Source organism: Prionailurus bengalensis, chromosome E1 (genome assembly GCF_016509475.1).
Source record: "Prionailurus bengalensis isolate Pbe53 chromosome E1, Fcat_Pben_1.1_paternal_pri, whole genome shotgun sequence".
In the NCBI taxonomy this organism is placed as follows: domain Eukaryota; kingdom Metazoa; phylum Chordata; class Mammalia; order Carnivora; family Felidae; genus Prionailurus; species Prionailurus bengalensis.
The window spans coordinates 31,394,596-31,466,684 of NC_057347.1; the positions used below are offsets into that span (position 1 = coordinate 31,394,596).

General features: G+C 38.2%; 1 long non-coding RNA gene across 1 annotated transcript; it reads right to left on the bottom strand.

Moving 5' to 3' along the window:
- Nucleotides 1-21,661: 21,661 nt before the first annotated feature.
- On the bottom strand, nt 21,662-36,742 carry LOC122484742. Its single transcript, XR_006297692.1, has 2 exons — nt 36,400-36,742; nt 21,662-22,422 (listed from the first exon to the last, which is right to left on the bottom strand). It is a non-coding gene; the product is annotated as an uncharacterized LOC122484742 (long non-coding RNA).
- Between the last annotated feature and the right edge of the window lie 35,347 nt (nt 36,743-72,089).

Here is a 72,089-nt window from a genome sequence, read left to right on the forward strand (position 1 = left end):
GTACTGGTGTAAAATATTTCATTTGGAAATTTAATAATTACATGTGTAATATTTTGACAGATGGTAAGAATACTTTGACACTTTTTTATTGGAAAAATCTACATTCTCCACTAGGATGCTGGTGATGTGAAATTGAAAAGGCCTACACAGTTGCAATATCTAAATTTGGCAAAGTATACAAAATAACTAAAAAAAATCATAGAGATTAGATGATTGAAGACAAGTATCTAAATGGAAGCAAAAGTACAGTATTTATAAAAGTATTTGTTGTGAGATATTTACAGATCAATAAGATAATAAGTTAGAATGGGGAATAACATCCACTTATGAGAAGTTGTTTTCGGCTTAACAGATACCTCAATGTCTGCAGAGAGTGATTTTCTCAATTAAAAAAATTATGGTCTACAGGGAAGAGTCAACTGAAAGTGTCAACAACTTTAAATATCATACATATAAAATGCAATATTGAAGATGGTGTGTGAAATTGAATTTAAACAGTTAAAAAATAAGAGCATCTTGAAAAAACAACTTTGAGACAAATACCAGTGACAAGACAATTAGGGATTGTTATGGCTAAGAAACTGATTAAATTAATCTACGCCAAAATAATTATTTTACTCATGTTATCTTTACTTCTTTTGATTACAACATCAATCAGTGAAGTTTTATAATAAATACTGTTTTATCTGCATTTACATGAGTAGATATTTTAATTTTCTTTATTTTTAAATGTTTATTGATTTATTTTGAGAGAGAGAGGGAGAGAAAGAATCCCAAGCAGGCTGTGTGCTGTCAGCATAGAGCCCAATGTGGGGCTTGATCTCATGAACCCTGGGATCATGACCTGAGCAGAAATCAAGAGCTAGATCCTTCACTGACTGAGCCACCCAGGTGCCCCAAGTTGATACTTTAATTTTAAGAATTATATTTTGAAAGTAATTTTGAATAAAAATATTTTAAAGGTCCAACAATATAATGAAACCAATTTTACAGTAAATCACTTAAAAAATCATATAACTTTAAATTATCCCTCAAGAGTATCCTGGTTTGGACAATAAATCATAATGCAAAACTGTGCTGGTTTATTTCCATTTGTTCTCTCACCTTACCCTGTCCAAATTATGCCGCTTCTGACTTGTTGAGAAAAAAACCAGTGGCTTTACATTGTCTATTTTTCAAGTGTGAAAAATCTGGATAAGCCTTGAAACTATCACTTTTTAAGGGCTCAAATAAATTCTCAGGAAAGGATAATAATCCTCTCCAGTTATAAGGGGTGGAGGGAAAAGGCATTGATAGAATAGAGACAGGTGGTTTCAGAACTACAGTTTCATATAAATTCATTTAAAATATGGTTTTGTTAACTCAACGCATCTATGTCGGCATTATACCTAATATACCACATTTATATGTAGTATGTCTACCTCTACGGTCACTATCCTGGTCCAAGCCACCATGTCACACCTGGATTACTGAAGCAGCCTTCATATAATACATCTTCTCTTGCCCTATTACAGTTAAATGTTCACATTGCGGCCAGAGGACTTTTTACATTGTAAGTCCACTTTACAATATTTTTCTGCTTAAAATCCTCTGATGGCTTCCGATCTTCATTCACAATAAAAGCCACAGTCCTTACAGAACCCTTCCATGTTTACTTTCATCTAGATTGTATATATAACAAATAAATGTGGTAATGTGATGACCACCTACATTGTATTTGGTTTCATTTGAGAGATTCTTGATTAGGGTTTCCCTACATGGGATGTTGTTATTGCTACATCTACCATTGTTGGGCTCGGTATCTCATGCTTTGCTGTCATTGATCTCTCTCACCTGGGGACTCATCCCACTCAGTCTCCAGCTCTACCTGCTTCTATTTGGAGAGAGTTCAATGTAGCCAGTCACCCTTTCCCTGGAGTTCTGTGGGAATACATTTTTCTTTCCCATTTTACTACATGTGATTATTAGTCAGTGATCTATTTCTTTGGTAGATTGATTTTTGACAAGCATTTCTCCCTGGTTAGACTTCATCTTCCTAATCTAGGACTTGCTTTTCTGGCTACCAATCAGTGACTATTAGAGTGTACATATCTGTTTGAATATGAGAAAGAGCAAAGTGTACTATGACGGTAATTTTGCCAAATCCCAGAAGTCATCCAATTTCCATTAAAAACTCAGTGTCTTTTGTTCTGACCTTTTCAGTGATCTGTATTGTGAATCATCCATGTATATATTTGAGAATTGATTCTGCTAGGAAGATAGTCTTGCAAGAATAATATATCTTATGGCAGTTTCTCCATATTTTGGTATCTAAGAAACTATTTTCTATACCATGAATTTGGGTACTAGAATATACACTGAATTTCTGATGCATAATTGTTTCACTCATTCGATATTGTGTTCCTATTAAATGTAGCAGACTGAGCTCATTTAAGATTCAGAACTATTTTCAGGGTATCATTAGTCAAATGGCAACTTTGTGCTAATTAGACGAATGCACACTTTCTCTTGTAAGACCTAGCTGTGTGTAAGGTTGCATAGCTTGATGAACTGAACATGGGTAATTTCAGACCTCCACTCACTCTACTTGCTGGGCACCTTTGAGCAGTGAACAACCTGTACCACATTATATGACAGTACTAGAGATAAAAAGCATTTCCTTTTGCACTCGAGGATGGTCAGTACCTATTGAAAATATTCTGAGGCGATGGACTGTGGTTTGATCTTTATTCCCACCTATATCTAGAGGAAGGGCTTGAACACATAGTAAGTTCTTGATAAATACTTAAAGAAATGAAACGTCCAAATTGGTAGAAATAACAGGATAGTATACTCTTGAAATTAGCACGTGGTTTTCACCAGCTTTTATCTGGTTGTTGCGGAGCTTTTCACTTGGGCTGGAAGGGGAATATAAAAAATAGAGAATGAGAGAGGTGGGGAAGAAGGAACAAGTATACTTACTTGATGAATTAAATTATAAATGGATTTGTGTTGTCAATATTAAAATACTATATAATTTCATTTGGAGAACACAGTAACTCTTTGATTGCTTTCAGAGATCCAAATCCCCTGCATATCATAATAGCATTCTTTGAAGTATGGGTGATGATAAAGATTCTTTGATTTCAAACACCTATTCAGCTTCTTTTCACTTTTCTCTGTGGAGCAGCAGTTATTCTTATTAGCAGAGATGTCAGAGGATCCATTTGAATTTTACTGATACCTTTATAACACTCTATTCAACCAACTCTGGAAAGATCTCTGTCTATCAATTTTGCAAAAAGACAGGTCACTTGAAGTAAAACCAATATCTTAGAGACAAACTGCTTCTAGTCCCTGACACCTTCTCTTCTTTAGTGAAACTAAGGACAGGTCTCTGAGTAGGTTTGTCACTTGTTTATCATCCTTATATTTGCAATCAAAGCACATTCTCATGCTGCAATGTCAGTGACTTCCTGGTGGACACAGCACCTGTTTAACCCAGTTTTTCCCTAGTGGGCTGTGGCAGCCTTGGAATACTCCTTGAGGGCTTCCAATTATGGAAGATGTAATTGAACAGAGCCCCAGATGCTGTGTTCTGAAATCTCTTGCTACATTGTACAGATGTCATGCTTCCCATGGTTGCTTCCAGCCAATGACTGAGCTTGGCAGGGATTCTAAGGCAAACCTGTTCCTGGGAGACCTGGAACTTCTCTGATGGACAACCTTGGCCCAAGGACTCTCTGAAGATCTTGTCAAACTTTACTTAGAGAGCATGGTAGTCTAGAATGCTTCTACTACCAAACCTTTTCTCTCCATCTCTTGGGGTCAGACTTGTATCATGGTCTGATGGCTTTCCCAGCATTCCCTGTATCTCTCCATATTTTCTCTCTGAAAGTACTTCCCTAATAATTCCTTGCAAATTTAATCGCATCTTGGCGTCTGGTTCTTTGATATTCTGAACTAACACAGAACCTAACTCTTAACAGCACATGCTCACAGCTATGCTTGAAAAGAAGGCATCAAGCCAACAGCCTTTGTCCTACCTCAGATAAACTGTTGGCAACTCACAGTGATAAGCCCCACTTTCTTAGTTTAAGATGATTTTTTAATCTATTGCTTTTCACCCCTTTAAATTCTAACTCCGAGTCATAGCTGTACTCTAGAAAACCATGTCTACCCAGGTCTGTCTATTGGGTCATCTGTACACTGACTCTGTATATGATACCCTAAACTCACCACTCTGTGGTGTGAACTTCCTAACTGCAAGCTGTCACATGCTCTTAATCTTGTTTGTGTCCTTGACTGGGATGAAACCCTACGTTGCCCTCAGGGCCCATAAAATTTCTACTCAGTGGTAATATTTGTTAAAAGGAGCAATTAAAAACTTCATTGATGTTCTAAAATGGAAACCTTCACTAAAATAATTGTGTATTAATTTTTAAATGCTTCTTATCTTCCAGGCACTGGGCTAATTGATACACATTCATTACCTCTATCAACCCTTACATAAATCCTATCAGGCAAGTGTGATTACTGCCCCATTTTACAGAAAACAGCCTAACAGAGATATCACACTAATGAGTGGTGAGCCACAAAGTATCACCTCTGAGTTTTCTCTGGATTTTAATTTGTGTATGGCATTGCTTCACAGTTAAAGGCAGTGTGACCTTGAATAATCTGCTTAGTTGTGGTAAGCCTGATATTTCACCTATGAAGCAGGAGGCTAATAATGCTCCCCACCCTTTAGTCAGTTTCTTGTGTTTTTGTCATTTTACATAATTATCTTATTTAGTCCTTCTTACAATTTTAGAAGGTAGGCATTGTGCTTGTATCAGTTACCTATTGCTATGCAAAACTTAGTGGTATAAAACAATACCAGTTTATTATTTCTTATGATTCTGTAGATGTACAATCTCAGTGGTTCTTTGCCTGGTCTCACTGGGAATCATTCATGCAGTTACTGTCATCTGGTGGCTCCAGTGGAACAGGTGATTCCAAGAGGACATCAATCATGTATTTGTCAGCTAAAGCCAATTATGACACTTCATTTCTCCTCTCTGTGATTTTTTAACCTTTACTAGGCTAGATGGACTTTCATAGCATAATGGTCTCAGGAGTCCAAGACAGTGAAGATGGAAATTGCAAGTTGTCTTAATGCTTAGGCTTCATATTCATAACTATTATTTCTCTCTGTTGGCCAAGGTAAGTCACAAGGCCAGCTCTGATAAAGGGAGCAGCAGTGCCACATTCCAAAGTGGACGTTCTTACATTCATTGGGAGGTCGTTATTATTATAAACTTCATTTTAAAAATGAGGAAGCTAAATGGAAAAGCCAGAATTAATATCCATATCTATATTATCTTCTCCCTGCTTTTCTTTCCACGCTGCCATGCTGTAGTACCTCTTTCTCCACAGAGGTGGTGGTAGAATTTGATGAGACCAATGCTGGCAAGGTACTCTGCAGACTTGACTGCCATTCTTTTTTTTTTTTTTTTTTTTTTTTTTTACAACGTTTATTTATTTTTGGGACAGAGAGAGACACAGCATGAACGGGGGAGGGGGAGGGGCAGAGAGAGAGGGAGACACAGAATCGGAAACAGGCTCCAGGCTCTGAGCCATCAGCCCACAGCCCGACGCGGGGCTCGAACTCCTGGACCGCAAGATCGTGACCTGGCTGAAGTCGGACGTTTGACCGACTGCGCCACCCAGGCGCCCCCTTGACTGCCATTCTAAGTTGAAGCCCTCTCAGTATTAAGTGAGTTTTTTATTCTAGCATATATTTATTAAGTGTAGAACACTTTTCCAGGGCATGGAGTTATAACAAAATAATAGGATTGAAACTTGAATATGGAACCTCTGACTGCCAGTTCATTACTCTTTTTACCTATCAAGGGATGACAATGCATAGCACATGGGATGCCACTCCATTTCCCCCAATGTCCCTGGCAGATAACACTAATTGATCAAAGTTAACACTTAAGGTGAAACCTGTTTAAAATACACAATAGGGAAAGGATAGTCTCTTCAACAAATGGTGTTGGGAAAACTGGATATTCACACGCAAAAAAGAAAATTGGACTTGTATGTTACACCACTCATAACAATTAACTGGAAATGGATTAAGGACTTGAAGGTAAGATCTGAAGCCACAACAATTCTAGAAGAAAACATACAGAGTAAGCGTCCTGACATTGGTCTTGGAAACGATCTTTTGGATTTGACACCAAAAGCAAAAGCAACAAAAGCAAAAATAAGCATGATGATAACAAACTAGAAAGCTTCTGCACAGCAAAAGAAATTATCAACACAATGAAAAGGCAACCTATTGAATGGGAGAAAGTATTTGCAAAGCATCTACCTGATCAGGAGTTAATACAACCCTCACAGCTCAATAGCAAAAACAAACAATCCCTTTAAAAAATGGGCAGAGGACTTCAACAGACATTTTTTTTTTTTTTTCCAAAGAAAACCTACAAATGGCCAACAGGTCCATGGAAAGGTGGTCAGCAACAGTAATCATCAGGGAAATGCAAATCAAAAGTGCAATGAAATATCACCTCACACATGTTAGAATGTGTGTCATCGTAAAGATAAATAACACATGTTGGTGAGGCTGTAGAGAAAAGAGGACCTTGGTGCATCACTGTTGGAAATCTAAATTGGCACAGCCACTATGGGAAACAGTAGGGAGGTTGCTCAAAAAGTTAAAAATAGAACTACCCTATGATCCAGCAATTCCACTTCTTAGGTATATATCCCAAGGAAATGAAATCACTCTCTCAAAGAGATGTCTGCACTACCATGTTCACTGCAGCATTAGTCACAGTAGCCAAGACATGGAAACAACCTATATGCTTACTGATGGATGAATGGATATAGAAGATGTGATGTACCACAGACACACACAGACACAGGAATATTAGCCATGAGAAAGAAGGAAATGCTGCTATTTGTGATCACATGGATGAACTCTGAGTGCATGATGCTAAGTGAAATAATCCAGATAGAAAAAGACTAATATTGCATGGTATCACTTATATGTGGAACCAACAACAACAACAACAACAACAAAAAAAAACCCTCAGAAAATTAGAGAGTAGAAAACTCATTGCCAGGGACTGGGGTGTAGGGGAAATAGGGAGAAGTTGGTAAAAGATTATAAGCCTCAGCTGTAAGACAAATCAATTCAGAGCATCTGATGTACAACATGGTGACTATAGTTGCGTAATTGAAATTTGCCAAGTGAGTAGATTTTGAAATGTTGTCACCAAAACATATATATGAGGGTGATGGGATGTGTTAATTAGATAGGAGGAGTCCTTTCATGATATACATATATCAAATCATCACAATATGCACTTTAAATGTCCTGTAATTTTATTTGTCCATTAAACCTCAGTAAAGCTGGAAAGAAAGAAGATACCAATTTGAAGTCCTTGCACTGAATTATATCTACTTTTTTTCCCAGATAACTTCGTGTACAGGTCATTGGTCATTTTCTTCCTAGAGGATAGAACTGTACTCTGCCAAATTCAGCCTCTTAAAATGTATGGCACAGGGTACTTTGCAGTCAAAAGAACTCTTCTTCTCTCTCAAATTAAGTTATTTCCTATCCTGGTAAACTGGGCTAGGTAATATTCAGGGCTTCTCGACCATTATCTCAAATGTCCTTTTTTGACTGTGCCTTCTTTTCCTCCGCCTCTCTAACACTCTTAGCATTTACCCTCTCTCTTTCTCCTTTTTCCATCTTTGTCTTTCTCAAAGGCATAATTAACACATCTTGCATTTAGAAACGAAATCCTGCAGAGTGCACTATTATACTGCGAATAACGACAGTGCCCTGAGCAGTAAAATTGCCGTTTGGAATAAGAAGTTTAATGCTCTGCACATCTGCAATAAATAAATCAAATGAACTGTTGTTGATTTTGTTCCATGATTCCTGCAACAAATACCAGTTTTGATCAAAGCGGTTGCTTAATGTTTTCTTTCCAGCAAATACCTTACTGCAATAGTGAATGCTGGCATTAGAAAAACGTCCATTGTTTTCTTAACAATGCAAAGGAAAACACTTCCATTTAGTTCCAGGGATCTGTTGGTATATGTGCATCTTCAAATAATTCAAGGATGCTGAGACTGTAAGGTGTCTGAAAGAAAATTAAAATTCTCATTGGTGAGAAAGTTTACCCAGACAAAATGGACCCCACATGTGACTGTGTGATAAACTGGATGAATCTAATCAAACAATCTAAATTAGGTCACAAATCCATTTTTACTGTTTTTTTTTTTTTTTTTGGTCCTAATGAACATGACAATTTACTTTCCTTACCACTGTTTTAAAATTGTAGAAATAGGAGTGAATTTGGGGGACCATTTAATCTAATTCCCTGTCCAGAACATCATGTTCTACACTCAAAACAAAACAAAAACCTTAATAAGGTTTTATCGTATATCAGACCCTGGTAATTGCAGAGGCATTTCAGGATGAATAGATTACAGTGCCTTTTATTATGAGTTATAACATACAGGTCACATGGGTATTTCTGCTTTTAAACATCTTTAGGAAAAGAATTTCCATGACTTCTTCACATTATCCAGATGTTCCAAGCAAGCAGTTCTACCTCACTTATATTTCTATGCATCTGTAATTATTATGAAGGGATTAGTGGGAGAAAGAAACCCTTAGCTCTCAGCTTCTGCCCAAAGAAATTAATTGTTATTTCTCTGCAACCAGGGAAAAGATTGTATTGAACTAATGAAAAGAATCAAAACGCATTTGTTTCACAATTGCTAAGAATGAAATCTGTTGTTTGGCATAAATTCAGTTAGTCATTTATTTGAGGGGAAATGCATCTCCATCTGTAGCAGTAGAACCGGCCATGTCAGCGGGATCAGCTACTGGGATTCCCCTTATATTCCACCTATAACTTTTATTCTTTCAACCTAAGAAGGTTTTATCACACAGTAGTGAGTCCTTATATAGTTCTACAGGTATTTGCTTTTTTTCCTTAGATCTTAGTATTATGTACTCTTTAGGATAAATGTTATGTATGATTTCACTTAGTCTAAAATGACACACAGGTCTGTCAGGGTATTTTAAACAATGAATTCAAAGCATATTGCAGTGAAACATGAAGAAAACGTGGTGGGATCAATCTAACTTCAGTATACAATGATCAGGGAATGTTGCCCACTGGTCAGTTTTGTCATAGGACAGCAAGTCAGTGAGAATGGAAACAATCATATACTTCTGTTTTGTAAACTTCAAAGTAACTGAGAAGTTGCTTCAAAGAAATCTATTTCTGGAGTTTTCAACCAGTATAGTGCACAGTGACAAACACGGGCACAAAAGATCTCACGTATTCGAAATTGAAGAATGGAATCAGATAAACATAGAAAGGTGAGTCAAAATTCTCTGTCTTATGTGGGTGATATGAGTCATCCAAGTCCCTGTAGTTCTGTTGTCTTGAAGATACTTGAGATCATAGGAAAGCCTGCCCATCACACCTGGGCTCCACTGTTTGGCATAACTGCCTTCTCCAAGATGGATTGGACTACACATGTCCAGGGCTTTCTCTGCTACCATTGATGCCTTTAATCACCTCCAGTGATACATCTAATCAAATATATGAACTTTCCCTTCATTGTTGGCAAAAGCAACAAACTCATCCCCCATTGAGAGGTGGTGATGTACAAATAAATTCAAATATCAATGTGGAGTCTAATACACATGACCCAGTCCACTTAAAAAGCATATCTTTGTTTTTGAGAAGCGGTACGCTTTTATTTTTTCTTCTTTTTTTTTTTTTTTTTCTGCAACATCTGTTGGCTTATGCTTGGCATCCTTTGTAATGCACCTGTGTAGGAAATGGCAAATTCAATAGAGAAAGGGAAAGGTGGAGACAGATAGGGAAGATGTGGGAAGGTATTTAAAATTTTATCAAGCTATGAATGTCAACATTTCACTTTTTTAATACAAAAAAGTACTAATGCATGTGTAAATGTGTCTGCCTATTGTCTTTGATTCATCTGTTCTCCTAACTAGGTAAACACAAGATTTTTTAATCTGTGTGTCACAGCCAAAGGCACATGTTTAAAGTGCAGGCTTAGTTCTCTGAGTTCCTGCATCCCTCTTTCTTCTTGCTCTCTGAGGTGAACACCCGTTCTTCTGGAAGAATAGCTCCTTGGAGAGCAGTCTTGGTCTTCTGCATTCTTTCAGCAGCTCTGAGTCCTCTCAAATTGCTGTCTCTTTTAGGGCTTTATATGAGGATCAAGGAGTCTCTATTGAATCATGTAGGGGTACCAACCAGATAGGTGCCCTTGCCAGAGTCTTCTCTTAGCCAGTTAGTCGGGCTGATTGCTTTTGGTGCTGCATTTTGGGCCTCCTTGAATAGTTTGGTAGCATTATTAAGGATGTAGAAGAGGTGGTGGCAGGGGACGAGATAGGTAACTCCCCTGGTTCCTTCCTTAAAAAAAAAAAAAAAGAAGCTAATCCAACTCTTAGACTGCCCTATACCTTTCCCCTTGAAAGCTGTCTTAGACATTAATTTGTATGAAAATGTTGGGCAAGGGGCAGGTAGGAGTGTGCAGGGGCAGAGTGTGATTTGCTTTTATAGATAGTAAGTGAACTTGCAACATGATTTAGTGTCATTCAGATTTGGATTTAAATCCTAGCTCCACTCTTTGCTTCCTTGGGCTACTTACTTTTTTTTATTTTTCAGTGCCAGGAACACTCTTGCTACATTTTTCTAGATGATGGCTACTCAACCATTGGATCTCAGCTTAAACACCACTTCTTCTGAGATCCCTTCCCTGAGGCCCTGGTCTGGCTTAAATCTTCCCACTCCCATAGGGAAGGCCTCCCATAGCACCCTTTAGTAACACGCATCATTCGTAAGTGAGGGAAAAGATTTTGTTCTTCTTTTTCATCACTGTATCTTCAGCATCTAGCATAGTAGTTCATATCTGATAGATTTTTCAATTAAAAATTTTTAATGAAGGGCTTAACCTTAGAGAAACTTGAGTTTCTTCAACTGTGAAGTGATGCCAATGCTGAGAGATGTAGCAGAATAACTAACACATGTAAAATGCTAACATGGTGCTTGGCCAGCAGGAAAACACATTTGAACTTACTGCTTATCATTCATTTTAAGATGCAGCCTCCTCCATTTTTACAGCTTTGAACTTGGCATATATCTGTTACTTGAGAGGATATCATAGATGAATAGTTTACATTTTGTCTTTATTCATAATGGTACATAAAATAATTGTATATGTTAGCTTTAATAAAATATGGTGGTTCCTCTTGGTTCCCATAGTAAATGTTTGTAAACCTTGTCATCACTTAAATTTTTTCTTTTACATAGGATAGGTAGTATTTGTATTTTAAGTACTCAATATTAAATAAAGAAGAGCCTAAAAATAAGAAATAATGTGAATGTGTAGCATGCACATTAGAATATGCCATCTTAATGACCTCATGACCCCATTTTACAGATCAGGGAACTGAGGCACAAAGAAGCTTGGTAACTCATCCAAGTTGTAGAGCTGGCATTTGTTCTAAGAGTCAAATCTTTATTACCCAAGAAAGGGTCTTATAAGTCTGAAGCTGATAAGGCAGTAAAAATAAGCTGATATAAATACATAAACACTTAAAGCCTATAGTCATCAAAAATTATAAACAAAATTGGAATACCAACAAACTAGTGAAAAAAAGCCACTGCACTGTTTGGGAATATATTTTGTAAAGGAGAAAAGTATTAATGTTTGGTTTATATTGAAAAAGATACCAATTTCTGTGTCTTTTTCATAGTTAGAAAATAAAGAAATCAACCTCTAGAAATTACTTAGGGTGACTTATAAGAGGATATAAAATACAGAAAGCTAACATAGAGTCTAAGCATATTAAATGAAACCAGAAATTTAAAAAAAATGCAGACCAAAAAATATTATATTGTTGTAAATGGGTCATGAATGGCCTTCTTAAAATATTTAAATCATTATAATAATGATTTTCAGAAAGCTTGTCCCTATATAGTCCTTGTATATAGTTGATAGCATCTCAACAAAACACAATTATGTGCATGTACTTCTATATAGTATCAGAATGAATGTGGAAATTTAGCTAGATACAAGGTAAACCTACAAAGTTGGTAATAATTGTGAACGAAACAATTTACAGAATATAATGGATGAGAAAAAAATCCTTATTTCACAATTGCAATAAAGAAGATTAAAAACCCAGCAATAACCTTAACCCAGACCACATGGCCTCTATATCAAGAAAATCTATAAATGTTTCTGAGAGACATTAAAGAGCAAAAAAAAAAAAAAAAAAAAGACTAAACATTGGGAAGTCCACCTAAATTTGATAGGAAGTTTCAGTATGATAAAGTTGTAGCATCATATATATTTAAATTCTCATTTATATAAAAGTTCAACTTTTTCTAATGTAGCAAAGATACATGCATTCATATATATAGTTTTTGGTTAACTTGACTAAGTGATCCCAAAGTTAAAATGAATATATATAAAATCACTGTCCGGGAGAGGATTTTATCAACTTAAAGCCAACAAAGCAGTGAAGATCCATCAATATCAATAAAATACTTAAATACATATAAAACATTAATGAACAAAATGGAGATATATTAACAAACTGGAGAAAATATGCCAAGAATATAACGTGATACATTGTAAAAATGGACATTAAAGAACAGGGAAACTGGAGGATCACTTACGCACAAGTTCTAGTCTTTCACTGACTGAAGTTTGCCCTTAGGAGGGTTGAATCATGGGACTTTGAGGTGTCTCTGCAAGCTTCTATGAGCTTGGAGAGTCTCTTCGGAAAAGCAGAGAAATACTAATCAGGATGGGAAGCTGTCCATGAGACTGCAGGTGGAGTCAGAGGGTGGAAGTGATATGGGGCAGAGGAAAATCAGTATTTGCTATGAAGGAGAAATGTCTTGATGATAAAATTCAGTGGAAAATACTGAGAAAAACTATGTATGGAGACAATCACCATTATGTAAAAAAACAAACAGTCATCAAAGATTGGAAGGAAGCAGAGCAAAACATTAGAAGTGAATATCTTGGGTTCTAGGACTATCACATTTTATTTATAATTGTAGTAATAGAAATAAGATATAATTATATATTATTATATCTTATGTTATAATTATTGTTACTTTTGTTTAGAACTAGGGTTGGCAAACAAATCTGTTTTTTGCCAAAAAACAGATTTACTGGTCACAGCCACGCCAATTCATTTCATATTGTCTGGCTGATTTGGCTACAACTGAAGAGTTGAGTGGTTGTAACAAAGATTGAAAACGTGATACACTTATTGACTGGATTTTTATAGAAAAACTTTGTTGATCCCTGCTTTAGAATAGTATACTGAAGAATAGTATACTTAGAATAGTATACCCAACTGAATCTGAGCACAATTTGAAGACATACTGGAGGTATTGGGGGGGAAGAACCCATAAAACACTGTTATTTATGGAATGCACATGGCATAATTTAGGTAGATACAATTAATAATATCTTCTCAGGTAACAGTGGAATTCTGCTTTTCTATCCTGTATTTGGATTGCTGACCTTTTAGAGCACAGACTGGGAAAATTTGAGAACATCCACCATTCTTGAACCATTTCAGTCAGTGTTTGAGTTTCAAATCAATACTATCTTGAAATTATCTGAAGACAATGAAGTGGCTAATGAGAAATTCTTTCTCAAAATTGGGTTTGAAAGCTTGAATTAAAGGGCTTCATTAAGAAAATTGGGCCCCTAAATACTCAAAGGGAGCAAGTCTCTTTTGAGAGTGGATAATTCCAGAACGGAGGCAGAGAAAGTATAAGGTAAATATAGGAATATTTTGGTGCCTGAAGATAGGGAAGTGTTCAGAAAGTATTGAGAACATGTGAAATGGATGCAAACCAAAATTTTGAGTCTCCTACTGGCTAAATTTGGGACGCTTTGAGCATGAAAAATGATGGTTATGGAATATGATATGATTAAAAATATATGAACCTACAATGATAAAAAATGAGGGAGGAGAATGGAAATACTTTTTTTTTCTTTTAAAGTTTATTTATTTTGAGAGAGTGAGTGTGAGTGCACCTGAGCCGGAGAGAGACAGAGAAAGAAGGGGAGAGAGAATCCCAAGCAGGCTAAGTGCTGTCAGCACAGAGCCCAACGCAGGGCTCGAACTCACAAACCGAGTTAGATCACCTGAACCAAAATCAAGAGTCAGACGCTTAACTGACTGAGCTACGCAGGCATCCTGAAATACTTTCCTTTATAGAAGAATGCCAGTTAATATATATAGAAGAAATGATAGTATTAGAATAATAAGCAATTTGGTACTACCTATGTGGTAACTCAGGCAAGAATCATCAAGGATGCTAAAATTACTTGATAAGAGATTGTTAAGGAACAGGATATTTCATGGTCTCAAATTATCCCCCAACTGATTGCTTATTAAATGACAGGGAAAGGATACTTTCTAATGAAATGATCTGGCAGATACCACCTTAATCAAATCGTCGAGCTTAGCCCGTTAGTAGAACAAATTGACAATATGTGCCTTCCTATGTGATTCAGAAGAAATTACACATTACCTATGCAGTATTTTTGCCAAAAATGTTTAATCTGTGTTTAATCATGAGGAAGTAATGAGACAAATCCAAAATATGGGACAGTCCAATAGTCCAGTGACCTAAACTATTAAAAATGTCAATATCATGAAAGCTAGTTTTAGATTAAAAGAGATTCTTTTGGTTTATGGGGAACTGGAAATATATAACCAATGAAATGTATGAACTTTGATGAGATTCTGCATTGAATGAGGGAAAAACAGATATAAAGGACATTTGGGAAAAATTGAACAGGATTTAAAATTTTTTTAATGTTAATTTTTGAGAGAGAGAGCATGAGCAGGGGATGAGCAGAGAGAGAGAGAGGGAGACACAGAATCTAAAGCAGGCTCCAGGCTCTGAGCTGTCATCACAGAGCCCAATGCAGGGCTCAAACCCACGAACCAGGAAATCATGACTTGAGCCGAAGTTGGACACTTAACCGACTGAGTCACCCAGGAGCCCTGAGTATGGAATTTTTATATAATGTTATTGAGTCCATATTAAATTTTTTGACTTTGCAATGACCTTGTGGTTATCTAGGAGAATGTACTTGTTCATGGGAGATACATGCTCAGGTATTTAGGGGTGAAATATTATCTCTTTTATATACTGCACATAGTTCAGAAAGGAGAGGGGAATAGGAAAATGTAGCAGAAAAGCAAATATTCCAATTTTTTCTTTATTTAAATTCCTTAGTTAAGTTTTATTTGTTTTGTAATATCATTCTTTCAAACATTTACCACATGACTACCATGTTTAAGGACCTTTGTTGGGTATTAGATCTTAAAAAGTCATAAAACATGGGATCCAGTTTTCCAGAAGGCATATATTTGCATAGCAAATATTTCCCAAATAGTGTATTTTATTTTATTTTATTTATTTATTTTTTTTCAGTTTTATTTTTTTTTATTTTATTTTTTTTATGAAATTTATTGACAAATTGGTTTCCATACAACACCCAGTGCTCATCCCAACAGGTGGCCTCCTCAATACCCATCACCCACTCTCCCTGCCCTCCCACCCCCCATCGACCCTCAGTTTGTTCTCAGTTTTTAACAGTCTCTTATGCTTTGGCTCTCTCCCATTCTAACCTCTTTTTTTTTTTTTTTTTTCCTTCCCCTCCCCCATGGGTTCCTGTTAAGTTTCTCAGGATCCACATAAGAGTGAAACCATATGGTATCTGTCTTTCTCTGTATGGCTTATTTCACTTAGCATCACACTCTCCAGTTCCATCCACGTTGCTACAAAAGGCCATATTTCATTTTTTCTCATTGCCACGTAATATTCCATTGTGTATATAAACCACAATTTCTTTATCCATTCATCAGTTGATGGACATTTAGGCTCTTTCCATAATTTGGCTATTGTTGAGAGTGCTGCTATGAACATTGGGGTACAAGTGGCCCTATGCATCAGTACTCCTGTATCCCTTGGATAAATTCCTAGCAGTGCTATTGCTGGGTCATAGGGTAGGTCTATTTTTAATTTTCTGAGGAACCTCCACACTGCTTTCCAGAGCGGCTGCACCAATTTGCATTCCCACCAACAGTGCAAGAGGGTTCCCATTTCTCCACATCCTCTCCAGCATCTGTAGTCTCCTGATTTGTTCATTTTGGCCACTCTGACTGGCGTGAGGTGATACCTGAGTGTGGTTTTGATTTGTATTTCCCTGATAAGGAGCGACGCTGAACATCTTTTCATGTGCCTGTTGGCCATCCGGATGTCTTCTTTAGAAAAGTGTCTATTCATGTTTTCTGCCCATTTCTTCACTGGGTTATTTGTTTTTCGGGTGTGGAGTTTGGTGAGCTCTTTATAGATTTTGGATACTAGCCCTTTGTCCGATATGTCATTTGCGAATATCTTTTCCCATTCCGTTGGTTGCCTTTTAGTTTTGTTGGTTGTTTCCTTTGCTGTGCAGAAGCTTTTTATCTTCATAAGGTCCCAGTAATTCACTTTTGCTTTTAATTCCCTTGCCTTTGGGGATGTGTCGAGTAAGAGATTGCTACGGCTGAGGTCAGAGAGGTCTTTTCCTGCTTTCTCCTCTAAGGTTTTGATGGTTTCCTGTCTCACATTCAGGTCCTTTATCCATTTTGAGTTTATTTTTGTGAATGGTGTGAGAAAGTGGTCTAGTTTCAACCTTCTGCATGTTGCTGTCCAGTTCTCCCAGCACCATTTGTTAAAGAGGCTGTCTTTTTTCCATTGGATGTTCTTTCCTGCTTTGTCAAAGATGAGTTGGCCATATGTTTGTGGGTCTAGTTCTGGGGTTTCTATTCTATTCCATTGGTCTGTGTGTCTGTTTTTGTGCCAATACCATGCTGTCTTGATGATGACAGCTTTGTAGTAGAGGCTAAAGTCTGGGATTGTGATGGCTCCTGCTTTGGTCTTCTTCTTCAAAATTCCTTTGGCTATTCGGGGCCTTTTGTGGTTCCATATGAATTTTAGGATTGCTTGTTCTAGTTTCGAGAAGAATGCTGGTGCAATTTTGATTGGGATTGCATTGAATGTATAGATAGCTTTGGGTAGTATTGACATTTTGACAATATTTATTTTTCCAATCCATGAGCAGGGAATGTCTTTCCATTTCTTTAAATCTTCTTCAATTTCCTTCATAAGCTTTCTATAGTTTTCAGCATACAGATCCTTTACATCTTTGGTTAGATTTATTCCTAGGTATTTTATGCTTCTTGGTGCAATTGTGAATGGGATCAGTTTCTTTATTTGTCTTTCTGTTGCTTCATTGTTAGTGTATAAGAATGCAACTGATTTCTGTACATTGATTTTGTATCCTGCAACTTTGCTGAATTCATGTATCAGTTCTAGCAGACTTTTGGTGGAGTCTATCGGATTTTCCATGTATAATATCATGTCATCTGCAAAAAGCGAAAGCTTGACTTCATCTTTGCCAATTTTGATGCCTTTGATTTCCTTTTGTTGTCTGATTGCTGATGCTAGAACTTCCAGCACTATGTTAAACAGCAGCGGTGAGAGTGGGCATCCTTGTCGTGTTCCTGATCTCAGGGAAAAAGCTCTCAGTTTTTCCCCGTTGAGGATGATGTTAGCTGTGGGCTTTTCATAAATGGCTTTTATGATCTTTAAGTATGTTCCTTCTATCCCGACTTTCTCAAGGGTTTTTATTAAGAAAGGGTGCTGGATTTTGTCGAAGGCCTTTTCTGCATCGATTGACAGGATCATATGGTTCTTCTCTTTTTTTTTGTTAATGTGATGTATCACGTTGATTGATTTGCGAATGTTGAACCAGCCCTGCATCCCAGGAATGAATCCCACTTGATCATGGTGAATAATTCTTTTTATATGCCGTTGAATTCGATTTGCTAGTATCTTATTGAGAATTTTTGCATCCATATTCATCAGGGATATTGGCCGGTAGTTCTCTTTTTTTACTGGGTCTCTGTCTGGTTTAGGAATCAAAGTAATACTGGCTTCATAGAATGAGTCTGGAAGTTTTCCTTCCCTTTCTATTTCTTGGAATAGCTTGAGAAGGATAGGTATGATCTCTGCTTTAAACGTCTGGTAGAACTCCCCTGGGAAGCCATCTGGTCCTGGACTCTTATTTGTTGGGAGATTTTTGATAACCGATTCAATTTCTTCACTGGTTATGGGTCTGTTCAAGCTTTCTATTTCCTCCTGATTGAGTTTTGGAAGAGTGTGGGTGTTCAGGAATTTGTCCATTTCTTCCAGGTTGTCCAATTTGTTGGCATATAATTTTTCATAGTATTCCCTGATAATTGTTTGTATCTCTGAGGGATTGGTTGTAATAATTCCATTTTCATTCATGATTTTATCTATTTGGGTCATCTCCCTTTTCTTTTTGAGAAGCCTGGCTAGAGGTTTGTCAATTTTGTTTATTTTTTCAAAAAACCAACTCTTGGTTTCGTTGATCTGCTCTACAGTTTTTTTAGATTCTATATTGTTTATTTCTGCTCTGATCTTTATTATTTCTCTTCTTCTGCTGGGTTTAGGCTGCCTTTGCTGTTCTGCTTCTATTTCCTTTAGGTGTGCTGTTAGATTTTGTATTTGGGATTTTTCTTGTTTCTTGAGATAGGCCTGGATTGCAATGTATTTTCCTCTCAGGACTGCCTTTGCTGTGTCCCAAAGCGTTTGGATTGTTGTATTTTCATTTTCGTTTGTTTCCATATATTTTTTAATTTCTTCTCTAATTGCCTGGTTGACCCACTCATTCGTTAGTAGGGTGTTCTTTAACCTCCATGCTTTTGGAGGTTTTCCAGACTTTTTCCTGTGGTTGATTTCAAGCTTCATAGCATTGTGGTCTGAAAGTAAGCATGGTATAATTTCAATTCTTGTAAACTTATGAAGGGCTGTTTTGTGACCCAGTATATGATCTATCTTGGAGAATGTTCCATGTGCACTCGAGAAGAAAGTATATTCTGTTGCTTTGGGATGCAGAGTTCTAAATATATCTGTCAAGTCCATCTGATCCAATGTCTCATTCAGGGCCCTTGTTTCTTTATTGACCGTGTGTCTAGATGATCTATCCATTTCTGTAAGTGGGGTGTTAAAGTCCCCTGCAATTACCACATTCTTATCAATAAGGTTGCTTATGTTTATGAGTAATTGTTTTATATATTTGGGGGCTCCGGTATTCGGCGCATAGACATTTATAATTGTTAGCTCTTCCTGATGGATAGACCCTGTAACTATTATATAATGTCCTTCTTCATCTCTTGTTACAGCCTTTAATTTAAAGTCTAGTTTGTCTGATATAAGTATGGCTACTCCAGCTTTCTTTTGGCTTCCAGTTGCATGATAAATAGTTCTCCATCCCCTCACTCTCAATCTAAAGGTGTCCTCAGGTCTAAAATGAGTCTCTTGTAGACAGCAAATAGATGGGTCTTGTTTTTTTATCCATTCTGATACCCTATGTCTTTTGGTTGGCGCATTTAATCCATTTACATTCAGTGTTATTATAGAAAGATACGGGTTTAGAGTCATTGTGATGTCTGTATGTTTTATGCTTGTAGTGATGTCTCTGGGACTTTGTCTCACAGGGTCCCCCTTAGGATCTCTTGTAGGGCTGGTTTAGTGGTGACAAATTCCTTCAGTTTTTGTTTGTTTGGGAAGACCTTTATCTCTCCTTCTATTCTAAATGACAGACTTGCTGGATAAAGGATTCTTGGCTGCATATTTTTTCTGTCTAGCACCCTGAAAATCTCGTGCCAATTCTTTCTGGCCTGCCAAGTTTCAAAAGAGAGATCAGTCACGAGTCTTATAGGTCTCCCTTTATATGTGAGGGCACGTTTACCCCTTGCTGCTTTCAGAATTTTCTCTTTATCCTTGTATTTTGCCAGTTTCACTATGCTATGTCGTGCAGAAGATCGATTCAAGTTACGTCTGAAGGGAGTTCTCTGTGCCTCTTGGATTTCAATGCCTTTTTCCTTCCCCAGTTCAGGGAAGTTCTCAGCTATGATTTCTTCAAGTACCCCTTCAGCACCTTTCCCTCTCTCTTCCTCCTCTGGGATACCAATTATGCGTATATTATTTCTTTTTAGTGTATCACTTAGTTCTCTAATTTTCCCCTCATACTCCTGGATTTTTTTATCTCTCTTTTTCTCAGCTTCCTCTTTTTCCATAACTTTATCTTCTAGTTCACCTATTCTCTCCTCTGCCTCTTCAAGCCGAGCTGTGGTGGTTTCCATTTTGTTATGCATTTCGTTTAAAGCGTTTTTCAGCTCCTCGTGACTGTTCCTTAGTCCCTTGATCTCTGTAGCAAGAGATTCTCTGCTGTCCTGTATACTGTTTTCAAGCCCAGTGATTAATTTTATGACTATTATTCTAAATTCACTTTCTGTTATATTATTTAAATCCTTTTTGATCAGCTCATTAGCTGTTGTTATTTCCTGGAGATTCTTCTGAGGGGAATTCTTCCGCTTGGTCATTTTGGATAGTCCCTGGCGTGGTGAGGACCTGCAGGGCACTTCCCCTGTGCTGTGGTGTATAACTGGAGTTGGTGGGCGGGGCCGCAGTCAGACCTGATGTCTGCCCCCAGCCCACCGCTGGGGCCACAGTCAGACTGGTGTGTGCCTTCTCTTCCCCTCTCCTAGGGGCGGGATTCACTGTGGGGTGGTGTGGCTCGTCTGGGCTACTTGCACCCTGCCAGGCTTGTGATGCTGGGGATCTGGCGTATTAGCTGGGGTGGGTAGGCAAGGTGCACGGGGGCAGGAGGGGCAGGCTTAGATCGCTTCTCCTTAGGTGATCCACTTCAGGAGGGGCCCTGTGGCAGCGGGAGGGAGTCAGATCCGCTGCCGGAGGTTTGGCTCCGCAGAAGCGCAGAGTTGGGTGTTTGTGCGGAGGGAGCAAGTTCCCTGGGAGGAACTGATTCTCTTTGGGATTTTGGCTGGGGGATGGGCGGGGGAGATGGCGCTGGCGAGCGCCTTTGTTCCCCACCAAACTGAGCTCTGTTGTCAGGGGGCTCAGGAGCTCTCCCTCCCTTTGTCCTCCAGCCTTCCCGCTTTCCGAGCAGAGCTGTTAACTTATGACCTCTCAGACGCTAAGTCGCGCTTGTTGTGGGAACACAGTCCGTCAGGCCCCTCCGCTTTTGCAAGCCAGACTCGGGGGCTCTGCTTGGCCGGCGAGCCGCCCCTCCGCCCCGGCTCCCTCCCGCCAGTCCGTGGAGCGCGCACCGCCTCGCCGCCCTTCCTACCCTCTTCCGTGGGCCTCTCGTCTGCGTTTGGCTCCTGCGACTCCGTTCTGCTAATCCTCTGGCGGTTTTCTGGGTTATTTAGGCAGGTGTAGATGGAATCTAAGTGATCAGCGGGACGTGTGGTGAGCCCAGCGTCCTCCTAAGCCGCCATCTTTCTTCCCAAATAGTGTATTTTAGATGCTAAATAGGTATGGTAAGAGTTCAGGGGAGAAGGAAATTTCCGGGCTGAACTAATTTGATAGGTTGCAGATAGTGAGTCCTCAAGGAAGTAACCACCATGTGCTATGCTGGAAAACTCCAACTAAAAAATATTTACCGTCATGGTAAAATCTCTAAAACCTAAATTCTGATGAACTCACACTGCAAAATCCCAAATGTATTGGCCTTATTCCTAAGATTTTCTATTATTCTTCCTCTGGCCAGCTAAAGAAAGAATGAAAAAGAGAGTCTTGTGATCATTTGATACCTGGACAGTTCTCACAAATGGACTTATTTCCTATCCGGTAAGAGATACATGGCAGGTTGTTCTGATGTCTTGTTGGATCTCAGCAACATTCTGTCCCTTCTGTGCTTTCCTCTTTATCAGGAGAGGTTAAAAGCCTACAAACCACAGTTCTCAGAATTCCTGGCCAGCTGACTTCTGGTTAGGTTCTTCCAGTGGGGGACACTAAAAGGATATTGGAAAGTAGGAAAAAGGAAGATACAGGAAAAAAGAAGCAGATACTCCTATGTTGGTGATTCCTCGGAAGAAGAATGAGCTCCTGAGGTCCTGCTTGGGTAGAGGGTTCCGTGAAGTGCAGTGGCAGCAGACAGTCCAGCAACGTCAGCAGCATCGTGTCTGCCTGCTGTGGCTGTGGTAGGGAAATATGGCAGCAGGAGCAGACACCTCAGTGCTTCAGCAGCATAGCTCTTATGGGCTCAGGCTCCGGCAGAATCGGTGATGGTGGGCAACGGTGGAGTGTGTCTGTGGACTTCCAGCAGTATCGGTAGAGGGGTGGTATCTTAGCGTTCTACCAAGTAGCAGAACTGTCGTTCCAACAACAACAGTGGATGCTTCCAACATCAATGACACAGCAATTACGGGCTTTGAGTAACATAATTTTCCCATTCACTCCTCCAATCCTATTAGAAAAGAGAGGCTTCTGTCATTATTGATAACTGAAAAAACTATTCTCTTAATTTTTCCTGCAGTCATTCCAACACTTTGAAGAAACAGTATTAAATTCTCCCTACTTAAAATAACCTAAGCCATTTCTGTTATTTTGACTAGACACTGAGGTATAGGTGAGTTTGAGCATTTGTATGTAACTGGGTTTAGGACAGCAGGTTTTAGGTGCAATTCTGTACACTTTTCTTCATGAATTGCCTCTTCAGATATGTTTAAGACATTGAAATTTGGTTCACTCATTTAGATAATTTTCTGATGCGTTTTCTGCTGATGGCAGCAACGGTATGGACTGTCAGGAAAGCTTTAATGCTTGGGGGCAGCAGAAGCAGTGGGGATGGATTTGTTAGATGACACCTATGTACCTTTGGGGTACTCCTGATAACATTTATGTGGCACCTCCAAAGTGCCAACACTGAACTATATGATTTCACATTGGTTATCTCGGTAATCTGTCCACCCCCCTCCCCCCCCCAAAAAAAACCCCAAAATCCCTGGTCCTGTGGGTATTATCATTTCTTCCATGGAGATAAGAAATTATTGATGCCTAGAGCACTATTTAAGTGAGAATCACCGGCCACCATCATTATTAGAATATCTTAGGGTGCCTACGAAAAATCAGGTTCCAGGACCTTACCATATACTTATTAATCACTAATATCTGTGAGTTGCACCTGGGAATCCATATGTTAACAAGCATCCTACATGGTTCTTATAACTCCCCTACAATTTGAGAAGCACCATGAGAGAGGATTAGTAAATTATTCAAGGTCAGAGTAGGAGTGATCCCATGTGAACTTGGTCTGACTTGAAATCCCATGTTTTTCTCCCCCCACTTATGGTGGTCCCACCTTCTCACAGAAGGAATGATTTAGCAAAGGTGAGAGGCCAAATGCTGTAAACTATTAATGTTTTACATTTGATGAATATTTTAAAACTGAGAGGTATTTTCACCCAGTTTTCCCATTTAACAAAGCTCGTGGTTTGATCAAATAGAGACTTTTTTGTTCACATTTTTTTGTTCAAATTTATTCTGAGTGCTGTCTCATCTTTCTCTTGTCTTGGCAAGTTTTGAAATAACTCAAATTATCTGTCATTAAGCACATTCCCAGAGTGTACCCCATGTCAATTTACCACACTTGTTACTTCTGAAATGAAAGGCAATTTGCCTTCTATTTTCTTTATTTCTCCAATAACCTGCTTGTCATTTTTTGCTTTGACTTTTCTGCTGTTATTACGTCTAACTTAGCAATCTTGATTCATTTACATTCATTAGGCATTGAGAGCCCATGTTGTTTATACTGTCTTAGGCCCTGTGAGAGGTACAAACTATGCCCCTATAGGGCATGTTTTCCAAAGCTTGTGTTGGTGGAAACCTGTATCCCTATCATGCTGCTTTTGGAGTGAAGTTGACACGAATTATCCTCTCGTCTTTAAAATTATCTAAATTGACAAACCAATGGCTCAGCTTTTTCTTAGTTAAGAGGTTATTGAAAATGTCACAAAATCTGCTAGGCAAGGAAGTTGAAGTTTCCTGTGTTAACTGTAATTGATGTCAAAGATGTGATACAGATCTCTTCTCCTGACACATTTCCCAAGACTGGGACCACCAGCTGATCCATTTGTCTTTCTAGTGTCTTAAGGTAAGCACAATGTTTTCAGAATTTGAAATTGTCTACCATAGCAAAGTCTCATTTTAAAGGAAGAGATTACCACAGTAACATACCTTGTAGAGCTGTTAGGATGATTAAGTGAGGTTTTGCATCTAAAATGCTCAGGACAGTTTCTAGCTGGAAGTAAGAGCTCTGTAAGTGTGAGTTACTTTAAAATTGAGGGCTGTGTGGATAGGAAGCATTTTAAAAATGTGGGAACAAGCTTATAAAACACTTAATAAACATTTCAACACACATTTATGGGAATGTGTGTATGGGAGAGAATAAAAATAAGACCTGGTTTTATCTTAATATCAAGCTGCTTGCTATCTGGAGTTGTATAAATATATACATAAATAATCATTATATAAGGCATTATTTTTAATGATTTTAAATGAGGGCTCAAGTTCTGGGATGTGTCCAAATGATGATGATGATAAAGACATGATAAATATAACAGACAATATATTTTTATGTGAGTTGATGGTTTAAAATGCTTTTACAAACATTTTCACATTTAGTTCTTACAATAATTTGGTGGGGCAGGTATTCTTAGGGATAATTGAGAATTGATTTATCCATGGTTCCAAGCTCTTAGGAAGCAGAGCTAGGATATAAACCTGGGTTTATTAATTTTACACTTTTTTATTTCTCCTATATTCTGAGGTTGAATTTGGATAAATGATATGAGAGAGGTATGAATTATCCCTTGAATTTTAAGGAACAGTTCTGAGAAGAAGATGGAGTCCATTTGTCGGGATTAAAAAGTCAGGCTTTTTAATACACATGCACAGAAGCCATCTTTGTTCTTTGGGCTTTTATATGATACAACAAAGCATCCTACACTGCCTGTTAATAAACCAGCATAAAATTCTTAACCCATATTCAAGTGTGATTGATGATTATATGATATTATTATGAAAATAATAAGTTAATTTCATTAATTAGTCGATAATATCTCAACTCAGTCCTACTAATTAGAAAATTAGCTTGAAAATGTTGGTAAAAAATAAATTACAGCAATATAGTCATGTTGTTTTGGACCTAGTTAAAAGAATTAAACATTTAAATCGCTATATTTTCTAATTAAGCATCTTCCTAGGATACCCTTAGAGAAAACACTGAGAGGAGGAAAATGCTCTCTGGTTTTCAAGCCAATAGTACTTAAACTGTGTTGTCTTTGAGGAAGGGAGACAGAGAGGTGTCAGGGGGCGGGGGGGTGGTGGTGGTGTTGGGGTGGGGAAGGCAGGGCAGGGAGAAGGAGATGAAGAGAGGGAGAGAGATAATTTTTAGTTTTAAAATTCATAATCCATGATGCCAGTATGATATAGATGCTTAAAACTGAGTTTCTGGAGAAAACCATAAAACTAAATAATAGTGCCATTGGTCTTACTTTAAAATTGTAAAGAATTTCTGTGCAAATATTATTGAGAACGGGTGGTGTTTTTTTCTTTTCTCCTATCTTCAGCCTGAAACAGTAAAAGAATAAAACTGTAATCTCTCTCCACAATAAAATTAAGAAATAGCTACAAATTCACTAACTCTGAAGGGCATTTGCCAATAATGGATGTAGCAACTAAAAACCAGTATGTGATTCAAATGTAAACTCAAAGTGATTTGGTCCAGCCTTGGAGTAGTATCTCAATCTAGCAGTCAGAAACAATTAAGAAGTCAGTGCTACACTTTCTCTGGAAAGCCTAGCTTCTCCATTTGTAATCTGAATTTCTCCAATCCTCTCTATCTTCTTAGAAGAATTCAGTCCTATAGTTAACCCAGCCCCTCTTTCCTGCTTTATGCATCCCCCTCTCTAATGGGATCAAGTCAGTGAGCATATGAACAAGTTAGTGCCAACATCATAACATGCCCTTGATCCCACAATCCTCTCTAACTGCACTTCATTTCTTGACTGTCTTTCCCAGAAATGTTTTTTTAGTTCTTCTCCTCACCTCAGCTTTACTGAGGTATAATTGACATAGAACACTGTACAAGTTTAAACTGTAGACAATGATATATCTGTATATATTGTGAAATGTTTACTACAGTAAGGTTAGCTTATCCTTCACCACACGTAATTACCATTTTGTTGTTGTTATGGTGGCAACACTAAAGCTCTATGCTCATGGCAACTCACAAGTATATAATAAAGTGTCATTAATTGTAGTAGCCATGCTGCACCCAGAAGTTACTCATCTTATAATGAAAAATTTATACCATTTGACCAACACTGCTCCCTTTTCCCCATTTCTTATCATCTGGAAATCACCATTCTACTCTCTGCTTCTGTGAGTTCAGGTTTTCTAGATTCCACATATAAATGAGATCATACAGTATTTGCCTTTTTTCAGTCTTATTTCCACTTAGCATTATGCCCTCAAAGTCTATCCATGTCGTTTCAAATATCAGGATTTTCTTTGTTCATGGCTGAATACTGTTCCATGATATATCTGTATTTATGTCTTACGTCTTTGTCCATTCATCTATCAACAGGTACTTAGTTTTGTTTCCATGTTTTGGTTAATGTAAACAATGCTGCAGTGAACCTGGGGTGCAGATACCTCTTTAAGATAATGATTTCATTTTCCTTGGAAATGTATCCAGAAGTGAAATTGCTGGATCATTTGGTAGTTCTATTTTTAATGAAAAAAAAAAAAATCCCCTTGTAGCAACGTGGATGGAACTGGAGAGTGTGATGTTAAGTGAAATAAGCCATACAGAGAAAGACAGATACCATATGTTTTCACTCTTATGTGGATCCTGAGAAACTTAACAGAAACCCATGGGGGAGGGAAAGGAAAAAAAAAAAAAAGAGGTTAGAGTGGGAGAGAACCAAAGCATAAGAGACTCTTAAAAACTGAGAACAAGCTGAGGGTTGATGGGGGGTGGGAGGGAGGGGAGGGTAGGTGATGGGCATTGAAGAGGGCATCTTTTGGGATGAGCACTGGGTGTTGTATGGAAACCAATTTGACAATAAATTTCATATATTAAAAAGAAAAGAAAAGAAAAAAAAATCCCTACTGTTTTTTCTGTGTGGCTATACCAGTTTACATTCCCTACTGCCCAACGGTGCACCAGGGTTTCCTTTTTTCCACAGCCTTGCTAGCATTTTCTATCTCTTATTTTTTTTGATTACAGCCATTCTAACAGGTTTGGTGATAGTTTATTGGTTTTTTGATTTGCATTTACCTGATGACTTTGTGTTGAACGTATTTTCATGTACCTGCTGGTCATTTGTATGTCATCTTTGGAGAAATATCTATTCAAGTCTGCCCGTTTTTTAATTGGATTTTTTTCTCTTGCTATTGAGTTATGTGAGTCTCTCATATATTTTGGATATTAATCCCTTATCAGGTAGATAGTTTGCAAATATGTTTTCCCATTTCATAGGTTGCCTTTTCATTTTGTTGATTCTTTTGCTTTGCAGAAGTGTTTTAGTTTGATGTAGTCCCACTTGTTGATTTTTGCTTTTGTTGCTTGTATTTTTGATGTCATACCCAAAAAATCATTGCCAAGACCAATGTCATGTAGCTTTTTCTGTTCTGTTTTTCCCAAGAATATCAATGGATTCAGGTCTTATATTTAAGTCCTTAATCTATTTTCAGTTGATTTTTATGAGTGGTATAAGATAGAGGTCCAATTTCCATCTTTTTCATGGGAATATCCAGTTTTTTCATCACCATTTATTGAAGAGACTATCCTTTCCCCACTGAATATTCCTGGTTCCCCTGTCAAATGTTAATTGACTGAATGTGTGTGGTTTATTTCTGGGCTCTTGATGCTGTTCTATTGGTTTACATGTCTGTTTTTATGCTAGTACCATCCTATTTTGATTATTAAAGTTTTGTAATGTAGTTTGAATCAGGAAGTGTGATGCCTCCAGCTTTGTTCTTTCTTGAGATTGCTTTGGTTATATGTTTTTTCATTCCATATGAATTTTATAATCTAAATCTGTGAAAAAAGCCATTGGAATTTTGATGGGGATTGAATTGAATATAGATGGCTTTAGTAGTACAGACATTTTAACAATATTAACCTTCTGATCCATAAACAAAAGCTATCTTTCCATTGATTTGTGTTTTCTTCAGTTTCTTTCATTAATGCCCTACAGTTGTTGGTGTGTAGATCTTTGACTTTCTTTGGTTAAATTTATTTGAGAATTTTATTGCTTTTGATATTCTTATAAGTGGGATTGTGATTGTTTTTACATATTTCCTTTTCAGACAGTTCATTTTTAATGTGTAGAAGATGACCTGATTTTTATATGTTGACTTTATGTCCTCAAACTGTACTGAATTAGTTTATTACGTCTAAACAGTTTTTTGTTGGCGACTGCGATTTTCTATATAAATGATCATGTCGTCAGACAGTTTTACATCTTTGTTTCTAATTTGAATGCTTTTTATTTCTTTTTCTTTCCTGATTGCTCTGGCTAGGACTTCTAGTACTCTATTTAATAGGAGTAGTGAGAGTGGACAATCTTGTCTTCTGATCTTAGAGGGAAAACTTTCAACCTTTCACTGTTGAGTATGATGTTAGCTGTGGGCTTGTCATATGTGACATTTATTCTGTAGAGGTTTGTTCCTTCTGTGTCCAAATTCTTGAACGTTTATATCATGAAGGTATGTTGAAATTTGGTAAATGCTTCTCTGAATCTATTGAGGTGATCATACGATTTTTGTCTTTTATTCTGTGAATGTGGTATATCACATTTGTGGATTCACATATATTGAACCATCCTTTCATCTAGGAGGGATAAATCCCATTTGATCATGGTGTATGATTCTTTTAATGTGCTATTAAATTTGGATTGCTAGTATTTTGTTGAAAATTTCTGTGTCTCTATTCATCAGTGATATTGGCCTTTAGCTTTCCTCTCTTCTAGTGCCCTTATCTGGCTAAAGTATTAGAGTAATGCTGGCCTCTTTAATTTTTGGGGAGAGTTTGAGGAGTGCAATAAATCTTTTTTAATGTATTTGGTAGAATTCACTGAAAAGCCACCTAGTCCTTGGCTTTTCTTTGTTTATAGTTCACTGGAACATATGTTTATATGTTAACTAGATTGATCCCATGAGAGAGCAGGATACATGATGCCGGAAAGAGAAGGTTAACAGTAGGACCGAAGACTAATAAGATAATAGCGGGGGTTAGAGAGATTCAGATTACAAATGGACGAACTAGACTTTTCCGAGGGGAAAAAAAAAACCCATTCAGTACTGAATTAATTCTTAATTGTTTCTGGCTCCTAGACTGAGCTACTACTCCAAGATTGGACCACATGAGTTTGAGCTTGTATACCATCTGACTCCTGCCTTTGTCTCCAACCTCACCCTGTGGATTACTAGATTCTCCTACATATTCCCCCCATCCTTCTGTGCTGAGGCATTCCATTTGCCTCAGATGAGGCAAATTATATCTGGTCTTAGGGTTCATGTCCCCTGGACAGAATACCCCTTCCCTGGATTTTCAAAGGGGAGCTCTATTTAATCCTTTAGGCAGCAGTTGAAATGTTGCTTTTTTCCAAGAGGACCTCATTGACTGCCTCACCTGCCCCGTGCCTCATCATTTCCATATTAGTATCTTGCTTATTTCCTTGTTAGAATTTACCACACTGAAGTTAACTTTGTTTATATGTTTGCTTATTTATTGACTATCTCGTCACCAACTGGGATGTAAGCTAGAGAAAGGAAACCTGATGGGTTTGTTTACTGCTATGTCCTCGTGACCTGGAAGAGTGCCTAACATATTGAAGATGCTCAATAGATTATTTGACAAGCAAATAAATGGATGAATAACACATCCTATGTGGCACTTTGTAAGATCACCTCTGCTGATTTCTCTCCTCCCATTTTTCCCCCCATCTCCTACCCCCTTTTCAGTCTGTCTGGTCTATTCTCTCAGTTGCTCACCGTACAAGTCTAGAAAGTGGTCTAGCAAGAAACAGACTTTACTCAGAGTACAGAAAATGAGAACTTGTGCTTGAGAAGGAGTATGAGCATCTAGATGTTAATCATTTGACTCCTTCATAGACTTCTATTTTTAAAAATCTAAACAGGGGTAAGAAATTTCTAAATTTAAAGCTCTAGCTCTAGCTCTAGCTCTAGCTCTAGCTCCTCTAGCTCTAGCTCCTCTAGCTCTAGCTCCTCTAGCTCTAGCTCCTCTAGCTCTCTAGCTCTCTAGCTCTCTAGCTCTCTAGCTCTCTAGCTCTCTAGCCCGTCATTACTATCAACAGTAAGGGGGGAAGGACTGACAAAGCCAAGAGAAAGGAGGGGTATAAAAATATAATCAGAGTAGGCAATATGTCTTAAGATGATATGGTAGGAAGAATAATGACATCCCTCTCTCCAAGAAATCCACATCCTATCCCAGGAACCTGTGAATATATTACCTTAAATGGCCAAAGGGACTTTGCAGGTGGGATTAAGTTAAGGATCATGAGATACAGAGATTATCCTGAGTTACCCAGGTAGGCCCAAGTAATCACAAGGGACCTTATGAGAAGGAAACATTAGAGTGGAGAAAAGATGGAAGGATGGAAGCAGAGGTCAGAGAAGAAGGAAGAGGCTAAGCTGCTGGATTTGAAGATGGAGGAAGGGCCATGGGCAAAGGAATATAGGTGACCTCTAGAAGCACGAAAAGTCATGGAAACAAGTTCTTCTCTAGAGCCTCAGGAAGGAATATAGCCCTGCTGACCCATGCTAGACTTCTGATCTCCAGAATAATAAAATTTGTGCCACTATAAGCCACTAAGTTTATTGTAGCTTGTTATAGGAGCAATAGGGAACTAATAAATATGATTTATTTCTTTGGAAAGCCCACAATTATCACTTAAAGTCTCTTAGAGATGAAAAAAATTCAAAAGGATTTGTACCTATAAATCAGTATGTGGAAATCGATAGTTTTTTTAATACATCAACAATAGTTACTTAGCAAATACAGTGAAAGAATGAATCTGATATACTACATCCACAGAAAATTTAAAACCCCCTAGAATTAACATAGCCTAGAAATGGAATACTTCAGTGGTTCTTAGTTTTGTCTGTATATTATAATCATCTGGGAGAAATAAAAATGCTAGTGCTCAGCCCTGACATTGGTCTGTTCTTAAGAGCTCCCCAGGGATTTCAACATGTAGCCAGATTTGAGAACCACTGGTAACCTCTGTTTTGAGTTGGGGCTGGAGGACCTGTGGAGTTATAGTCACTTCAGATAAGATTATCAAGCCCACACTTGAGGATTGAGCATCTGTAAAGATGCTGCTCACAGCAATAAAAGGAGAATTCAATAGGCACTTTGCAGGGAACACTGAAAAGACTTGGCAAAAAATTAAATGGAAAATGAAGGCAGCTAATTCAGTGATTATTCAAAGGCTTCAAAACTGGCAGAATTTGATGTCACAGACTAATACGAACAGGTATGTAAGGGAATAGATATCCATATTGAGGAAGAAAAGATGTTGGCATGTAGAAATGGAAGAGAAGGTGAGGAAAATGTGCGTTCTTTAAGTGATTGACAACAGGCATTTGAGATCTCAGGAAAATTGGCATAACTAGATACAAAAATTTGGGCATCATCAGCCCATGGATTAAAGAGTGGGAGAGAGAAAAATAGCTTCACAGAAAAGCCTGTAAGAAAAGAAAGAGGAACAGTGACCAAAAGAGAAAAATAAGTAGATGTAGTGGGAGGTGTGCTACTATTACATAGAATTGCTACAACCAGGAGGAAATACAATTTTGGAAAGACGTGTTCTGCAGGTTCAAAAACAAAATTAAAGCAAATAAAAAAGAGGAAATGAGGTTAGAGAAAAGTCATTGGATTTGACACTAGGAAAGCTATAAGGTTTTTACTTATACCTATACCTTGAAAACCAAGTTAAGTGGCATTAGGTATAGAAAAGAATGTGAAATCCATTATCAAAACTACAAAGCATATTTGGAATGATGATTTTAGTCAATCGAATCTAAGTTAAGAGAAATGGATGCCTTTTCCTATCTGACCAATTAAATTCAATAAATATGTATTGAGCATGAAACACAATATGGAAAATACTGAGTTTTGAAAAACATCATTCATGTTGCCATAAAGTGTTTGTGATTTGGAACATGATTCAGTTGCTTTGACGGGTATTTTGGTGGCTTTGTAGGTCACTGGTCACTTTGAATAAATGTCAGTGGGAAAGTGCTGGCACATGCCAAAAGCCCAAATGTAATAAAAATTCTGTGTCATCTGGTGCATCCCCAGACTGCCTCAAAACATGCAATATTGATTGATAAAACAACTTTTTGGCCATACTTTAAAAACTGCACTTTAAGTGTTTTTGAAGATGTTTCTGTGGGCATGTCTAATAAATTTACACTCTTGGTGGATAAAATTAGGGCTAGAAAGAATAGATGACTAGGATAAAATATCATTTGAGAAGAGATCGGATTCCCAGACGTTTTAATTGACCTAAAAATGATTCTTCTCTTTTGGTAACATATAAAGAAATATATAATACTCAGAGACCTCAAAATCTATAATGGCTCAAACCCAATAAAAGTTTGTCTGACTCATGAAGAAAATATAATAGGTTTGGTCAGTGAGAGTCTGACCTTCTTGTGACTCAGGGACCCAGGCTCCTTCCAGTTCTCTGGTTCTTCAGGTCCTATGACCATTGTCTCTTTTGCATTCGGCTGATGGAAGGAGAAATAGAGTGGTAAAGAGCCACACCCATTTCCAAAAAGCTTTGTCAGGAAAGTGATATAAATCACCCCCCCCCATTCCTTTAATGAGAATTATTCAATGGCCACCCATTGACACAAGGTGGACTGTGTGGGAAAATGGATTTTATGTACACGAGGAGGTCTCTCCCACACTTTACATATGAGATTTAAAAAATCAATAAGTTAGCATTTTAATAGTAATTCTGAATTGATATATCTAGAAGCTAGTTGCTAAGGGAGATGGCTGCTTGAAAACTAAGCCCCTTTGATTGTTTGATTTCATTTTGCAAATATACTGCAACCTGATGTTTTTTTAGTGGTGCTTCCAACCTAGTATCTAATTTATTGATATGCACACTTTCTCACTGTCTGTAGAATACAGTGTACAAACATAGTAACATAAATTCTGCAAGTGTCACATCACTGCTGCAATTATTTGTAATGTTCTCACCTTTTCCCTGCCTTGTCAGTGCTTTAACATGCAAGAGAGATATTTTTTTGCTGAAGAACTCTTATTTAAGCAGTTTTATTAACAATAATAAAATACATCTCTCTGCAGATTTGTTTTGGGTAGGGCAGAGGCAGCATCGATTTTCTATATCTGGAAAAATGCAGGTCTCAAGGACAAGTGGCAGAGACCAAAGCTTAGGATGTAGAGCAAACAGCTGTATTTGTGCTGTCATTGGCCCAGGGTGCTTGGCTCTGCAGTTTGTGTCATAACATGGTAGATGCCAATTTTAATAAGGAAAAAGGAAGACAAGTAGTGCTAAAATGCAAATATCTGAAGCATTCTCATGAAGCTGAGCTGATTAAATTGCTTATTATGCTGAAGATGCCAACAGAAGTAAGAAAGAAGCAAGAATTTGTTGCCCAAAGCAGGTCTGATCATAGACTTATATCCTCCAGGTGCAATATATATCTTGAGTGCTTTTTCCAAGCAAGAGTAGAGATTGCTGTGTTTTTTTTCCCCCCCCTGCATGATAATAACTTCAGAATGAAGGTGATGGGCTCATGGTCGCTCCCCATGGGTCAGAAATTCATTATTATTTCTCTTTTTATTGCATCCATGCTGATGTATTTAATTTCACATAATGAAATGAGATGAAAGGAAAATAGAAATTGTGATAAAAATAATTTGGTATTTCAGGAGAGTCTTTATTTTCAGAGAATTGTGGTCTCGCAGGAATCCTGAACTTCATTGCCTCTCTCTCAGTCAGAGAACGTGACTGACGGCTGGAAAAGGAAATATACTGTGAACATTCTTTGACTTACTAGATACCTTGTCCATAAAAGGAAAATACTAGTGTAGAGAAGGCTCTTGGAGGAGGATTATGATGGAGAGTTTGGATGAGCTGTATTGAATTTCCGGTTTTAAGGTGGAATCTGAGGCCAGCTACACTATGATTTCTTTTCTAAAAAAAAATTTAATGATCCTTAGATTCTGTATTTTATTGTGCTTTAGAGTGTATACCAGTCATCAACTTATGGCCTCACAGTTCCAGATCCACTTTTTAAAAAGTTTTTAAGTTAAACTTAATTAACATACAGTGTAATATTAGTTTCAGGTGTACAATACAATGATTGAACACTTCCACACATGACCTAGTACTCATCACAGCAAGTAAGTACACTTCTTAATCCCTGTCACTTATTTCACTCATCCACCCGTTCCCCCCCACCCCCCTTTTCTGGTAACCATCAATTCTCTACAGTTAAGAGTCTGTTTCTTGGTTTGCCTCTCTTTTTTTCTCTTTGCTCATTTGTTTTGTTAAATTCCACATATGAATGAAATCATACGGTATTTGTCTTTCTCTGACTAACTTATTTCAATTAGCATAATACTCTCTGGCTTCACGTTTTTGCAAATGGCAAGATTTCATTCTTTTTATGGCTGAATAATGTTCCATTGTATGTATGTACCAAATCCACTTTTCTTTGTCCTTCATATTTCTAGAATTGAGGAGTAGAAACTTTCTCCGTTGCCGGCTGGAATAATGCTAGCTAGCCCTTGCCAGTAGAGGGCGCTGGAGGACCACTGCAAGAGGACCCAGTTTTTCTTGATTCTAGTGTTTTTCTTACTCCTATAGCGGGGCATTACTCCCATAATGGTGGCAGCTTCCCAAGGAATGTCACTACCACCACCACCACCGCAGTGGGTGGCTTCCCAGGGAGTACCCCAGCAGCCCTTCCCTCCTTGCTAACCTCCACCATTGACACCTCAGTCTTCCTAAACCAATGGGCCACAGCCTTACCCTCTTCAATGAGATCTGAATCTCAGCCCTGGGGAGGGAGGCTCTTTCCCAGTTTGTTTCTATCTTGAGTATTTTCTCTCTGCCCTAGAGGTTGTAGTTCCCTATATTTGCTATTGTTTAGAGTTCTCTTTACCCCCTTTAATAGTCTCTTTTCACTGGATAATAGTTCTTTAATTTTTTTTTTTTTTTTTTCTTGGCAAATTGCTCATGTAGTTTCTGTCTCCTGACTGGACACTCTGACAGATACAGAGTGCTTCTAGAATTTTCTTCTGTGACAGACTTGTCTGAGCAAGGATCTTAGGATTGCTTAGGATATTGGGAAAAGCCCATATAGTCAGTTCTGTATTCCACCCTTGTCACCAAGATGCCAGGAATGCCTGGTCTTGTGGCAGGAGCTTTTGATACTAATGAACGGGTGTTACGTATTTTTTAGACATTAGAAAACTGTCTTGAACTTGGGGCACCTGGCTGGCTCAGTTGGAAGAGCATGTGACTCTTGATCTCTGGGTCATGAGTTCAGTTGAGGCCCATGTGGGGTGTAGAGATTACTTAAATAAATAAAACTTTAAAGAACCTATTGTGAGGAAGTTAAAACAAAACACTGGATAAGACCCCATGGGAAACCCTCTCTTTCTAGGTTTGCAGTTCTCAACTCTTTGAGCAAATGCCCCAGCTGCTTTATATGGAATGTGGCATAGTGGCAGGAAAAAAGTGAACTGGGGATTGAGAAAGATATTGTAGTGAATATACTTTGTTCATTCCTTTTGAGTTGAGCTTTTTCATTCCATTATCTACCTTTATTAAAATGGTGGACACTACTAAGAATCTATAATAGAGTGTTCTATGTCTTCACTGTTTATCCTTGTGACATCGAGGTGACCCAGCTCCTCTGTCCTCAATAAATAGAGTATCTGAAATCTATATTAGCATTATAACAAATATAGTATCTGAAATGTATATTAGAGTGATTTTTGTAAATGACATGACAGATACATTTTATCTCTTCAGGATATTGTAAACAACAAAAGTCAAATGCCAAGGGATGAATTTACTAAAATAGATAGGAGACATTATGAAGAAACTATAAAACTAAAGGACCATTCTAGCTGTCTATAACTGTTATAAAAAATTACACCAAATTTTAACAACTAATTCTGTAACAATCGTTAATTATCTAACACAGTTTCTGAGGGTCAGGGGTTTGGGAGAAGCTCAGTTGGATGTTTCTGGCTTGGGATTTCTTGAGAGGTTGCAGTTAAGATGTTGGCTAGGGTCATAGTTTTCTAAAGGCTTGACTGGGGTTAAAGGATTGGATTCCAAGATGGCTCACTTACATGGCTGGCAAGTTGGTATTGACTGTCAACAGGAGGCCACAGTTCCTCATTAACCGGACCTCTCTTCTAAGAGCTACTGGAGTGTCATCACAACATGGTGACTGGCTCCCTCCAGAATGAGTAATCCAAGAGACAGTAGGAACAAAGTTTTTGGAATTCTATATTGTGACTTCTACTTGAATCTGGAATTCTGGAATCACTCAGAACAACCCAGATAAAATGTAGAAGAGGACTGCACTAGGACACTAACAACAGGAGATACGTATCACCAGAGACCATGTTGGAGGCTGGCTACCACTAGTGCTGAAAGAAGAAATGAACAGATTAAGAAAAGTACTGTATTTCCAGATGGGAAGACCAGTACTTTTAAAAATACCAATTCTCCCTGTGGAACCTACTTGGGATTCTCTCTCTCTGCCCCTCCCTGACTTGCACTTTCTCTCTCAAAATAAATAAATAAACTTAAAAGAAGGAAAATGTTTAAAAAAGATGGGGGATGCTTGGGTGGAGGAGTCGGTTAAGTGTCTGACTTCGGCTTAGTTCATGATCTCACAGCTTATGGGTTCAAGCCTCACGTCAGGCTCTGCACTGGCAGTGCAGGCCTGCTTGGGATTTTGTCTCTCTTCTCTCTCTCTGTTTCTCCTTGACTTGCACTTTCTCTCTCAATATAAATAAATAAACGTAAAAAATGTTTTAAAAATACCAATTCTCCCTATGTTAATATATAAATTTAATTCTGTTTCAGTCAAATTAATACGTTACTTTTTGGTCAAGGATTTTGACAATTGCCTACATTAGTTAATTTGGAAAAATAATTGTCATAAACATTGAATGTCTGAATGTTGGTGTTCATCATTGGTAGGACAGTTTGAGAAGAGCACTGTAATATAGACACCCCCACCTTGTGAAAATTAAGCATGGGAAGGTTAAGGGCTATCTAAAATTTTAGTTGGAGAAGGCCAAAAATCAGAAACCATCAAAGAATAGATTGCAAGATCTTACTATATAATTTTTTAAAGCCTGCATGGCAAAATCATCATAACAAGATTAAAAAGATAATTGGCAAATTGGAAAAAATAACTGTATAAGTAACATTACTATCCTTAGTAAGTGAAAATGCTTGTAAATCACTAAGAAAAATATTAATACCTTAATGGAAAAATTGGTTAGAAAAAAAGTATCTCATACATCCACACACAAAAATGCTACTGACCAAGAAACATGGGGTAAAATGTTTACTCTTTATATCAAAGAAATATTAAATTATGAAGTGTTTTAAAAGTATCTTATGTTTTAAAAGTAAAGATTAAGACTAAAAATTAAAAATTATTAATGCTCGGTGTTGACATAGATGTTGGGAGGTAAACACTCTGTATACACATTTTTTTTTTCAGGACCAGTCGTAAGTATTCAATGTTTTTGGCACTATGTGCAAATCCTTCCACTGGTCAGTTTTACTTCTGTTATTTACACATTAATTATGAGGAACTAAGTAATTATGTGTAGGATTGTTTATAACAGTGAAGACTAGAAATAGCCTAAATGCCCCTAAACAGGTGATTTAATAAGTTATGGGGGGAAGGAATTCTTACTGTTATCCAAATGTCAAACAAGATGAAGTAGGTATCTGTGAACTGATGTAGAAATATTCTCATAAATGTTGTTTATAGTCTGGGGAGGGGCACAGGCAGTTTACAAAACACTTTTGAGGAAAAATAGATACATTCCAAGGCTCTTCCTCCTTTTTTTCTTAGAGTCACTTTCTACTCATGTTTTAGGAAGGAGAGTTTTGTCTTGCATTCACTCCTGAGGTGTTCATCCTGCTTCTCCACTGTTAACTGCCTCATGCCTTCTTTCTAATCTATCTTGAAGCTTTATTTTCCATTTGGGTATCAGAATGTTTCTCCAATATGATACTGTTCCTGTTACCTGCTGGCCTCAACAGAGAGGTAACACAGGAAAGAACTGAATGCCCTACACTAAAAAACTCAAAAAAATTATGACTATAAGTCCAAGTCAATAAAAGGATTAGTATATACCTGCCATTTTGTGTGTTGAGCAGAACAAGAAAAGAGGCATTTGCTTGTTGACACACAGGCCTGAAATGTCTTTCCTGTGGGAGAGTGGAAAGAGGTGAGGAACACTGGCCAGCAGATAACTCCATCTTTTATGTGAGGTCCCTCCAGCTTCCATGGCTGGTTTGGTTCCAGCATCTCCTCCCCTCCTGCTAAAACCTACTTTGACTCTTGGCAAGAATGTCATTAGTAGAGGGGAGACAAGCTTGGTCTGACAGAGTTTAGAGTTAACGGTGCTGTTAAAATAGCTGTCAGAGTAAACCCTGCCAGAATTCATGGCACTCATGAAATAAAGAGAGTAATTTGTTCAAAATCTTATTATCCAGGAGCATGTATATTAGGAAAAGGAAAATGAGGTGCTGCTTAATGTTCCTTGTAACTAAGTATATCTCTTTCCCTAATTCTAACTCATGGCCATAAGAACGGAGTTGACTTTCAATTGAAATGGGCAGCAGGGTATTCTTTGATGGGGAAAAATAAATTATATGGCATCCTCAGTTTTTCCTTAGCACATACCATACAAATATGTTCAGACAACACCATGATGCTCTTGTGAAATTGAGCCAATTCCAGTCTTGGCTTTGGAGTTAGACTAGATATGACTCAACAGTTAGGGACATACTGCCTACTTAGGGTACATTGATAGAAAGGCAAGTCACACAATGGAGGATGCTATTGGGTAATGCTTTTCAATCACTGGAACTGTTTTATGATAAATATTGTATTCAGCAGTATGTATTATGCATGCTTTTTGCAAAATGTCTGCAAACTAATCTCTAACAAGCACAGATGACAGGAAATACTTAATGCAGGGCATTGGCAGCTTGTAGACATGCTGAAATCCAGTGCAGACAGAAGCTCTCTTATAGACAGAGAGATGAAGGGCTTCACAAATGGGATAATAATGGTCTTCAGTGCCAAGTGGATTTTCATTTAACCAAGGACCTAGAATGCTTCCCAATGTTGTCCTATTCGTCAGTGTTTAAATGAAGCAGGGAGAGGCTAAGTGATTTTCTATAGTTTTCTAGCAAATCTAATGTAAGTGAGTCCTGACATTATATGCACAAAACTCCCCAGTAGGCATCTGGCAGTTTTTTGTACCCCTCTACCCCACATCCATGAGGTTATGGGAATGCTTAACTGCTGATTACAAATGTCAAGATGTTGATAGGTATGGATTTGAAATAGTCCAGATGTAACCCAGATCTTAGAGACCTAACATTTTATCAGCTCTGAGTCTATAGACAAAGGGAAGCCAAGAACTGAATAGGAAGGATTCAGGGACATATACCCTTCAGGGCTCTGGAAACTATTGACAAAATGAAAAACTACCATTGATTCGGAGGGTTAGATGGTACCCTAGGGATTGTCTCCCTTAACCCCCCTCTCATTTTAAACATGAAGAAGTGGAAATCTCATAAGCCATGGTTATAAAGTGACTTACCTAATAATCACGCCATGAGCTAGTGCAGAATGAAGAAATGAAACCAACCCAGATCTCTCTGTTTCTTGGATGTTTATAGGAGTTAAGGAGACTTGATTGTTTTTAAACCAATTATTTCCTGGAAATAGAGGGATGAGGTATCAAAGCTTATTTATTCAAATGTTCTTTCAGCCCTACCCTGTAGCCCCTTCTGGGATTCCAATGACACACATACTGGATATTTCCAAATGTTACTGTCCTACAGGTTTCTGAGGCTGTACTCCCCCTCCCCACCTCCCATTTTCTCTCTGTTATGATTGGGTCTATTTTTTTGATGTATCTTCAGATTATGGATTCTACCCTCTGTCATCTCTACTACTTAGTCCATTCCCTGTGTTTTTAAAAAATTTGTTATTTTATTTTTTAGTTGTATAATTTCCTTTTGTTTCTTCCTATTTTTTTTTCACTGAGATTTGCTGTTTTTTAAATTTGCTTCAAGAGAATTTATAATTGATTGTTGAAGCATTTTTTATGATAGCTGCTTTATAATTCTGGGCACATCATTCTGACATCTGATTTATCTTGGCCTTGGCATCAGTTGATTGTCTCTTCTGTGTCAAGTTGTGATTTTCTTGATTCGTGGTATGATGAGTTTTTAATCTATATCCTGGACACTTTGCCTATTACATTAGGACACTCTAGGTTTTATTTAAATCTTCTACTTTAGCAGGCAGTCACCCTGTTTAAGGTTTAGCATGTATGTCTTGGCTAACTTTTATGGGGTGTGTTTCCAATAAGAGTTTAATATTCAGAGTCTATACCCTGTGTTTTTATACTCTGTTGTTTCCTGCTGGTGTTGCCTGAGGAGGGCAGAAGGAACTTCCCTAGGCTGTGCCACCTCGCTATCTCTTAGTTGGAAAAGGGTCTGTGGACAAAAGGAAGTTCATCGCCAGTGATGCACGCTCTCCAGGTCTTGTCCAGAGACTCCCATTTGATCCCAGAAGAGGAACAAGCCTACCTGGGCTGCCTTCTGTTGCTAGGTCTGTGACCGGGAAATAGCAGGCCTGGTTGCTTTTTCCTGCTGGATTGTAAGTAGGGTGTAGGGTGTCTTAAGAATACCTTTCGCTGTGTTGTTCCTTTAGTCCTGGCAAACAAGTTTGTCTTCCTCTAACCACCTTTCAGAGGTCTCCTTTAATCACCTCTGGCTTTATTTCCAGGGATTATAATGGTATTTAATAGTGGAAGAACAGGGAAAAAAGAAGTCTCTGTCATCATGTCTGGATTATACTCTCTCTGATTTCACTTTTATTGTCATTTTGTTCTCTTATGGTGTGTGTGTGTGTGTGTGTGTGTGTGAGAAAGTGAGAGAGAGAGAGAGAGAGAAAATGAGAGAAAGAGAGAGTGAGCGAAAATTAGCAACCGAAAGAATGAGGGACATGGTGTCCCAAACAATGGTTTGGTCTTATTGGCCTTGACTCTGTCAGATACTCAGTAAACCCCATAACATTTGCTACAGTGAGCCCAGAAGGTTTAACTAAATCACTGTTTTTGAGGTATGGGTTGTGGAGGAAGGGATGACAGCCTTGCAATGAAACATTCACTTTGTGAGGATGTGGTATGATTTCAGAGACTTTTGAACCTAGACATTGAAGCAGCTGGGAAATGAGACCATAGTGTTTCTTTGTCATCGGATATATGATTTCTTCATATATGAAAACTTTTGGTAATTTTACAAAAGGGCTTGCAGCAACTTCATGATCATGTATGACCTAATTGGTTGTGTTTTGTTTTGTTTTTGTTTTTTTTTCATGTGGGTCCAGTGGGAAGTCAGACTTAGGGATGGGTCCACAGAGCACTTTATCCAAAAATCTAATCACTTTTTGGAATAATCTCAAATTTATAGAAGAGTTGCAAGTATAGTTTAAAGAACTTCCTTTTTCTCCAAACCATTTGAGAGCAAATTGCTATCACTTCCAAATACTTGAACGTGTATTTCCTACAAACAAGGACATTTTTCTATAGAACTAAAATACAATCATAAAAATGAGGAATTTAACATTGATACATTGCTACCATCACATTCTCAAATGTTTTTTTTCACATTTTGCCATTAGTCTTAATAATGTCTTTTCTGGAAAAAGGATATGGTGCAGAATAATGCATTGCACTTAGATGTCGTGTCTCTTTCACCTTCAATTTGGAGCAGTTCCTCAATCTTAAGTTTTAAGACCTTGACTCTTACAAGAAGCTCAGATAGGCCCAACTTCTGGGTGTGTGACCCGTCTAGTCATGTGGGGACCCACACTTAGAAGACCTCCACACTTGGTTTTATGCTCTGATGTTACTTCTTGAAATTTTTAATAAATTAATAAAATTTAATAAATAAATTTTGTTAATAAGTTTATTTTTATTTATTTTGAGAGAGAGAGAGAGAGTAAGAGCACAAGTGGGGGAGGGGCAGAGAGAGAATCCCAAGCACTATCAGCACAGAGCCTGATGTGGGGCTGGAATTCACGAATTGTGAGATCATGACCTGACCCCAAATCAAGAGTCTGTTGCTCTACCTACTGAGCCAGCTAGGCACCCTGAAAATTCCATTTTAATGCATGAAAAGTTAATCATATTTCCATCCTTTTAGATCTTTAAGACAATTGAGGTTTGTTTTTCCTTGTTTTCTATTTCTTAGAGGAAATCTGACCAAAGACATATCAGGTTGGTTTCTACTGACTTCTCCTACTTCACAAATTACAAAGTAGGAAAGTTCCATCATCAAATCAAGGTCCAATGATAAATCCAGAGAGTTTCAATGAATTAAAAAAAAAAAACATGTAGGTACATATTTAGTCTATATCTGAGACTAAATTGTTAACCAAGCTTCCGATATACATTCAGAATTACTGAGCATGTTGATTACACTTTACAGGCTCAGTACTATTCTTAGTAAGATATAAGAGTGCCACATTACTTTATTCTTCATTGGGATATGCTGTCTACTTCTCTGCCTCACTTCTGTAAATTGCCTAATCCCAAGAAAGGTTATAATTTGACTTTCTAGCTTACCTTAAGGGGTCATCAGGTTTGATTTCATCATTGTAGTTTCCATTACCTCAGCAGTCCAAGACTCCCATCTGAACTATTACTCTGTTTATCTCCAGTCTGATCTAATCCTCCACCCTTCCTTTAGTCCACAGAGTCACCTGGAACCCATCAGTAAGATACATTAGACCCTCAGTCTGTGGTATGAATACTTCATGGGTTTTCTTATCCTAATTGAAACTTTGCTATGCTTAAGGACCTTGATTCTCTGCTATCGTGTTTGGGGGCTCTTTCTTTCTTTCTTTCTTTCTTTCTTTCTTTCTTTCTTTCTTTCTTTCTTTCTTTTCTCTCTCTCTCTCTCTCTCTCTCTCTCTCTCTCTCTCTCTTTCTTTCTCTCTTTTTTTTTTCTTTCTGTATCTTGTGTTCCATGGAGGTTGGAAGAGGGGATAGGTGTTTCCCTTATGTTTCATTTACTAGATTGTTTTTCCCTTCCCATACTGCTCCTTAAATCCTGTTACTTTTTTCTAGTCAATTCTGTTTTCAACTTTCCTGCTTTTTGAAGTGGCTATTTCACACCATTACTCAAATTTTTCTTCTCACTATTAACTTGACCTTGTTGATGTCACCAATAAGATAAAAGGAGTCATAAGGAACTACCTCATCTAATGTATTTTTTCTCTTCCCTGTTAAGATGGCTACACTTTCACTGGCTGCCTGCTGTATGTAAGACTGATCCTTCCACTTATGTACTAGATGACATTCTTTCTCATTCAAGGACTTTAATCCTGCACTTATTCATTCCCTTTTTTTCCTGAATCCTCACCCCCCTCCCTGCCCCCTGCCAAAATGCACTTACTTCATTTTTTGTGATAGGTAGCCTCTAAGATGATCCCCCTTTGATTCTTGTCTCCTGGTATTCAGACCTTAGTGTAGTCTTTTTCTACATTGTACAAGAGTTTGTATGATTAGTAGCCCAAGTGATAATATGTTAGTTCTAAAATTAGGTTATAAAGGACACTGAGGTTTTTTTCTGTCTCTTTCCTCATTCACTCTGGAGGAAGCTTGCTGTCATTCTTACCATATGTCACCCAGTAAGGAACTCATACGTCTGGTCAACAGCAGTGCGTGTAAGCTGGAAGCAGATCCTCTGTACCAGTCAAACCTTCAGATGACTGTAATCATAGCCAACATTTTTACTGCAACCTCTGAGCCAGAACTACCCAGATAAACTGCTCCCAGTTTCCTATCTCATAGAAACAGTGTGGGAATAAATGTATTGCTTTAAGCTACTAAACTTTGAGATAATTTGCTATGCAACAATAGATGACTAATATACCACACAGTCATACTTGAATATCTTGCTTCTTAACCAGGCCCTTTCTTAATTCTGTGTATCTCTTCAGCTCCTGCCCTGATCCCCTACTCTGCTTGCCATGCCTCACTTTCCTATAGTTTCTCAGTTCACTCCACTCAGATTTCTCATGTTAAGGCTTCTGAAGACTTCAGTGTTATATCCAGTGGTCAATATATATTTCAATTGTAACAATACAATTGGCCTCTCCTTGGCAGTATTTAAATTGAAGAATTTTCTTTATTTGACTTCCAGGACAAACTCCCTGGCTTTTTTCCAGTGTTACTTGATGTGCAAGCCCAGGTCCATTGTTCACTCCTCCTCCTCCTTCCCATCATTAAGTGTGGCCATGTCCGTGGAGCTGTGTGTGTTCTAACTATTGATCTTTTAATTTACACCATACCAAACAATATTTGTAAAGTCAAATAATGGATAGTTAAAAATTTCCCTGAACATGAAAAATCAGTGTTGAATTGTTTTTTTCTATTTGGGGAACAAATAAATATTGGTTATTTACCAGGACTAAATGTAACTTCTTATTTTTCTCAGAATTCTTTCTGAACACTAATTATGTGTGTACCCATCCATAATTGCCAGGCTAACAACAATACAGATATTTATATATATTTGAAGCTTTCCCTTATATTGAGAGCCCTGGTTTAAAAGAAGTTTCTACCCAGGCTCCAGAAGGTTGATTGTGATTCCATATGAGTAACTGCTTGTAAGTTTGAGGCTAGAGATTTCCTTTGACTTCATAGGCAAACGAATTAGTCCAAACTCCTCTGATTCCACGAGGCAACATCTGCTATCAGATACACATGTAAACACATGCCTCACATGCTACTCTACTTGTTAGAAGGACAGTGTAGTGGCACACAGGAGAAGTTGGAGGTAACAAGGGAACAGGTACCTAGAGGGGTATTGACTTTTTTCAGTGCTGGCCTTCGTTGTCTCTGATGAATTCCAGTCTGCTCTATAAAATTAAAGAACAGCTTTAGAGCAACTGAAACTGAATACAAAATAGAGTGGAAGGTGAATCATTTATATGTTTGTTCATAGGGCTTTCTACTTTTTTTTTTTTAATGTTTATTTTTGAGAGAGAGAGAAAGAGAGCACAAGCGGGAGAGGGGCAGAGAGAGAGACACACACAGAATCAGAGAAGCAGGCTCCAGGCTCTGAGCTGTCAGCACAGAGCCTGACGTGGGGCTGGAACCCACGAACCATGACATCATGACATCATGACCTGAGCCGAAGTCAGACCCTTAAACGACTGAGCTACCCAGGCACCCCATGCTTTCTACTTCTGAAGCAAGCTTATATGGATTCATATGTCACAGGTGAGACATATACATATGTCATATATATGTGTGTGTGTGTGTATATACATATATATGTGTGTGTGTGTGTATACATATGTCATATATATGTGTGTGTGTGTGTGTGTGTATATATATATACATATATATGTGTGTGTGTGTGTATATACACACACCCTTTTGTTTATGGCTACTTACCATTCCTCCAGTCCTTTTCACACATTGGATTTCTCTTGAGGACCCAGCACAGAAGCACTGCTGTGCCTTTAAAGGAACCGTGCACACAAAGGCATGTTAATGCAAAGTTTCATGGTATTAACAATACCATCTGATTGCTTGTAAGGAAGCAGCTGTTACACAGGTCAAAATATTACACAATATGTTCAGAATTAAAATTTTGCATTCATTTTAATGAATTGATTAGTGTTTTTAATACTGTTCAAAAGGCCTAGAATAAGAATATATAAAAGTTCTTATTACTGCAGGATGCATCATTGGGTAATAATGCATGTCCTGAACTGTCTTAGCCACATCAATGCTCTATAAACTGCATTTTTACCCCACTCGACCCATTAAAATGAATAAAGGTTAGTCTTGATTGGCTCTGTTAGGACTAGTATTTAATTCAGAGTAAAATTAAAGTGGAACATTCTGCTATGGTAAATTTATTGCATGGAAAACAATCAAAATTTGTGGGGCATATTAGTCATGCTTAGTTTTATCCACCATGCTTAGTCTTATCCAACATGAAATCATTTAAGAATCATTTTAGTAGTCTATATTTGATTTTGTTTAAATTTGATGAAATTTAATTCGATTCATTACACTTTCTGGAGCCTCATGTATTTTGTCTATGAAATGAACTAGGTGGGAATACAGAAGTTCATGGTGACCTATACCTTTCCATGTATAAAATTCTCTTATTTTATTAAAATTTTTTTTAATGTTTATTTATTTTTTATTTTTGAGAGAGAGACAGAGCACGAGCAGGGGAGGGACAGAGAGAGAGGGAGATACAGAATCCAAAGCAGGCTCCAGGCTCTGAGCTGTCAGCACAGAGCCTGATGCGGGGCTTGAACTCACAAACCGTGAGGTCATGACCTGAGCTGAAGTCGGCTGCTTAACCAACTGAACCACCCAGGCGCCCCTAAAATTCTCATATTTTAAAGCAACAGTTGTATAAAACATAGTAGGCATGATGCAGTGTGATTGTTACTGGTGGGAATATAGTGATGTGGGATGTAGATACAAGTTAGCATAGCCCCTGCTCTCAAGGATCTTACACTAGTTTCAGAAACAATTTACTACTATGATACAGAGGTAAGCAAATATTTTAGAGAGGTACAGACACATGCTGTGGGAAGATTAAGGAGAAAAGAATCCTGTCCAACTTCATGGATCAGGCTGCATGTCAAGGTGATGGTGGCATTTGAGATGGGTACTGAAGGATTTTGATAGGTATAGAGTGCAATGAGAAAAAAGAGAATTTTATCTGGAGCACACATAATCAAGCAGAGATGGAAAAGCAAAGAACATGTTCAGAAAATCCAGAGACTACTCTTAGTTTGATTGGAATGCAAGATATATGCAAAGAAATAAGTTTGTTCTGGAAAACCTTAATGGTCGAATTGAGAATTCAACTTAATTCAGTGTGTGGAGGGGAGCTATTAAAGGTTTTTTTTAACAGAAAGTTGAAATGAATAAGAAGATTATTCTGGCTAGGATTTGGAGAGATGATACTGGTAAGTAAGGAAAGAGAAAAAAAGACAAATGGGAGAAGCCAGAGTAACAAAGCATTCATTCATTAAAAATATTTACTGAGTAAATACTAAGTGCCCCAATGCCTACTCCTTATTGAATATATTAGAGACAGAATTTATTAATTTTTAAAGTATCCATTTAACTTTGAGAGGGAAAATAGATGTCATTAATGTGCACTTTTTGAAGACAAGCCTTTTTATTAATTTTTAAAAAATGTTATTTTATTATTTTTGAGAGAGAGAGAGACAGAGTGTGAGTGGGAGAAGGAGAAGAGAGAGAGGGAGACACAGAATCTGAAGCAGGCTCCAGGCTCTGAGCCCGATGCAGGGCTCGAACTCAGAACTGCGAGATCATGACCTGAGCCGAAGTTGGACGCTTAACTGATTGAGCCACTCTGGCACCCCTTAATATTTGAAATCAAAGAGGGCTGGGCTCTGGATAAGTAATAATAAAACTGAAGGTAAAGTCTACCCAAATAAAGAGGGAATGTTTTATAAGAGATTTTAGTGGCTGATAATTCTAATATCTTTATGGGATGAGAACATTTTTGTTACTTGGCTTATCTGCATGCCTCAGGCTTATTATAGGGATTATAAAACTCCTAGTTATGACTCTAAAGCAGATTTCCCTAGAAGTGGCCCATGGTGCCAGGCCATTTCCTAGCGGATTTCTCAAAGTAAGGTCCATGAGTTGATAAATGAGCATCTCTGGAAGGAGTGGCTTTTCAATACCAGATGAAACAAGAAACAAAACAAATAACACAGAAATTGTGCTTTTCAATCAGGCTATGAAGTAAACAAGGAAGGCTTGATGAACTGAATTCCTGTGTGTGTGAGAGAGAGCAAGCAAGCAAGCAGTCCCTTAGACATGGGTGGAGAAGGTGCCTGGTTTGGGTATCTCCAGGTGATCTGACATTACGTAAAATTTTGCAGGGATGAGGAAAAACCAGGTGAGGCTTTAACAATAGTGTAGTGGAATACACTGGAATGTGTACATAATCAGACTGATTCTAAACATTGGATTCCTTTGCTATACCCTCCTCCCACCTCAATTTTTGCCAAGAATGTGCGGAGGAAGGTCTAGAAGGCAGGTAATTTTTTTTTTTTTACAGAAATGTGCACATTCTCACATTATTTAGATTCTATAACTCTTTTGGATTTGGATTAAATGATGAACCAAAACTATCTAAAAATGTGGCCCAATCGCACTTCCATTTCAAATACTGTCAAGATCAAAAGGATTGATTTTTGATAGTGTTGCAGGAAGTTGGAGGTTGGGCTAATGGGGTGAGCTCAGACTGATTAAAACTGCATCCCTTCCCCAAACTCAAGTGTTTAGTGATGGGAATGCTCAGCCTTCTGCCATAGCCTTCAGACATAGAGAAGGAACAAAACAAAATGTTCTGTCATCACTGTGCTTTTATATACAATGTCCAGAATACAATGAAAATCATAAGATATGTGAATAAAGTAAGCCTGGGTCTGGGCCACACATGAAATAGCTAAATCAGAATCTGTGGAACTGCTATATGCAAGAAAGTGCTTAAATGGAGGAGGTTGCATGTGAAGAAAAGAAGGAACATAATAAAGGTGAAAGAAACAAGATTGTTTTGTGTCATGAATGCTAGGGAGGTGAAATGAGGAAGGAAGAGAAATATTGCATAGGAGATGAGGCAGGGTATAAACTAAGGTAAAATCATGTTGGTTTCTTTATTTCATAAAAAAAAGTCTCCTCTTCTGTTTTTTTTAATTAAAAATTTTTAATGTTTTATTTTATTTTTGAGAGAGAGAGAGAGAGAGAGAGAGAGAGAGAGAGAATGAGAATGAGTGGGGAGGGTTAGAGAGAGAGGGAGACAGAATCTGAAGTGGGCTCTAGGCTCTGAGCTGTCTGAACAGAGTACAACATGGGGCTCAAACCCACAAACTGCAAAATCATGACCTGAGCCAAAGTTGGATGCTTAACAGATGCCCCAATAGTCTCCTCTTTTGTAAACCAGAAGTAGAGTTTATAAAAAATTAGGACTCAGTCCATGGAAATTTTAATTTGCCATTGAGAATTTATAAGAATAGCTTGATATTTCAAAGATTGCTTTTCTTAAAATGCCTTTGTTTCTCAAACTGAGTTAGGCCATCTCTAAAGACAATATTCCATTATGCCTACAAGATTAGCGATATCTAATAAAAAAAAAAAGGGAAGGCACAAATTATTCCTTGTGGCTAATTGTACTTTATCAAGCTATTAATTTTAATCAGAAAGCTAATGTGGTAGGCTGCAAGGAATGGAGAATTAACCAGATGCTCATTGATAACTTAGAAGTGAAAATTCTACATGAAAAAACAATGAATATTTCCTCTGTTATCCTATTTAAACAGATGTTCTGCCTAATCTGCATTCACTTTTCTTAGTATCTTATCTTTGACCTTTCTTTTGAAGGTATTCATGGAAGAGAATGTCAGTATTTACTACCTGCTGTGCTTCCATCTGTCTAAGCAGCGCATGGATACACACAAATTATATTTTCTTTGTATGACTTTGAATGACAGAAGCATAACCAAGACTTCATAGACATAGAATGATCAGATATTATCTTTTTAGTCCCAGGATAAACTATAACATCATCTTACATCTGGATGGTTTATACAAGGAACAGGTGCTTTCAGACACTTCAAACTAGAAATCCTGATTTCCAGATTCCTCAGAGGTTTCTCAAAACAGATTTTTTTTTTTTTTGGCCTGCACATTTGGCCATTTTGTTATTAATTTTCTCTGCATGGACAGGTGGGCTGTGATAGAAGAGCAACAGTAATTATTTGTGATATGGCTGTGTTATTGTAACTGTCCAGTCAACTAAGTCCTCCTGTTTTCAGTCTCAGGTGTCCATTGACGATTTGGGGTTAAAAGCTCGGTCTGAAAAGAGCTTCGGCTATTTGGGATTTGTTTCTTTGTTGAAATAGTTTGGTAATTTTCCAAGTGGACAGGGACCTGAAACAGATAAAAGTATCTGTTTATGGCAGAAAGGAATTTAAGTTCTTAGCATATACCTAATTTCTAACAGATATGTTGGGGTTGTAGACTTCTTCTATCAAAAAAAAGACAAAAACTTTAGGTTGATGTTGATATTATTTGCGTACAATTTGGGGATACTATTCCTCAAGACTAATCCATTTGATGAAAGTGGTACAATGAAATAGTTCCTGTTGTCTTCCTGTGTGAATATATCTGTCTCCATAAACTCTGGCATAGACAGCATAAAGGATGTATTTATTATCTATTTATACATGTCAAGTTCCACCAAAGCTTAGTGCCTTAAAACAATAAACATTTATTCTCTCACAGATTCCAAGTCAGGAATCCAGGAATGGTTTAGATGAATGATATTTCATAAGGTTCACTCCAGAGGCTACCTGGGATTGTTATCTGAAGACATGGCTGAAACTGGGGTGGGGGGGGCCCGGGGAGGGAGGTGGGAAATGTTCACTTCTAAGGTGGGAATTTTAAAACTGAAAATATAATACATGAGATAAAAATTCACTGGATGGACTCAGTAGCAGACGGGAGAGGGCAGAGATTGGTAAAATTGTTTTTGTTTTTGTTTTGAGCATGACCCAGTTATAATTTTAAGAAACTGACTTCGAATGCAATGATGTAGGCAGGTTGAACATAAAAGAATGGAAAAAGATACACAATGCAAACACTAGTCAAAAGAAAACTAGAATGACCATATAATGTACTGCAAAGTAGATTTCAGAGCAGAGAAAATTATTGGGATAAAGAGGGACATCAAATAATAACAAAAGTTCAGTTTAATAAGAGGATACAATAATTTTAAATATGAATACCAAACAGAATTTTAAAATTCATGAAGCCAAAATGACAGAACAAAGGAAAAATACACAAATCTACAATTATAGTTGAGGACTTCAATATCCCTATGTCAATCACTGGTAGAAACATTTGACAGAAAATCAGGGATCTAGAAGAGCTCAACCAACAACAGGATCTAATTAGCATTTATAGCAATGCTATCCAATAAAATCAGAATACACATTCTTTTCAAGTACTCATGGAACATTTTACCAAGATAGACCATGTCCTGGGCCATTAAAAAAAAAGCCTTAATAAAGTTAAAGAAGTGAAATATCTTTTTTTAAAATGCTCTTTTACAATAATGGAATCAAATTGGAAATCTATACCAGAAAGATAACAGGAAAAGCCTAAACATCTGGAAATTAAAAAAGCATAGTTCTAAATATTCCATGGGTCAAATAGGAAGTCTCAAGGGAAATCAAATCAATAGATTTGGAATGTGTCCAAGAATTTGCATTTCTTACAAGTTTCCAGTTGATAATGATGTTGCTGGTTCATGGTAGGGGTAGGAACAGAGAAATGGTGGACCACATTTTGAAAACCACGGATGTGGAGCATTAGAAATGCAGAGCTCCCTCCCTGTGCCCCCCCTACCCCCCCCCCCCGCCCCGCCAAAGTATTTATATTGTGCATAGAGTCCAGCAATGCCACCTCAAGCTCTCCTCTTTTTGGAATAATAGGAACTTTTTTTTTCTTCTCATATAAGCAGCTTTATTTATTTATTTATTTATTTATTTATTTATTTATTTTTGAACAGCTTACGGGTATTTATTATACTGTTTCAACATTTTTGTAGATTTTTTTATTAACTTTTAAAAATTTATATCCAAATTAGCATATAGTGCAGCAATGATTTCAGGAGTAGATTCCTTAGTGCCCCTTACCCATTTATCCTATCCCCCCCTCCCACAACCCCTCAGTTCTCCATATTTATGAGTCTCTTCTGTTTTGTCCCCCTCCCTGTTTTTATATTATTTTTGTTTCCCTACCCTTATGTTCATCTGTTTTGTCTCTTAAAGTATTCATATGAGTGAAGTCATATGATTTTTGTCTTTGTCTGACTAATTTCACTTAGCATAATACCCTCCAGTTCCATACACATAGCTGCAAATGGCAAGATTTCATTCTTTTTGATTGCCGAGTAATACTCCATTACACACACACACACACACACACACACACACACACACACACACATCTTCTTTATCCCTTTATCCATTCATCTATCGATGGACATTTGGGCTCTTTCCATACTTTGGCTATTGGTGATAGTGCTGCTATAAACATGGGGGTGCATGTGTCCCTTCGAAAGAGCACACCTATATCCCTTGGATAAATGCCTAATAATGCAATTCCTGGGTCATAGTTAGTTCTATTTTTAGCTTTTTGAGGAACCTCCGTACTGTTTTCCAGAATGGCTGCACCAGCTTGCATTGCCACCAACAATGCAAAAGAGATCCTCTTTCTCTTCATCCTCGCCAACATCTGTCATTGCCTGAGTTGTTAATGTTAGCCATTCTGACAGGTGTAAGGTGGTATCTCATTGTGGTTTTGATTTGTATTTCCCTGATAATGAGTGATGTTGAGCATTTTTTCATGTGTCATTTGGCCATCTGGGTGTCTTCCTTGGAGAAATGTCTATTCATGTCTTTTGCCCATTTCTTCACTGGATTATTTGTTTCTTGGGTGTTGAGTTTGATAAGTTCTTTATAGATTTTGGATACTGACCCTTTATCTGATATGTTGTTTGCAAATATCTTCTCCCATTCTGTCAGTTGCCTTTTAGTTTTGCTGATTGTTTTCTTTGCTGTGAGGAAGCTTTTTATTTTGATGAGGTCTCAATAGTTAATTTTTGCTTTTGTTTTCCTTGCCTCCAGAGACATGTTGAGTAAGAAGTTGCTGCGGCCAAGATCAAAGAGGTTTTTGCCAGCTTTCTCCTTGAGGATTGTGATGGCTTCCTGTCTTACATTGAGGTCTTTCATCCATTTTGAGTTTATTTTTGTGTCTCGTGTAAGGAAGTGGTCCAGGTTCATTCTTCTGCATGTTGCTGTCCAGTTTTCGCAGCACCACTTGCTGAAGAGACTGTCTTTTGGAATAACAGGAATTTATGATTATGTGCCCTCTACTTATACATTTGTCTCTACTAAAGTTTAATTTACATTTATACCCCATGATACCAATGAGGATGTATGTATGTGTGCGTGCCCTTTTGCCTGGTATCCTTGCTGCTTGACACACGTTTCCCTGCTCAGCCCCTGGAGACCTGTTTGTGGCTCCTGTTCAGAGAGTGTATTCGCATGACAGCACATAGACTGTATAGTGTAATATTTGCCATTACTTGATACGTGCAAACTGAGAAAACCATATCCTCAGGCAGGATATGGTTTTTTTTTTTCCTTTTTCACAAGAGGTTTATGTACTTGCAAAATTTAATAAAAGGTGCAAATCTACAAATGACACAAATTAATTCAATAATATTGTGTTCCTATGTGTGTCAGACATTGGATTTAAAATATATACTATGGTGTATGGTAGCCATCTATATTTACAAGTTCTATAATGCTTTTACTTCAAATTTTTGATCTAACAAAAGTAATAATTTTGTATAAGTTAGTAAGTCATGTTTGCTGGTTAGCTGGATTAAATCAGTTATTAGCTGGTGGTCTAAACAAACAAGTAAATAAATAAATAAATAACACAAAAACCAAAACAAACAAAATAACACCGTAGTTTCATTTTTTAAAAATGAACAATTTTTAGAACACCTACAAGAATAGAAAATACTTGTAAGGACTTTAAGTCTTTTTAATTAACAAATCATTACCTGTCACCAACAGTAGAGTTTTTAACGTTTGTTTATTTTTAAGAGAGAGAGCACAAGAGGAGGACGGGCAGAGAGAGAGGGAGACTGTAAAGATAGGGAGACATAGAATTTGAAGCAGGCTCCAGGCTCTGAGCTATCAGCACAGAGCCTGATATGGAGTTCAAACCCATGAACCATGAGATCATAACCTGAGCCAAAGTCAGGCTCTTCACTGACTGAGCCACCTTGGTGTCCCTAGAGCTACAATTAAACAAAAATCGAATGAAGATGAAATTGAGATACTTTTTTAATCCATGTCTTGCTTTCTCTTTATCATATTTAAGTGGAAATTTTAAATTTTCCTTTCTGTGAAAGTTTTAGGGCCTCCAGCTTCCTTGCTGATGATTAGCCAAATACGTGCAGAAAAATACTGGCCTATGGGTCAGAAGCATTTAAATTCTTGCTTATACCTATTTGTTAAGAACAGGTGGGGCTCCAGCTATGTCCAGGAGTAGAACCAACGCTGATGGCTGCCAAAACAGGATGCTGACAACATCCTCTACAGAGTCTTGTCAGTTAATTTTAATGACAATACTATAGCAACTAACTGACTCCATTAACTGACTCTCTCTACTAAACTAATAGTTTAATTAATGTTGACCACCTATTAGGTTTACTCTTTAAGTAGCACAAATACACACACACACACACACTTTTTTTTCCCTTTAAGATCTGTAGTCTACTTCATTACACATTAAGATTAATTTGTAGCTTTATGACAGAGGGGCTGGTTGCTATTTGTTAGGAATGAATTTATTTTTTTTCCCTGGATTATTGGAATGATGCTGTGAATACATGTATTTGTTTTTCATCTAGCTCACATGTTTGAAGCACCCACACCATGGCAGTCAATGATTTAGGCATGGGATCCCAATTACCATGTAGTCCTATTGTCATATAAGCCACACAGGGTACATCAACCCGCTTCATCCTCAGCACCCATGACATAGACTTTCCCACGATCTTTTGAAGTCTGTAACCTCGTGTTCAGGCTAAGATTAAATGGTGAGATTTTCTCAAATCTTGATGGGTAGAAGGAGTGGAGTTGGGATTTTCATTTTAAAGTCTGAGGATGCTTTTCTTTATCACTAAAGAAAGAGGCTTAAAGTTGTTTAAACTTTTTATTTTCAGATAGTCTAGAGTTGCAGAAAAATTGTGATAATAGTATAGACAGTTCCCATATATTCCACAGCCACTTTGCTTTATATTTATAGCTTACGTTCATATGGCACATTTATTACAATTAATGAACCAGTGTTGATACATTATTATTATCTGGAGTCCATATTTTATTCAGATTTCCTCAGTTTTTACCTAATTTTCTATTCCAGGAACCCATCCAGAAAACCGTATTCTATTTAATTGTCATTTCTCCTCAGGCTCTTCTTGGCTGTCATACTTTTCAAATTTTCCTTAGTTTTGATAACCTTGGGTTTTGAGAAGTAGTCAGATGGTTTGTAGAAGGTCTCTTAGTTGGAATTTGATGTTTTTCTCATGATTAGATTGGCATTATGAGTTTTGGGGAGGAATAATCACAGAGGTAATGTGCCATTCTCATCACATCATATCAAGGGGACATACTATCTATGTAGCTTAACCTGCTGAGGTTAACCTTGATCAAGCCTGCATGAGGTTGCGTTTTGTAACAAGTGTCTCCACTATAAAGTTATTCTCCCCTCACCCTTTTCTATACTGTACTCTTAGGAAGCACTCACTGTACAAAGCCCCCACTGAAGTAATGGAAAGTTATGCTTCATCTTTTTCTTTTTTTAATTAAAATTTTTTTTTAACATTTATTGATTATTGAGAGACAGAGAAAGACAGAGCGTGAGCAGGGGAGGGGCGGAGAGAGGGAGACACAGAATCTGAAACAGGCTCCAGGCTCTGAGCGGTCAGCACAGAGCCCGACGTGGGGCTCGAACTCACAAACCGTGAGATCATGACCTGAGCTGAAGTCAGACGCTTAACCAGCTGAGCCACCCAGGCGCCCCTATGTTTCATCTTTGTATAGAATTATATGTATGTGCATAAATTATGTGGAATATCTCTGCATGGAAGATTTGTCTGTTGTCCTCCATTTATTTATATATTCAATCATTCAGTATGGGTTGATGGGTACTTATATTTTATGTCAGAATCCAATACTGCTTTATTATTTAGTACTTTGATGCTCAAATTATTCTGCTTTAGCAATTGAGCACTCTTTCTGTTGGCTCTTGTGTCCCTTTGACATAATTCCTATCACTGTATCTGCACACGTGTGTGCGTGTGTGCTCACGTGCATGTGTTTAATTCAATACTACTTTACATTTTGGCACTACAAGATGCTCCAGGCTCATTTTGTATATTTTCTGCTCCAGTGCTAAAATCAAGTCCTTCTCTAAAGAGTCTTGGTTTATTTTCTTTGGAGATGGCATTAGAAAGCAAGATCTGGAGGGGTGCCTGGGTGGCTCAGTCAGTTAAGCTTCTCATTTTGGCTCAGGTCATGATCTTGTGGTTCATGGGTTCAAGCCCTGCATCGGGCTCTGTGCTGATAGCACAGAGCCTGGAGCCTGTTTCAGATTTTTTGTCTCCCTCTCTGTCTGCCCCACTCACACTCTCTGTCTCTCAACTTTTAAAGAAAAAAAAAGAAATCAAGATCTGAATTCTAGGTGTTCTTGTTGCTACCAGGGAGTCATAGTTTTTAGGTCCTCTTAGTTGACAGGGAAAGGAAATATATATGTATATATACTAACTGGTATATATGCACAATCTATAAATATCTTTATATGTAGTCATCCGTATCTATATGAAACTATGAGTTTGTATTGATGTCTCAATCTCCAAATTATTAACATGTGGATTATTCTTGCCTTTTCCCCTTGTTTATCTGTAATCCCAACTCCAACACTGATTAACCTGATTCCATCTGGCATCCATTTGCTTCGTTGTTTAATTCAAGTGTATGTGTATAGTTTTTTCAGAATTGCTAATCCATACCTCCATGGGAACCAAGTTTATCAACTGGAATAATGCTTTTATACTAGGTACAGATCCTTTTTTTCCCCCTTGGTCTTGCAGGCTACACTCATTTCTTGCCTAATTGATCTATCAAATACTGATTGATACAGTGGTGTTGAAGTCTCCAACTATACTAGTGAATTTTTCTATTTTTCACTTCTATTATTTATTTTCGGACTCTATCGTTAAGAAGACGCCCACTTAAGTTTGTTATGTCTGCTTGGAGAATTGACCTCTTTATCATATAATACCCTTTTTTTAATCTATGATGATTTTCCTTGTTCTAAAGTCTGCTTAGTAAGCAATCACTCATCTTTTGGTAGTGTTTGCGTGGTAAATCTTTCTCTGACATTTTTCATTTAATGTACGTGAGTCACTATAAGAGAATAGATTTCTTATTGATAACATATTGATCATTTTAAAAAATTCAGTTTGTCTCTTTTAATTGGTGTGTTTTGAGTATTTACATTTGAAGAGGTTTTTGATACAGTTGAATTAATATCTACCATAACTGTTTTGTCTTCATTGTATCTATTGTTTGTTTCTGTTGCCCCCCCCCCCCCCCACACACACACTTCTCTGGTTTTAGTTAAACATTTTATATGATTTTATCTTATGTCTGTTCTCTCTTAGGGTGTCAGTTATACTTCTTTAACAATTTTTTTAATGGTGGTTCTAAAGTTTACAGTAGACATTTTTAACAAACCTAAGTCCATTTCTCAATAACACCCTTGTTTCTTTGTTCTGCAGAGAAAGTATGACTGAATGGCGCTTTCCTATTAAGAGATTACCATCCTTCCACCTCAAATCACTCTGCCTCCAGCTATTTACCTTTGGAAAGTTGGATTTGATATAACAGTTCATCTGGAATGGTCCTTCAGTTAGTTTCTTCACTGATTTCTGCACTCTTCAAGCATTTTCACATTTCCTTCTGATTCTTAAAGGGAACAAGTGTCTTTCCCAAAACACACTTTCAAAACCACATTTAAGATGATTAGGATAATGCATGAGGAGAGCTTCTGATTTGGTGAGCATGTGCTGTTCTTGATCTGGGTAAGGATTACATAGGTGTGTTCCTGTTGCAATAATTCACTTGTGATTTATGCGCTCTTCTGTATGTGTGTTAAATTGTAATTTTAAAAGGTTATAAAGTAAAAATGCAATGCAGAGGAGTACATTTTTAAAACAAATTTATACTGTTTATTCTACACATATGTGGATTATAATTGTGATATAAAACAATACAGTCTCTTAGATGCCTTGGCTGATATTTCTCAGTTTTAAAAAGGCCACAGGTCTTTAAAAATCTCTTGTATTGGAGTTCATAATGGAATCCCCTAAACATATTTCAAATTAAGTCTTATTCTGCTTCTTTTCCAGACTCTGCAAGCTTGTTCTCACAGCTGTGGTACCTGACCTTGCTTCCTGATGGCAGTCTGTCAAAGTCTTTTGAACTAATTCCTAAGCAGGAGGGATTTAAGGAGATTTAACCTAACCTTTTGGGATTCAGATTCTGGTTACTCTTGCTGTTTTACTCCAGCTCTGATCATGTGTCCTGGTTTTGAAAGCTTTACTTCTGTCTTGTTTACTATATCTAACTCCTGATGTTGTGACCTGTCACTTACACTATTCTTTGTAAGACGGGCACCCTGCCTGCCTATTCTCCATTTCTCCTGCTTCCCCAGCTACTTACATCATTTATCTAAACGCTGGTCTGGTTTTTGAGCTCTTGCTACCACCTAACATGCCCTCTTGATCCAACAGTTAATCTTAGTAGGTTTCAAGGTAGTATCTACGTGTATTTTACCTGATACCTTCCCTGCCAACATTTCTACGGTAACTTTTGTTAGTTTTCATTGTTCCTAACACCAATTGCTATTCTCTGTTTCCACCTGCTGTCTGTTTCCATGTGGGCCTTTTCCTGACATATCCGTTTGTTGGACTTCCTCCTAGGCCCCACCTGGGCACAGAACTTATGAATAGAGGATATTAGAAATGAAGAGAGTTCAGAGTAGATGTATACAAGCTTCTCCTCATATAAAGGAGGAGACTGAGGTTCAAATAAGTTAAGTATATGGCTGGGTGATATTTTCAGATATTACTCTAACAGGGAGAATATTTTTAACATCCTTCCAGAAATGTTTTCCTTTATGGTAATCTGGTTCTGGTTCAAGAAGGTGCCTAAATGCGTGGACCTGAAAGCAGCTTCACAGAGCTCTGTACTTTCCAGCAAGGTGTGAAGAACACAGCCAGAATGCCCAAACCTCCAAGGGGTTGTGGAAACTAACAGGAAATTAGTGGCTTGGTAGAAGCCTAGAGTTGACACAAAGAAGCCAAATTTGGGAACCTCAGTTCTGCAGGTTTTGGCAGGTGCTGTGGGTTTTAACAGCTGGTGCCAGCAGATGCTCAGATGATGAGATGGGACCAGCCACACCTGAGTGGACACTAGCATTAGATGCCTAGTGACCAGGCAGGGTTTGAAATGTCTCAGAGAAGGTCGGCACGAACTCAGGGGGCAGCACATAGGAAAGTGAGCTCCCCACAAAATGCCAGGTTATAGATAAATCTCTCACTGCTACATTGAGAAGAAAAAGGCAGAAGACAGTCCTTGAGAAAATAAAAATGGCCCTGACAGGAAATTTGAACTTTGAATGAACGTTTTAATTAATTTTTTTTAATGTTTACTTATTTCTGAGAGAGAGACAGAGTGCAAGCGGGAGACAGGCAGAGAGAGAAGCAGACATAGAATTGGAAGCAGGCTCCAGGCTTGGAGCTGTCAGCACAGAGCCCAACGTGGGTCTCAGACTCACAGACTGTGAGATCATGACCTGAGCTGAAGTCAGATGCTTAACTGACTGAGCCACCCAGGCACCCCTGAATGAACGTTTTAGTCAATAGATACAGAATGGAGAAAACTGAATTACTCTTAATGAGTTTAACATGATTTTTCCTTTTTTACCAACATGGAAATTCAAGAGCAAAATATAAGCAATTCCAAGAAATTAAACTTGCGGTTTTGTGCATATCAGCTTTGAAGAAGATTTTCACAGGCTGAAGAGAACAGTGTGTGAAGTTGTGGGGACTTAAGGAGAGCCCAGAGCCTCAGGGAGACTGCAGAGGGGGTGAGAACCCAAGCAACTTTGCAACAAAACACAAACAAAAAAACTATGTTTCAGGAGTAGGTCACAATATGAGATGCTCAGAACTGAATGGCTTATACAACAGGGATAATTTCTCAGAACGTGGCTAGGCTGGACAGCCAACCAATAACACGTTTCTTGGAACTGCTGTTACTGATCCCTGAGCTGTGGCATAGCTTAGGTGTAACTAAGGATTGTCTGAGATTGCCTCCCACAAGTCCAATGAGAGAAGAGGTTAAGATCAAAATTTTGATGTAGAGAAAACGTAAAAAAAAAAAAAAAAAAAAAAGAGAGATTTAATGTTTCTCTGCCTATAGGTGGAAATTTTTACCTGTGAAGATTGCCTAGACATGACAACTCTCCAGTACAGCCACAACTTGTGTCTTCTAGACAACGAAGACTGGAACAACCAAGACTAGATAGTCTAACTTCCAGGCTAGTATTTTCCTGTCACCCAACAATATCTCTCTTTCAGCTTCTGATTACTCCCGAGTTTTCTTGTTTAGTTGAAATTTGTTGTAAAAGTAGATACGAAATAGGAATATAAAGGTAGGTGTATTTCAGAACCATTTTAACCAAAATTTTCATTTGATCTTGACTAATAGTGGCTTTTGCAGATGGGCATGATTGTCAGAGATGTGGAAGTTACTTTGTATGTATCAAATGGGTGTGTAAATCACCCTCAGCTAATACCTTTCTACTGAGTTCTTGTTAGAGAGTTTCTGCCCAGCTCAGAGCTCTGTATAAATCTCTACCTTCCCAAAAGATATGCAGAATTTGATGAAGGTTTATTAAAACAAAAGACTTGAAATTATTATGGAGCTGCACCATATGTTATCCTATGTTTGTGAAATGTGCATTTTCTGGTGTTTCATTTATGCATATCTTTGCTGAAATTGACCGAGATCCTATAGATTTCAATATACCCTTATTTTGAATCTTTAGAAAAAAAAATTTTGAATGCTTGTTTATCTCTACATTTTGCCTCACTTAAGTTTGAATTGCCAAGTTTCCATTTGGAAACAGATGCTTTCTTGTTTAAGCTCTAAACCTATGGGAGCCTATCCAGAGAAGGGTGGAAAATCAAAATGGAGTCCCTGAATTAAAAAAAACAGTCCAGTGAAATCAAGTCAGGTAGAAGTCCGTCAGGACTGCTAGCACAATGTGCCTCTGATTCCTCTTAGATGTATGAACATACCTGAGTGGAAATGGGAACAGGATAATTGCTGTTATCCTGCCGTTTTCTTGATTCCTCTAGACCTTTGACGAAAATAAAATTATACATGTCTCTCAGGAATAGAATCCATCTGGTTTGAGGAAAATGACATTATCCCTCAGCAGACCTAAAAGATTTTATGCCACAACTGCTGAAAAACTTGGGCAGAATACTTCTAACTGGACTCCAGAGGAAAGAGGCATGTTTTGCAAGTGAACCTTGTGTCATCTTTTCTTGTTGAACCCTGGGCCGAGTGCATCCAGGCTTATGGTGACCTCACGTGTGAGACTTCAAGGATCTCACCCTACATCAGTAATAAGTAGATGACTGCACATTAGATGATCGCTAGGAGAAATCATTAGTTGATTCTGAGAAGAAAAATCCAAAGTTGAGTTTGCCCTGTCGGGGTTTGTAATAAATGTCTTATCTTCAAAGAACTAGATCTGTGTTTATCAGAGTCCATTGGGGGAGCTCTTTCAAAATATGGCCCGCCTCAGTGTTTGGTCAGAATCTCTGGAAGTAAGGGACCAGCAGGTATAGATCCTCTTTGGAAAAAGGTCAACAGAAACAGAAGCAACATTGTAACCATCTTGTTATTTCCTATCACTTTTGTCTGAATTTTTTTTCTTTTTTCTTTTTTTTTTTTTTTTTTAAATTTTTGAGACAGGGAGAGACAGAGCATGAACAGAGGAGGGTCAGAGAGAGGGAGACACAGAATCTGAAACAGGCTCCAGGCTCTGAGCTGTCAGCACAGAGCCTGACGCGGGGCTCAAACTCACGGACCGCGAGATCATGACCTGAGCCAAAGTCAGCCGCCCAACCGACTGAGCCACCCAGGCGCCCCCTGATGTTTTATACTTACCTCTGGCATCACATCTTTGGTCTCATTTAAGCCTTTCAACAATCATGTAAAGCAGAGAGAATAGATGCTCGAGACTTTTATTAGTCTTTTTTTTTTTTTTTTCTGGTCTACTTAAATTCTGGTTTCATTCCTAGTCTATGCTTCACACTTCAGTTAAAAATCATCTTTCTAGGGGCGCCTGGGTGGCGCAGTCGGTTAAGCGTCCGACTTCAGCCAGGTCACGATCTCGCAGTCCGTGAGTTCGAGGCCCGCGTCGGGCTCTGGGCTGATGGCTCAGAGCCTGGAGCCTGTTTCTGATTCTGTGTCTCCCTCTCTCTCTGCCCCTCCCCCGTTCATGCTCTGTCTCTCTCTGTCCCAAAAATAAATAAACGTTGAAAAAAAAAATTAAAAAAAGAATCATCTTTCTAGGGGCGCCTGGGTGGCGCAGTCGGTTAAGCGTCCGACTTCAGCCAGGTCACGATCTCGCGGTCCGTGAGTTCGAGCCCGGCGTCGGGCTCTGGGCTGATGGCTCAGAGCCTGGAGCCTGTTTCCGATTCTGTGTCTCCCTCTCTCTCTGCCCCTCCCCCATTCATGCTCTGTCTCTCTCTGTCCCAAAAATAAATAAATGTTGAAAAAAAAAAAGTTTAAAAAAGAATCATCTTTCTAACATGTACATTTCATCAACTCTATTCCTGCTCAATTATTTTTTTTAAATGGCTCTCCATTACCTTTAGCATAAATTTCACCTTCATAGGACGTAAAATGTCAGTGATAATCTGGTCTGCGTGAACCTGCCTAGCCTTATCACCCACCCTCCCCCTTAACATATATGAAGCTCCCATTTGCCCTGCACATGCCACAGTCCATCTCACAAATTCAGACTAAAGAGTTTCCCTCCAGACACTATGTATGGTGAATCTTTACTCCATTACATTTTTGTGCAGTAAATATCTTGATTCCAGCAGACAGACTTAGAGATTTCTTTTATTTGTATTATTTCCCACTTTGGTGCTAGACACCCTGTAACATTAGTATTTTTTCTGTTTGTTTCCCTACTACATTGCAGTTCTTTTAGGGCAGGAACTGTGCCTTTTAATCTTTGTATCCCATGCTGAGAGCACAGCCTGGAGTATGAATGGAAGGATAAGGAAAGGAATTCCTATTTGAGCTATAGCTGTAGCCACAGTGACCCGGTCTGTGTGGGCATTACCCAGCTTTGAGCAGGCACAGACTGACACCACCTGTCTTTCTGCTAGGGGTCCCATGTTGCCGTGGAATGAAGAGATGCAGGGGTCAGGGGCTGCTCTCTCCACATGGGTGTAACCTGGAGGTATGGGGAGGCTAGTGTGCACGAAACAAAAGTTTGACTATTGGAGGATGGGAGCAAGTGGATAAAAGGCTGAGAGGACAGTCCTGCAATGCAGAATTTCTTATGAGCGCTTGGAAGATGGTCCCACCAGACCAAGGAATGTCTTGCACTTGATGACAGAGCCACTTAGAAATGGCTCCTTGTGGGGCGCCTGGGTGGCTCAGTCGGTTGGGCGGCTGACTTCGGCTCAGGTCATGATCTCGCGGTCCGTGAGTTCGAGCCCCGCGTCGGGCTCTGTGCTGACAGCTCAGAGCCTGGAGCCTGTTTCAGATTCTGTGTCTTCCTATCTCTGACCCTCCCCCATTCATGCTCTGTCTCTCTCTCTATCTCAAAAATAAATAAACGTTAAAAAAAATTAATTTCCAAAAAAAAAAATGGCTCCTTGTTTATTTTCTCTCATCTCTTCAAACCCTTTTCTCTCCTTCCTCAATTCAGCAGTGCACATCCCAATCCTAGAGTGAAATATAAGCTATGGATGCAGGCTTTTCTTTTGGAGAACCCAGGCTTACACAGTTATGTATCTAGTGATTGATAAAGAAGGAACTTAATATGTCATGGTTATTTGTTAAAAGAATGAACAAAATGTAACAAATTTATAAGCAAGTGTTTACATTTTAACATAATTGTTGTACTTCTTGCTCCTCCATTTTACTGAATAATGAACAACAATAATTTCAGTACGTTCATCCACGATGCCCCTTATAAAGAGAAGGAATAAATAAATTTATTACTCTACTCAAGTAGTGCTCAAGCATGTCTTAATAGAGAATAGCCGTTCTTTTTTGTTTGTTTGTTTAAGTTTTTGCTAGGTTACACTTCATATTGGAGCAGTTGGATGCTGTCATTTTTTTTTCATTTTGGTTTTTATTTTTATTTATTTTTAATCTAGATAATCAGTTTTGGAATATTTCCCACCATCTAGATGATTTCTTAAGGACAGGCAAGATAACTATACTTTTTAATTCAGTTTTCAGTTTTGGATCAGGTCTTTGGTGTTGGGTAGATGCTGCTGATTTCAAGTATTGGTTAGGCCCCCCCCCCCTTGCAATTCAGGAGCTTTGTGCAGCTGGAGTACCACAGAGCCAAACATAATGTCTTGAACACAGTAGGCCCTCAGTGATTCTTGGCTGATGGGAATAGGTATAATGCGTTTTTTTTTTAAATATATGAAATTTATTGTCAAATTGGTTTCCATACAACACCCAGTGCTCATCCCAAAAGGTGCCCTCCTCAATACCCATCACCTACCCTCCCCTCCCTTCCACCCCCCATCAACCCTCAGTTTGTTCTCAGTTTTTAAGAGTCTCTTATGCTTTGGATCTCTCCCACTCTAACCTCTTTTTTTTTTCCTTCCCCTCCCCCATGGTTTTCTGTTAAGTTTCTCAGGATCCACATAAGAGTGAAAACATATGGTATCTGTCTTTCTCTGTATGGCTTATTTCACTTAGCATCACACTCTCCAGTTCCATCCACGTTGCTACAAAGGGCCATATTTCATTCTTTCTCATTGCCACATAGTACTCCATTGGGTATAATGCGTTTTATTATTTATTTTTTTTAATGTTTATTTATTTTTGAGACAGAGAGAGAGCATGAGCAGGGAAGGGGCAGAGAGAGAGGGAGACACAGCATGTGAAGCAGGCTCCAGGCTCTGAGCTGTCAGCACAGAGCCCGACGCGGGGCTCGAACTCACGAACTGTGAGATCATGAGCTGAGCCAAAGTCGGACACTTAACCGACTAAGCCACCCGGGTGCCCCTGGTATAATGTGTTTTATAACCAGCCCAACCCTTATCTCTCAGGCTACATTGTATAAGGGAAGGTAGAAACTAGATGTTGCTTATTGAGTCTTAGCTAAGTAAAGACCAAAACAGAATTATTCAAATTTATAACAGAATATTTGTTCCTAAGCCCAAAATGCTAAATGTAGTCTTTTACTGACTGATGGATGGATTACCTGTGTGAGTCACTTTAATTTGACAGTTTGCTCTTATGTTAACTCATGTTTCAGCCACAGTTGTATTTTCAGCTAATGTTGTGTTATTCACAAATGCTTTGTAAGCTTTGCACAGAGGTTTGTTGGCCTAGTACTCCTCAGATTATAATGAACACAGAATCACCTGAAGATCTGTTTAAAAACAGGTTCTGATTGGGGTGCCTGGGTGGCTCAGTTGGTTGACTGACCGACTTCGGCTCAGGTCATGATTTCTCAGTTCATGAGTTTGAGCCCTGTGTCGGGCTCTGTGCTGACAGCTCAGAGCCTGGAACTTGCTTTGGATTCTGTTTCTCTACCTCTGTCTGACCCTCCCATGCTCATGCTCTGTCTCTCAATAACAAATAAATGTTAAAAACACAGATTCTGATTTATTAGTCTTGATTGAGACCCCAGATCCTGCCTGCATTTTAACGAGCTCCTGAGTGATGCCAAAGCTTCTAGTTCTTGGTCCATACTTTGAGTAGCAAGGACGTAGCATAGAGATTGGAAAACAAAACAACCACTGCCAAACTCTAGAGTCAAAAACCGCCAAAACCCACATGGGGAAAGATTTAGGAATTAGATTAAGCTCTTTGGCTCAGGTGAGTTTGTGTTGTCTAATGGCAGCCATGTCTTCATCCATATTAAAATACAGTCACGTTAATTTGGATATCTGGGATGGGTATTGAAGAAGGCATCTTTTGGGATGAGCACTGGGTGTTGTATGGAAACCAATTTGACAATAAATTTCATATATTTAAAAAAAAATTGGATATCTGGTGGTAGGGAAGCTCAGGCCCCAGAGAATGCAAAGTGACTTCTCAGCAACACCCTTCAGTCCTTCCCCACCACTCACTTTGAGCAGGCAAACACCTTTATTTGCTTCCAGGTACATGCCCCGAGGTTGTGTAGCCCCTTTATGAAGGGTGGGTAGGACGGAGACTAGAAGCGTAGATTACAGAAAACTGGAAAAGTTAATAGAGGTTACCAATCTAACTGATAAAAATGAGATTGAAATGGTTTCACGATTTCCATTATGCCAAAAGGGTAGAAAAGCTCAGCTCTTATTTTATTTCCTGCTGTGATCTGAAATAGAAAGGTTAAAAGTGGCCTCAACTAAATTAGGATAGTTTTGTTTTGCCCCTGGGAATACTGGAAAAAATACAATCAACATGTTTCGATTTCATGTTTGAAATATGCCAGGCACAGAAAATTAAGCCAATCACACACACTGCGATACTTGTCAATTGAATTATCGGCTAACATTTGCCATCTGTCTCTGGTATGGAAACACGAGGTGGGTGTGTCAGTTTCCCACAGGATCTGTTCTACAAGGTGCCATTGCTCTCCATCCTCACAGTGGTCTGTGCTTGAACTCCTGGGTCTTTTCAGATGTCCAGTGGTTTGCTATTGGTTCATTTTCAAGAGAGAGCAGTTCACAGTGATCCAGTGAGATAGCTGAAGGATGATCCCTGGAACACTGAGTTAGTTCCTCTTTACTGCAGGCAGTATGCACTGGCACATTTCCTGAATGGCACAGTCCATGAATGCCAGCATTAGGGTTGTCACTTTGCTCTGGGACAAATTACTTCCTGCTGAAACGTATAAATTTTCAGACACATAGCTGTGTTCTTTTTCTGGTTTCAGGTGATAATTTAAAGTTTTATTCATTGCACTGATGAATTTCTTTCATCTGGAACTTTGAAAATGGAGAAATCAAAATTGAGCTTTGAGATCTACGTTAAAAAAATGTTGCATGTGTTTTATGCCTGAGTTCACATATTTTCTAATTAAGAAAAATCACTTGAAAAAAGATTTATATGGAATAGAAAAGGACCCCATTACATCTTGCCATTCAACACTGCTTACAAAATCCTTTCTAAATTTTTTGGCAAAAAACTTTTATTATGAGGAAGAAAATTTACCTGCGTTTCTCACCAACCTAAGTGTCCTGTCTCTCCCTCCTGCTTTCTGCAAGTATGTAGAAAGGGCATTTGAGCACATAGTAAAAAGAAGCCATATACAAGAAGCCAGAAGAACGCTCTCACCAGAAACTGAACCTTGGCAGAATCTTGATCTGTCTAGTCTCCAGAACTGTGGGAAAATAAGTTTCTTTTGTTTAGGACACACAGTCTGTGATATTTAGCTATACCATGGTCAACTATATGGCAGACTGAGCAGACTAATACGCTGCCCCGTTCTTCTGTTTGGAAATGAGCAACCTGCTCTCCATACAGAATTTGTTTTGTGTGAGTGGGGAGAGGGACACAACTTTTACAGAGGTAGTGGGTGTAAGGTCAAGTTCTTGGCACAAAAGTGGCATTGATGCTGTTAGCAGTTGTGTTGATAGTAAATTCTGTTCCCAACTGGCAGTGCAAACTGTAGCATCTGGAACCGGGGGGAGACAAGGGCAGTGGAGCCAGTTCTGCAGTAAGGTTTCAGCCTTTATTCTTGGCAGCTTAGCTAGGAATTGGATTCTCCAGTCCTCTTGACCGTCATGTGGGCTACCTACCATCCTTCTCGTAATCCCTTTTCTGCCTCATCACCAGAGTCTGTTTTGTCCCCTGGGACGTGTAGAGATGTCCTAGGGGAATATAAGAAGGGCAAATCTATGCTATGAAGAATGTAAGAGTTAAGTTTTGATTGATAAGTGATTCCACCAAACTGTTGGCTCAGGATTCTCAACAGAGATGTGTCCCAGGAAATGATGACACCCTGAAAAGATGTATAAACGCAAACTGTAGAAATAATTTTAGTAATAGTTACACGCATAGAAGACACAGTCTGACTTGTTTGAACTTTCTCAGTACTATAAAAGCCCTCTATCTTTTAGTTCTCAAAATAGTTCTGAATTAAATAGCATGAACATTATTAAGGATGCATTGAAAGGTTAGAGATATTAAGTAATAAATTTGAAAAGTTATAGGATTCTCATTGGATGGGAAACAGAACTCACGCCCTGTGAACATATGCGGTATGTTCTATGTTCATAGATTTCCTCTCCTTCCCATTAGTTGGTTTTACTTTGAAGGTTTATGGAGCCTTCTAGGAATCACCATTAATTTTTATATTCATAGAGACACTAGTTCCTCACTTTCATTTCTACCATTTTATACTGCTCACCATTTCCAAAAACTAGATCACATTCTTCTAAAGATTTCTCAGTTTAATTCTTAATTCTGCTTATGGTTAACCTGATCATCCCTTGCACTCAGCATGTTTGCATTTAGTGTAAATGCCATCCTTTGCAAGTGTTTTTTTTTTTTTTTAATGTTTATTTACTTTTGAGAGAGAGGGAGAGACAGAGTACGAGTGGGGGAGGTGCAGAGAGAGAGGGAGACACAGAATCCAAAGCAGGCTCCAGGTTCTGAGATGTCTGCACAGAGCCAGATGCAGCACTGGTCTCAACTGTGAGATCATGACCTGAGCTGAAGTCAGACGTTTAACAGACTGAGCCACCCAGGCACCCCTGCAAGTGTTATTAATAGCTTCAGTATGATAATAATTTTTGGAGAGTTGAATTTATTTCTATGCTTTAATTCTCCAGCTAAGTGGGCTAATAGTCATAAAAATATTGCCTCAATGACACTTCATAACATTTTTGGGGACCCTGTGTTTTTTTTTAGCTTCCAGTGTATCAAGTTTAATTGCTTTTCTAGTGTATGAGATTCTAATCATCACAATTTTTAAAAATTCTATGTATATAATATATAAATATACATAATTTTAAAGATCATAGAAGATAATTTGATAGTTATTATATGATAGTAGACCCGTTTCTTTATGAAAATGCAGGTAAAGTAGCAGGTAGGTGGGTATTTTCTTGATTTCTTTCTCTCATACTCCATTCAAATCTATCACTAAATCCTGTGGCTTTCTGTGCTAAATATGTATATCAGTTGTGGTCTTCCAAGGACACAGGACATTTAGATCAGAATGTTTTGAGGGAGTATTTAATAAAAAGGCTTTTTTACAAGGGTGTGGGCAGGTTGTTTGTGAACCACAGAGACAGTGCAGCACCTTGGGATGAACACCAACCCCAGCATTGAAGAGGCAGGGAAGGAACAGTTCCTGGCACCTGGAGGAGATGTTTGGGGGAGGGGGCTTTAGAAGCACTTTTGGTGGATGGATGCAGTAGTTGGCCAGGGAGGGAACCAGGGGGAATAGATAGCTCAACATCACCTCCTCTCCCCTTTCAACCTGCTACTAGGGTGTAATGAGTAGAGGCAGTTCAAACAAGTCTGTCATCAAAGAGGCAAATGGTGGAGGCCCATCAGGAGAGGTAAAAAGACTATATCTGGCACGATATCCAAATCTGACTACTTGCCATAACCTTCATGGAAACCATCTCAGATCAAGTAGTTCTCATAGTTTTCCTGGACTGTTGCCATACTCTCCTTGCCTTTTCAATGGATCTCCTCTTCACCTCATTATGCATCCTCCACAAGCAGCCGGAGTGACTGCGAAATCCACAAAGGACCCTTTTCTTCTCAAACCTCAAGACCAGGTCTCATGACCACAGTGACCTGGTCTTTCACACTGTCCCACTAATTCCCACAGTCATGTACTGGTCCTTGTTGTCTCCACAACAGCAGCATTGTAAGGAACGATTAAGATCCTCACTTCTCAGTTTCTGGATTCTTCTCTGGTGCTCTAAACCAGTCCTTTCTATAACCATTTGCTAGCCTTGTCAGTACCAATAATAGAGATCCCTTTGTACCTTACTTTAAATATTACACTCCTCTGTTATCACCTACTATCTTTTTAGCTCATCCCCTCTAGTGCCCCATCCCTAACAACCTTTACTCATGCCTAAAATCCATGAGTCATCTGTCTCTTCACCATCTCTCACCCTGCTTCAGTACTCACATATGCAAGGCATATTCTTACCCAAACATTGTAGTCACTCCCGTCCTAAACCTCATGAACCTCAAGTCGCCATGTACTCTGCCCCTGAACAGGGTGGAACCCATCTGGAGGAAGCACACACCCATTCTAATGGTCTTCCTTGAAATTCATGATTGTGATCTCATGTGGGCACTTAATGCTGCCTATCTGTCAGACTATTTTTCCTTGATCTATTCAGTCCCCTGCTGCCTGAAACACCTTTTATTCATTCTCTCCTCAAATCCCCCCAGAGCTTTTGATACATTCTTACTCTCAGCTAAAGACCTTGTATCATACTTGACTGAGAAAGTAGAAGTATTCAGAAGAGAAATGACCAAGCTTCCACCACCACAGCTCAGCCGCCTGTGTCATATCCTCTGCCTCTTCTGTCCTGGCAGGTGACTACTCCACATTCCTAGTCAAGGACAATTTCTCTACTTCTGCATACCCTTTGGCCATTCCTTTTTAGTCTCCCTTACCAGTTTCAGTTAATTTCTTTGTTCTCTATTATAGTGTCCAGAGCTATAATCTTCAGATCTCTTCTTTTTCTTTTCTTTTTCTTTATTTTATGCTTTATTCAGAGTGAAAAATTCAGTCGGAAAAAAAAAGTATTTTAAAAACTTGTCTATTTTATTCTAGCTATCTAAATAACAGACTAATACTAGTACAAAAGTTCTCCGTTATTCAGGAGTTGTTGCTTTTTTACAGAATAATTAGATTAACGTGGGCAAAAAGGATCTTTTTCTTTTTTAAATGGTTTTACAACTTTGTTTAATTTTTATTTTCTCCTTTAATATACAAAACCAGTATTTCAGGTAAACCTTTTCTTTTTTTTCATTTTTTAATCAAAACACATAGATTTTTTTCAGGAATAGAAGTTAGTGACTCATCACTTACATATCACACCCAGTGCTCATCCCAACCGGTGTCTTCCTTAATCCCTCTTACCTCTTTAGCCCTTCCCCCCCACCCAACACCCCACCAGCACCCCTCAGTTTGTTCTCTATATTTAAGAGTGTCTTACGGTTTGTCTCCCTCTGTTTTATTTTTTGCTTCCTTCCCTTGTGTTCATCTGTTTTATATCTTAAATTCTACATATGAGTGAAATCATATATTTGTTTTTCTCTGACTTCTTTTGCCTAGCATAATGAACTCTAGTTCCATCCACATTGTTGCAAAAGGCAAGATTTAATTCTTTTTGACTGCTGAGTAATACTCCATTGTGTGTGTGTGTGTGTGTGTGTGTGTGTGTGTGTGTGTGTATGTATGTATACCACATCTTCTTTATCCATTCATCTGTCGATGGACATTTGGACTCTTTCCATACTTTGGCTATTGTCGATAGCAGTGCTATAAACCTTGGGGTGCATGTGCCCCTTCAAATCAGTATTTTTGTATCCTTTGAGTAAATACCTAGTAGTGCAGTTGCTGGGTTGTAGGGTAGTTCTATTTTTAATTTTTTGAGGAAACTCCATACTGTTTTCCAGAGTGGCTATACCAGTTTGCATTCCCAACTTCTTTTTCTTTCTATACTTACCACTTAATTTCACTTATTTTTTGGCTTTTAATAT